The sequence below is a fragment of the Rhipicephalus microplus genome, chromosome 5 (genome assembly GCF_043290135.1).
Source record: "Rhipicephalus microplus isolate Deutch F79 chromosome 5, USDA_Rmic, whole genome shotgun sequence".
NCBI classification, from domain to species: Eukaryota; Metazoa; Arthropoda; class Arachnida; order Ixodida; family Ixodidae; genus Rhipicephalus; species Rhipicephalus microplus.
The window spans coordinates 102168418-102240506 of NC_134704.1; the positions used below are offsets into that span (position 1 = coordinate 102168418).

At 44.8% G+C, this 72089-nt stretch overlaps 1 protein-coding gene across 1 annotated transcript; it reads left to right on the forward strand.

Annotated features, from left to right (window-relative positions):
* The first annotated feature begins 32193 nt into the window (after positions 1 to 32193).
* On the forward strand, positions 32194 to 56422 carry LOC119173774 (scoloptoxin SSD976). Its single transcript, XM_075894372.1, has 7 exons — positions 32194 to 32250; positions 36983 to 37355; positions 39734 to 39821; positions 40492 to 40637; positions 43358 to 43449; positions 52995 to 53104; positions 56097 to 56422. The coding sequence occupies exons 1-7, from the start codon at positions 32240 to 32242 to the stop codon at positions 56153 to 56155; spliced, it is 879 nt and encodes a 292-aa protein (XP_075750487.1). The 5' UTR covers positions 32194 to 32239; the 3' UTR covers positions 56156 to 56422.
* Positions 56423 to 72089: the final 15667 nt, after the last annotated feature.

A 72089-nucleotide genomic window follows, 5' to 3' on the forward strand; every position in this document is an offset into this window, starting at 1 on the left:
TCTCCTAATCTTTTCACTGATCAAATCAGATGCTTCCCTTTTGCAGCTCAAAAAGTTATTCCATTTTCTTTTGACATCATCTTCTGGTTCACCCCTCTGCTTAGTATACCTGTGTTCCCTGAAGGATTCCTGAAGCCTTACTATGGCTTCGTTAACTTCCTCATCCCACCAGCTATTGGGTTTGTGTCTGCTTTTCCCGGTTGATTTGACTTGTAGTTATATTCAGCGCCACTTCATGGCGTTTCACTCATAAAAAAAGCTACAACACGGTCACCTCCATGCGCGTGGTTCGCATAACATGCATAAACAAAGTACGTCGGATCTGGCAGTTTTTTTTTTTTTTTTGTGGGGAAAGATGCGTGTTGTTTTACTTATACTCGACGCCGATCTCGCCCCTGTTGTCCAGGAATTACTTGAAACTTATGGATCCTGAGGAGAGGGAACCACCCAGTCTGGTGCTAGCACGCACCATCAAATATTCGAGCTCAATAAAGTTGATTCTCTCTCTCAATCTCTCGCCCTTGTTCGGTGGAAAGATACAAATGTGGTTTGTTGCCGTTCTCTTTCTTAATTTTCGAGAATGCCGCGTGGAGTGTATGTTTCGATTGCCCGTGTGTTTTTATTATGAAGGTAAAGATTGGGAGTAGATGGAGAGTTATACCGTCAGAATATATACCAAGAAATGTGAAGTGCAGCCACGGATCGTAAAGAGTTACTTTGACTGGCGGAAGGAAGAAATTTGCAGGCATGAAAGGAAATCAGGTCACGCAGGAAATGGTCGTTTGGAGATAATCGCGGGAGACCTTCGTCCAGAGACAATCAAATTATATTGATCATGATGATGATGATGATGATAATGACACCGGAACAACCAACCTTTTTTCGCATCGAAGGCTCAGTGGAGGACACATGGCACAACCTACCTGATTTAGAGACACCATCTTTGTTAGAATGATGACTGCCTTCCCCTGGAGGACTTCAGCCATCATGCTTTCCGGGTAGCGGTAGAGCCCGTGGATGTCGCTTTTGTCACGCAGAACCATGCTCCACACCTTTTGCTCAGCGGATCGATTGGTCGTCTGCACGTAATTTTTCACAGTGAAGCTGTAGAAATCACAGTATGACTTCAAAGGCTAATAAATGAATGCGACAGCAAGAAGCTGGAATTTAACCCGAAGTAAGGCTAGGTGATTGCGGATTTTGGATACGATCTCGCGAAACTATACAAATCATTGGCTGAGAGAAATCGAGTAGCTCCCTGGAGCGACCACGCGTCTCTACGCTGTGTTTGTTTTATGTGTGCCTTAGTAAGTTTTATCGTTCCTTCCGCGCTGTAACATAAGGAATGATTAAAATCAGAGGGTGCGGAGGTATGAGCCTCCCACTGATTCGCTCATAAGGCTACGCGGTGCTTACGGCCACGCTCGACCAGGACCTTTAAAGTACGCTTTTCCTTTAAGAAGCACGCAGCCCGCTACTAAATATCTATCTACAGCGAATTTCGCATCCTCTTTTTTCCTCCAGATTGAGAGCCGCTCTGGCCGTCGACCCACTACGTGCGGGTGGCAATATATTTGCTATCCCAATGATATCGAAGCAATGAGAATTCGAAAATGGGCCAAGCACGAAACATTGAGCGCACAAACCAGCATGGTTTTTGATTCGGCGCTCTTCCTAGCCGTCAAGTGGTGCGGTACGGATTTCACAAGAAAAATAGCAGGAAAAGAATGGTGGGGAGGTTAACCAGCTTATAGGGAGTCGGTTTGCTACCCTGCGCATGGAAGGGGGAGGGGGAAGATGAAACATAGAGAGCGGAGAGGGAAGAGAGATAAACACAGCACATTCGGCAGCATACGCGCGCGCACTCAGTCATTGTTATTATTTCTGCAACGCTGCTTGTCCGGATGGCACTATGCTCATTGTCGCCAGTAGTTGTTTGATGAATACTGGCATTACGTTTACTTGCACGACCCGCTAATTTTGAACACATTTACGGCATCAACGAAAACCTATACGTGCTCAATCACGAGCATGCCTGTCACGCAAGTAGCTTAAATTGGACAGTCCCAGCAGCCCTTATTGGCTACGACAATTTCCACTCGAAATCACGCTTATATATGCATGTCGTGTTTAAGAGCAGGTATACGTACTCGAGGACAATTTTGTGGGATGATCGAATTATTTGTAGCCTATGTTTCCACGATTTTCTCACATATTTAAGTAATTAAAAAACGATATTACAGTTATTACTTGTTCCAATAGGACAGCCAACCTAGTTATTTTTTATACTTGAGTGGAACCAATCGACAGTATATGCCAAAAGACTCAAACTGTTCTGAGGTAGCGAGCCGCACATCCCAAGATTAGTCAAGCAAGGGCCGAGACAGTAAAGAAGTTGGAGATCGGGGGGGGGGGGGGGGGCAGGATTTGAACAAAATTCCACTTTGCGATGCCAATTGAAAGAATGCCTATCCGATATACATCATACGTAAAATACGCCGGGCTGACGCTGGTTCTGCGAATGGTACCGACACCAATCTGCACGAGCAAAATACTGAAATGAAGTTTGTAGGAACAAAGCTCCTAGAATAACTGTATACTGCGTTTTCGCCGGCGTTTTTCAAGTGTGAATACACTTTATAAGCGACCCCAAACCATCCACCTCCGTCGGCGGCGTCCGCAGTCTTCTCTCTATCTTTAAAAGAAAGAGGACTTGGCGGGCCGCAGCGCGACGCTCTACCGAATAAGCCACGGACGCGACGCTGATATCGGTGTCAGTAACGCGCCTTATACCCCTCCCCCTTCGCTCGCTCCTCCGCTCTCCTCGCTCGCTGCAGCTGCGCGCGCACCCCTCTCTCTCGCGCGCCCGCCTTCTCTCTCAGTCTCCCGTCGAGAGCGGGTCACGAGGGGGAGTAAAGTTAAAATCCGTTGGCATTCGCCAGTGAGTTAACGTAAACTCCCCCGTGTGATCAAATTGCGATTCCCAGGAACCATTACACCATAAAGGCACCATAGTGTGAATAATAAATATAATAGTGCGAAGAAAAGGGGCACAGACCTCGTCAAGCCGTAATGTGGCTTTTTGTCTGTGTCCCTGTTATCTGTACAATGTATAGATGCGAAATAAAGTTCAAGTTCAATTAATAAATACCCCTCATAGCATCACCCCGTGTATTCGCACTTAACCATGTTCACCCTCGGGGAAATGCTTGGGAGTTTTTTCGGCGTTTCGTACGCCGGCGTCACTTGGCGTTCACACTACTGATGACGGTGGCCGAAACGTCCAATTCAGGATGATCCGGACTTCCGCAGCGTCGACGTCAACGCCAGAAGTGTATAGAGAAAGGAAGAACTCAGCAGCCCTTCACTGGCAGCGACTTCCAATGGCTGCTGCTTACCTCCTAAGTGGCTAAAATGGCTAAATGGCTAAAATGGCTGCCGCTCTATTCTATTAAGTTGTCGCCGTGCTCTGTATGACCCGCAAGTTCTAGAAGAACGCTTGTATTTGACTTGCCTTGTTCCTCAGAAGCTTCGACAACAAGCGCTCAGAATTTCTCGGCACTGTTTTTGAGCGTCACCCTCAAGTCCAACGACAGGCTTATCAGGCCTGAGTGTATTGGCCGAATACGGGGGCTCAAAGAAGGGCGGCACTTATTAGACTAGAGGCCACATATTATGAATTTGTGGTTCTTCTTATTCTCAATAGAGGGCGCAACAAGTAGAATCAAAACATTGTTTTTTGGTGAAGCTGTGACTTATTTTTCTGACTAAAGAAATGCAAATTATACCTTAACCTATAATCAGAAATATTTTTGATGGTTCATTGATGGACACTGAACAATGTTGTGCAGGTTGTCAGGTTATAAATATCGATTTTAATCATTAGGGGTCGATACCAAAATATATTGACTCATGAGGCACAATATTTTTTTAAAAGAAAGAAGAAACCAGAAATTCGGGCTGCAAAAATATAGTAAAATCATTATAGCTCTTACTAAATATGAATCATAAATTTAGTATGCATAATCCGCCCAACTTATGGCCGATCCCCCAGAGTAGGTAGGTATCAATAATCCAATCATCATCATCATCATCATCATCACAGTCATCATCATCATCATTATCATCATTATCATTATCATCATTATCATCATCATCATCATCATTCAAACCACCCCCTGTAACTCCGACTTGCCCCAGCGCCCCTTCCAATTTGCAGTTTTGCTTCACTGCGCAGCGCAAAAAGGCTGCGGCAAAGCTAGTTTGAAATTCGCTTTGGCGTGGTAGTTGTGGGGGGGGGGGGGGGGGGGGCTTCTGTTAATAAGTTTTTGAGCATGCAATTTGATAAAAAGTCCAATCTTTTACATGCTGTCCTACATTGATTCCATGAGGCCTGTGGTGGTCCCGCGAAAGGGCCCCAGTTTATAAGCATGTCCATAAAATTAGCACCATTGTTATCCTTATTACTGATGTCTGTTTGTATATTAAATCTGACAATAAAGTTTTTTCACAACAGTCTCCTTCTTGTGCCACCCAATTATAACAATTATAAATTATAACAATTTCATTTTTGTGTCACTTGAGCATTGTTATAAGTGGGTTCAACTGTGTGGCGCACAATTGACGACACACTTACAAACGTCGTCATTCTCGACTTAAGAAATTTCATTGGCCCGACTTCACACATACACGAATGCGCGCGTGGTAGTGACGTGGTTTAATTATTTCAGCAATGCTTGAAGTGACTGCGTAGCGCATTTTAACTTACTCTAAGGTAGCGGGTAATCTCCGAATGCTTGAGGGTGTACACTTTCGTGTACGGTCGACGGGCGATGTCCACGATTGAGTTGACTTTCGGGGTCTTGGTTTTCACCATCAGGCAGGCGCTCATTTGCCCGGCGAAGGCGTTGATGAGCACAAGAAGGGTGAGGAGCCAGGTAGCGAATAGGAGGCGGTTCATTGTCTTTCGAGGAATTCTTCGTGATGCTTTATAGAAAAAGTTGAGAAAAGAGAGAAAGAAGGAATTGAGAATTTCCACCACCTAATTTTGCGAGAACCAGCGGTCTATTTAGGAGAAGGCAAAGAGGTAGCCCTGAATTATAGTGTTTTATCACCCGATACTTATAGAGCAGTGCATGGCCTGCGACCTACCCGAAGAACTAGGCGGCACGGGACCGGGTGAAGCAGTCATCACTTCGGGCCTGGACCAGGCTCGGCCCTGAAGCTCCGGGCTAAAGCTCTAAGCCACATACCACAACTGAAGTAGTGCTTCAAGTCATGCTTTCATGCTACAATACCTGCTACCTGCTACAAAATGCTCTCGATGGTTTCTATCTCAATTTGCAGAAAAATGAGGTACAAATGTGGCTTTTCAAAACATACTGTCGATACCATTTTCGGGCAGCAGCAGCCAGATTACTGTGTCGCGCATAAGTCACCCCCAATCTATGGAATTCCAGTGGGTAAATTTCAAAGAGTGCCAGGTGGGCTGGGCCTGGGAGAGTCCATGAAAGTAATCACGGCCCACCTGTTTGTCCGATAATGATAACTGAGTAGCGAAGAGTAATAAAGACTACAATAATTTAGGGCGTCGGTATGTACTCTTCAGTCTCTCTGGCACCAAATGATGTCACTGCTGAGCAAACGCAGTCAATTCTGGAGCAAACACTTTTTACCTTCGACATGAATTTCTCACACAGGAAGCATTACTTTACTTAGGAGGCCAATCAACGGGTTCTGATTTTTTTTACACTCCCCCCCCCCCCCCCAAGAAGCTCGGTGGCTCATAGAGGAGACCACGGCAATCACATTTTTTTTAATAGTACAAAACTGCGCGCCGTTCAGAGCCTCCAGTTCGAAAACCCATTCCCGCGCTCCTTTCCCACGCCTGAACAATCCTCTTTTCACGCGCACTGACGCAAAGCCACTGATTGGTGACGTGACGTAGCACGCAGCTCGTCGGTTGGTCGATGCCATTCACGCTGACGGACTACGCCGTCACTTCCCGGGGGGAAGGGTGGGAGGAAGGCGAGGCCACTCGAAACTTTGAAACTAGCTGAAACCGGTGTTCTGACCCTTGTAACATTCTTATTGTATCATGTGTTCGCAAAATTATTTCGGCAGCATGTTCACAAAGCAAAAGGGCACATATTTCTCTTTATAACAATTTTCGGAACTCGGCGTTGTTCACTGGTCTTCCAAGCTCAAAGAGATGGCGCTTCATGTTATCTATCTGCTGCGCACAGCGGGTTCGGAAATAGCGCTTCCCAAAAACACACTTTTTTTGTCCTCACGGTGTGTCAATAGAATTTTTTTCAGTTAACAGTTGCCTAATTTAGTTGGATGAACGTAATTCATGACGTTCAAGTGTTAAAAATAATCTTGATATTGTAAGTCATGCGTAATATTTTATTTAGCCCAAAAGTGTACGCTATAGTACGAATCACCTTGCAGAGCACGGGAGATAATAACTATATTGGGGTATTTACGTATAGATAGCAGGATAGTCTTATGAGACACGCCGCAGTGAATGGCTCCAAAAATTGCGAGCATACGGTGTTCTTTGAAGTGCACTAACATCGCTCAGTACACGGGCCTCAGAGATTTCAGCTGCATCGCAAGATGGCGAAAGACAAATCTCCCGAAGAGCAGCTTGGCTGGCCTCGCTTGCTCCTTCACAAAACAAGTCGAGCACTGCTTGGCACAATTACGGCTAGAACACTACGCGAACATCTATACAGAAATGCAGGTTACACAACACGAAATAATTACTGTTCAGTAATTAGCATCACGTGCTGTAACTCAATATTGCTATAGAAAACAATAATCAAGTGAAATTCGGGTAAACACGCGAACCACGCATAAAGTATTTGGACTGCTTTCGGCAAGAGCTAAGGAGCTTTCAGTGAGTGAGTTATCATGTGTACTTGTTGGAGAATCGATGAACGTTTTTAAACTCTTCTTTCCATAAACGTGGCATCTACCACGTGCAAGATGAATCAGTGCGATTTATCTGTCCGCTCAGCGGTGCATAGATATGTCGAATATATACTACTCAGGCAGGAGAAATATAGATAAGGATTAGCAAACCTTCGTAAAACATGACACGGAAGCAGTCCCATAGGTACTGATTCCAAAGCTCTGCGAAGCGTTTCTTCGAAACTTTGGTCTTGCTGTCAGGAATATCTAAGGCAGCGCACAGGAAACTGACGAGAACCTGAACCAGAAAAAGCAGAACCCAAATCTGCAAGAAAAAGATCGCCACGATGAACAGCAGCAATCTGGCATGCGCATTTAACTGAGGCCGCCTTCATTTCTCTCTTACACAAACTCCGGAAACTTTAGTTTATAGAAGCTTGTCTTATCAGGCACCCATAACTTGAAAGAATACTAATTCAACATATGTTGCTAATTATTGCTCAGTGATAACGGCGTCTACTCTACCACCGAGACGGAGATTTCATGCTGCCATTCTAACGCGTTCCGAGAGTCTCTGCTGAAGTAGGAATGAGGTATGGTTCAACTGGGGAAATAAAAGTGGCAGCATCTTTTGCAGTCTATAAGCGAGCAGGTATCAAGGTTTTTTTTTTTTTTTAAGAAGACAGCAAAGAAAATTACACCCCGCCGCGGTGGTCTAGTGGCCAAGGTACTCGGCTGCTGACCCGCGCGTCGCGGGTTCGAATCCCGGCTGCGGCGGCTGCATTTCCGATGGAGGCGGAAATGTTGTAGGCCCGTGTGCTCAGATTTGGGTGCACGTTAAAGAACCCCAGGTGGTCGAAATTTCCGGAGCCCTTTACTACGGCGTCTCTCATAATCATATGGTGGTTTTGGGACGTTAAACCCCACATATCAATCAATCAAAGAAAATTATGGAAAAATTATCAGAGACATTTACACTAAACAGTTATATAGCCCTTAGCGGTACTTTTTTGTTGTTATAGGATATAACAACAATTTTATAAGTAGACATGGAATGCATTCACTAAAGAAGCTTATTCCTTGACAAATATGCTGCTGAAAAAAATTGAAATCCGTCCAGTACAAGCGCAGTTACAAAGATTTGTCACACTCTTCAATAACATTCTCTCATCTTTTGTCCCGACAAAAGTGCTAGAAGCTAAGACAGGGAGGAATAGCACGAGGTAAGAAAATAGGTCTCATGCGCATCGTGACGTTAAGCACTTTCTCTCTCTCTTTCCTTTGAATGCGTGGCTTTTCAGTGCGGTCACGCACGCACGCGTGGACAACTGGCGGCATCACGTAGTGGCCTCGGTAATAACCGAGCCAACCATGCTTGAATGGCCATTGGCCGATATTTGGCCTGGGACGCAGTGATTTTGGGCCTGTAGCGTTGTTTTTCGACAGTAGAGAAAGCGATTTTTAGCGGACCTTGAGAGCATTGTAACTTCTAGGCTGCATGTTCCACTGTATTTTTTTCGCTCGTGTGCTCTCGGGAGCGTCGACTACTGATCCGCAGAGTATTCTGACTATAGTTAAAAAGTGTGTCAGGGCCCCTTTAAAACGTCATAACCGACGTCGTTCTTAACTACAAGCAACGTCACTCGTTTCCTGGCTGAGTCACCCGACCCTCGTAACTGGTATAAGCGGCGTCACTTACCTAAACAATACAGAAACATGAGAGATTGAAGTTAAGTAATTGTTGGTTAACCATTGCCGTGCATCTCACCTGAGTGTCGAAAGTGACTAAATACGCCTGCACGTTCATGCTTTCCGTCTGGTTCCTTCCACCAAGAATAACTATAGGTGTGGAAAAATATGCAGGCGTGGGCTCCGCAACAGTGTCTCTGGCGCCCGTACGTGCCATGACGGGGAAAGTGACGTCGACAATCTGAAAGCAAGAGTGGGCGAAGAAAGTGGTAAACAAGTGACTGCAGCGTGTGACGTGCAGGTTCGACCAGTTGGTAGAGACTGTCACCTTATCTTCTCAAGTCATGAAAGACGTTTCAAGTTATTTTACTTTGTTCTAAATATACTATGTAGAGCCTTATTTATATACGTCAGAACTTGATCCTAAGACAAAATGATCAAAAAAAGAAAAGGTCGGAGATGCTTGTCTGTTAATTATACGCAACCAAAGAGGCCGACAAACAATTAAGGTAATGAAAGCAGAAAAAACGCCATTTGTGGTTTTTGAATTTTATCATGCAATTATTCTATCTTAAATTGAAAGAAATGAAAGTGAACGAAAATAACCCACTCCGTCGCTGACACATTGATCTCCCAACGTTTGACTTACGCGTCCAACGCCTAATCATCTACCCAACATAGAGTACCATCATCCGCCAAAGCAAAAAGAAAGTGCGCATAATGTTTTACACCTATGAAACCGGTACCTCGCTTATCCGCTGAATAACGAACGGTGGCACAATGGGTTCTTCCACACTTCCTGAAAGATACGGTCGTTTATAGCGTAGCGGGTATCTTGCATGTGTACTTGTATTAGTTCGGCCAAAATCATCTACAGCGGGCTCTTAGAAGAGCGCTGTTCCAGCTTTCGCTGCGGCTGCGCAGCCAGTTCTGTGCAGGCTTGACAATTTTTAAATGCGAAGCATTTCTTTGCGTACTGCAAGCAGTTTTGTCGTCTATCTATCTATCTATCTATCTATCTATCTATCTATCTATCTATCTATCGCAGGTCTGGGTGCTCTCGTGATCCTTAACTTGAAGTAAACCAAAATTAGCATGGGAGGGTTCGATGGTTTTACGATTACGACTCGCTGATCTTTACATGAATAATGTCAAAAGCCCGTCGCATGCGTCATCAAACACTTTCCGCCAGACAGTGACGCATACCCGCGGGTGGGTGACTTTCTGGCGAGTGATCATCATTAAAATGCTGGCATCGGCTGCGTTGACCCGACAAATGTAAAGAAAAAATGTCAGGGTTCCAGCCGGAATCGAAGCCCAGCATTCTGGGTGACAACCAAGTGTTCTACTTCAGAGCCACGCCAGGTCTTTCAACTGCTTTTCAAAGAGATTGTAATGCTCGTGACGCTGCGGATGCAGTGATGGCTGTCCAGTTTTGTAAGCATTATATATGTATTCCTACGTCGGGTTGCGATCAACTGTTGTCAAGCGAACTGCACTGAAGGTGATTGACAATTTATATCAACCAAGGAACAGTGCTAACAGACTTTGGTAATTTTAGTTTGAGGGTGTTAAGAAAAATCAGTGCATATTCACGTAGTGAATGACGACAAGTGGGCGCAGCTATGGGTCCCAAGGTTCATGATGTGTTCGCTGAAGTCACAAGAACGGACAGATGGATGAACGGACGCACAAATGAACGAACGGGTGTACTTATGCGCGGACGTACGTATGGCTGGACAGTCGGGCGTACTTATAAATGCAAGGCCGGATGGATGAACGTGCCGCTGGATCGACGGACGGACAGAAGCATGGACGGAAGGGCAGACGAATGGCATGGGTGATCATGTTTTCTGCTGTCGTATAGTTCATCAAGCATAAAGTTTGTTGTTTGCACGTATGTTTCCGTTTTTTTTTTTCGTTATTACGCAGGCATTCAGCTGAGTCTTGAGTTTTGGTGCCTGTGATTGACGCGAACCAAGCAGGTTTTGTTTGTTTGTTTTTTCATTATTTTTTAACGTCCTTGCCACCAACTATAGGTCGTCCCTAATGAGCTTCGCCCCTAAAAGATGGCATCGGCAGCGTTTACCCGACGAACGCATAGAATAAATTGTCACAGCAGGAATCAAACCCCAGTATTCTGCGTGGAATAAATTATTCCACCACACGGCCATGCCAGGTCTCGGAACTGCATTTTAAGTAAACTCTAATGTTCATGAAACACTAGTTCTGGTTGCAGTGCTAGCCATTCAATCTTATAAACAGTACATATGTATTCCTATAATACAGCCATCATGTCTGGTTAACGACAATTAGTGAAGCGCCATCCGCTGAAGTCGAATTATCCATAGCAGTGCCCAGGGCCGCAATCCTCACTGGCACTAGCGCCTCAAATAAGCTACAGCGTCGGGTGTTCATAATATCCATGCTGCTGTAGACATCGTTACGCAACAGTAAACATGTGACTGTTGAAGATATCTTTGTGCGTGCAACGTTTGTACATATCTTTAGCGTACCCTTGTCGCGTTTCACTGAACAAATTACAACACAGTCACATTCCCTCCGTATGGTTTGCATAACATCGATTCCCAAAGTGTAATGGATCGGCCAAATCGTTTTCTTTCTTTTCTTTTTTTGCTAGAGAGCGTCACGTGGTGCGCACCCTCGAGATGAGGGGGAGGGGAGGTGGTGGGCCAAATTACCAATATGATACCGACAGTTTTTTTTTCCCTGTCTGAACGATCCTTTACCACTTTGCACCTTTCTGAGAACTTCCCATCGTTTTGACAAATGTACGTCCTCTTCGTTTTGTCTTCGACAACCTCATTGTTTTCATCTGTATTAACAAGGTGGTTATATTGTGCAACCAAGCAGCGTATTCAATTCACGCGACTTTTTTGACAGCGATGAGAATATATCACAAAGCTTCTTTGGAACTGTTCTCCTGGAGTTATTCCTCTTTGTTGCTTTTCTTCGCCAATAACAGGTGATTGTGTTGAAGCTTAGTGACTTTTTGTGTTCTCTTTTCTCTTTGTTTTCTTGTGTGATGCGTGATAGCATCGCAGTGCTGTTAAACTGTGTCCATGCTCTCTTGTTTGTACGTCCTTCTGAAGTCATTTTGTTACACTAGACAGTTGTACTCACCTCAGGTGCTGTTACAAGTATGCAATAAACTTCCCTGTTTCAACGAATAAGACAGTGAAGACATGGCTTCAATCTAAACGCAATACCAGTAAATTCAACTTATGCTGTCAGATAAAAAAGACTGGCAATCAGCTCACGTTCTCCTGGATAGCTCCCAGGACACCATTCCACTTTCCACGAGGGTCTACTTGTCCAAACGTAGCCAATTTTGGAATGACGTAAGTATATCTGCAATGATAGAGCACGCAATTCTACCGAGTCATACCTCTGATTATTTAGTCACCATCGTTATTTATTTATTTATTTATTTAGTGTAATTTCTTAGACAGAAAGAGTTCTCCTCAATCATTATTACAGCTTCCGTAGTTCATGAGCCCTCATCTCCGTGACCAGCGCTGCAAAATACAACGACATCTCCGTGCAAAGTAACCAGCTTACATTAAGAAACCTCCTTTTCACAATGTTCTCTCAACTACTGCTTCTACTCTATCTAGTAGTGTGCTCAATTACATCACACTTTCTAGGCTCCAGCTTGATACAAGAAACATGACCAAGATAAACGTTCTCTCTTTCCTGGTCAGTTGTCTGCCGATGAAACTCAATAATCTCTTTATGTTTATACAGCGGGCAACAAGCCTTTTCAGAATTACGCAGAAACACGACTGCATGGTTCTGAGCATACTCACGTGCAATTTAGAACTTGCTTGACAGCCGCAAACAGAACTTCTGTCGACCCTCCTACTTTAACCACGCCGTCCATTTTCTCGACATCGGCGAACACTGGCACCTGGACCAATTCAAAGGGAAATCAGTAGGCAGATAACGCTATCCTTCACGATGGGAACTGACGTGCATATGAGTACGTAGGTTTCCCATTAGGGAATAACATTGTCCCCTCCCCTCTCGCTTATCTTTGCGGCTCGGAAAAATAACATGCTTCACAATAGATGAAAAAAAAACTGAAATGAAGCGATTAGGGGGCTCTGGCGATAGCCTGCTTTTGCTTTCTAACTTATCGGGGGGAAAGGTGGCAAGTGACCAGCTCTAACATTAGAGGTCTTCGACCACTATAGTTGTCAAAAAACCGGTGTGACTATAGCCCTGTTCTTTGAACAGTGAAGACTAAGGTCCGGCTGAGTAAACGCATTCGGTGGACTTCGCACCCCCCCCCCTACCCCGTTAGGTGAAGAATGGGGGTGGGAGAGCCAGCTCAACCTGCCTGCCTCGGACGCATGCCTATGCTGGCATGTTCGTTATTCATTTCTTACTACACCCACAAAACAGGCTGTTATCATGCCGGTGTATTCACTCACACTGGAATGACACACTCTGCATTCGTTCACGCAGGAAAGTGTAAAGTGTGAAGACGACAAGGGGCATAGGTATTTAGAGTACACAGACATACATAGCACCACTGAAATACGTCAGCAAAAAGTATGTGCTCTCTCTATGTATGTGTGTGCGTACTATTTGACTATCCATTGGCGTATCACGCAGCGCATGTCTGTTATGTTAAACCCACGCGCCCCGTTTGTCATTGCTACAAGGATCTGTTAAGCAAGCTGCCCTCTTCTTTTTTTGTTCTCCACCCCATTTTAATACCCAAATTTGATCATATCGGCTTTGTTTATCGATATAAAGTGTCTTACTGAAAGAAGTTTCTGGCACAGATGGTAGTTGAACGTACTGTTGGAAAACGCACTCTTAGAATCCTTTTTGAATGGTCAGAAGCTGAAGTGCCCACATCGCTCATTGAGTCAATCTCTTTTCTCAAAATTCATGCAGCTATGTTCCGCGACCTCATTCGTTCATTCTCATTACACTTAAACAGATATTAAACCAAGCACACTAGGGCTGTGCCCGCATTTCTCTGAATCCCACCTCATTACTGGAAGACCCTTGTTAACGTGAACATCAAGGATGGTTTTCAGCAATGATGGTTTGACTGAGACTTACGTCAAATACTCCCACTCGCAAGTGGCAGCCCATGCTGTACCAGTTCCCCGAGAACAGACGGCAAAGTATTTCACGTATGAGCGAGTGTAATGAAATTTTCCTAAAAGTTCTGTCAGCCGCGACGTAGCTTGTCCACTTATATACTTGCTGGTGGCGCCGAATGAGTTTCCTGTACGCGAGCACATGTTTTCGTACAACTTAGATGAGAAAACATCAATGAATCACTTTGTGTTGCAGGAGCGTTGTAAGAGGGACCTTGTTATTTTTTAAACATTCATTCATTAAGCCCTGTTTGCATTAGACGAACACTCAAAAGTGCAGTGAGCAATAGAGCTCGCAATACCGAGTGAGTTTTTAAAAAGCCGAAACTCATTTTTTTGATCACGACATTCGCAGAGCTACACACGAACACACTCACTTTTGACTGAGCCTCTCATTTTCGTTCTTTTTTGCGATGAATGATCTCGATTAATATGAAGCATATTCTTCGGGGAAGCCCAAAGCAGTTTATTTCTTTCGACGTTTCAGCCATAGTCTGGCCCGCAGGCCAGACTCTGGCCTGAAGTTAATATGAAAGTTAATATTTTCTTTTTTTTTTCTTCTACCAGCTTCACTTCTAAGCGCCATATTCACGACTGATGTCCCCCACGAGAGCGTTCAAAAACACTTAGTGAGATCATTTTTCTTAATCGGCATGACAAATTCCCCACCCTGAATAATTAACATCCAGCTTTTGTGGACGCAGTTTATCTAGAGCACAGAACAAATAATTCTCTATGATTAATGCTCATATTACTGCGTCCCCTGGTGAGTTAGTCACCATTTCTTCTTAGAACGACCACCTATAATCGTATTTGCATATTGTGGTTGGAGGTTAAAACCATCCTTTCTTTTAAGAGAGAAAGCAGTTCCTGGAGCCTCCGTCGTTTTACACATCAAGATTTGACAATTTGTTTCTGTACGGACATCATGTGTACAAAACTTTTTGCATCTCTAAAATAGGCAGCTTTGTGGGAAACAATTGAAGCGTGGTAGCACAAAATCTATCCCCAGGGCCTAAATTAAAGGCAGGAAATTTAATTCATTCTACGGAATGTATTACCTTCATAATATCAATTAGGTGACATAAAAATGAACAGAATACAACCAACCCCTATACGTAGTTTCCACAAATTAGGAGAAAGAGCCTGACTCAGCCGAGATATCAGCAGTGATGCAGGCACTACAAAATAAGGCCATCGACAAACCACACGTATACACACTGAAATAAATCTACAGTGAATCCACAGCTATCATATTTGTTCATAAAGAAAGCCACAGAATCCCAATAAAGAAAGGTGTGAGGCAGGGAGACATGATCTCTCCCATGGTATTCACCACGTGTTTACAAGAGGTTTTTCAGGGCCCTAGATCTTGAAGAGTTAGAGATAAGAGTTAAGGAAGAGTACCTTGGTAACTAGCGATTCACTGATGACATTGCCTTGATTAGTAACTCTGGGGACAAATTAAAACGCATGATTACTGAACTGCACACAGAAAGCAGAACTGCAGGTCTGAAAATAATATGCATAATATTGAAGCAATCTGCAGCAGTCTCGACAGAAAAGAGCACTTTGTGATAGGGGGAGAGACTTGGAAGCTGTAAAGAAATATGTCTACTTAGGCCATGTAGTAACCACAGAGCCGAGCCATAAGAGTCAAATAATTAGAAGAATAAGGATGCGGTCAACCACATACGGCAAGTAGCCATTCTAGGATAGTTTACAATGGCCAATTTTACGCGCACAGACGTTCCTTTCCTTGTGCTACAGCGGACCTCTCCGAAGTCAGACTACCGATTGAGGAGGCGATGTGAATGGGACCTGGTTGCACTATCACGTTGTACTGATACGCTCGAAAATCCTTCGACATGTTTTTTGCACGATCACAAATTCTTGCCCATTCATCGCACGTGCACCTCACGCTGCCACGTTTCCTTCAGCCGGCAGGTTTCCCAAAATAATGATCGAGGTCTTAGGCGAATATCTGCATCGTAAATTAGAGCATGTACGCTCAAGAAATTTTGATTATCCTTTTATAGATTTGCAGGTCATGCATGTATCCCCCTGTTTGGAGAGACGCGTGGAATCTCTTACGAAAAGTTGTAAGAAGCACGACTGTTGAAAAGAGAGTTTTGGGGAACATGACTTCCCTAAAGAACGTCATTGAAAGAAGACCTTTGAAAAGAGTCAACCTGCCTTTGAAGACGCAAATTGACTCTCTTTAGGAGAGTCATTGGAAGCATGACTCAAAAGGTAGTCAATGACCAACTTTCCTAAAGAGAGTCAACGTGATTTTACAGTGTCAGTTGGCTTTCTTGGGAAGAGTCTTGGGAAGTGCGAATGTCCAAAAGACAGCCAAGGAGGGTCACCGTGTCTTCGGAGAGACAACCTGATTCTCTACAGAAGAGCCATGGGAAGTATGAATGTTCAAAAGAGATTCAATGAACGACTCTCATAAATACAGTAATCGTGTCAAATTGACTCTGCTTAGGAGAGTCGTGGAAAGCACGACTATCCAAAAGAGAGTAATTGACGGAATCTTCTCAGGAGAGTCAACGTGCCTTTGGGAGGCTGATCGATTCCCCTTAGAAGAGACGTGGGAAGCATGGCTGTCTAAAATATAGTCATTGAACGGCTCTTCTAAAGAGCGTCGGCGTGCCTGTGGAGAGGCCAATCGCCTTTTTTTTTTAAATCGAGCACGACTGCGCAAAAAAAAAGGAAAGATTCATTGAATAACTCTCCGAAACTGAGTCAACGAGACACTCTTAAGAAAGTACTACATATATAACAGACACAAAAAAAAAACATGAGTCATGAACACTTTTTAGGGTGTACGCTATACGATGCTCGGCATAAAGTGTACTTAAAGTGAAGTTGTTGCGAGAACGCTGGTCGGAGTTTTTTGTTTGTCATCTGTGTGATTAGTCGTGAAAGGAAGATGTGGGCTTAGCCCCATGGATTGCACTACACCGGGGCCCCCTCAAGAGGTGGGCAAAGCAGTGTCCTTGTACTCTATAGGGCGCAACCTGTCTAGGTCATTTCCTAATACATGGCTGTAAAATGTGCAGGTTAGACTCAGTGTGTGGGTGCCTGGCGCAGCCTGGCATGTATGTCAAGATAGTGACGCATAATTACGTGTCACACTCATATACCAATATTGACTCAGTATATTAGTACCGAACTAATACCAAAAGACACACGAGAAAGGATACCAAAGTACACACAATATGCCAACAGGCAGGAATAAAATTTTGAAGGCTGGTTGCTTTTGTTTCACACAGCGTTACAGAGCACCCGAATATAATGATGCGAAGAAAAGCTAGGGGACCTTTATTGTACAGTTTCAAGTGTGCCTTCATAATTGCTTTATATATGTTAAAAAATTGAAGTGGGCGAAAAAAGAGCTTGCCTCCTGCATCCGAACTTGCATCCTTAATGCTGTTTCCATCCCTGTTGGTTGCAGATTGTCTTTTCGACCGCTCTAATTTTTTCACATTAATATAGCAAGTACCAAGATACACTTGAACAGTACAATTAAAGTCCTCTATATTTTCCTTTGCTTCATATTTTGCTGGTGTTCATGAAATGGTAAAAGAGTACTTTATATGCAAGAAACGATCATAACGAAAGTAAAATTCTGGTGCGAAATAACGGAGACTAAGAATACACAAAACAGCATGACAAGCGTCTAATTCCAACTAAGTTCTGTTTCATGCTGAAAAAACCTATTTTATAGCACCATCTGCTTCCTCAATGTTTCATATCCTCTACGCTGGAAATCGTATCTTCATCCGTGTACTCCGCAACACTTCAGTTGCTACGAGCAACAATCACTGTCACTCGTTAATATTCGGGCAACAATCAACTGCGGCAACGAAGAATGACAAGTGACCTAAATGGTAGGTGAGATTACCATATCAGAAACGAATGATTGCCGACAAGCCCACGATCAAGGGAGCATCATTAAATAAAAAACGATGCACACGCTAGTGACCGCTGAATCTTTCATGGGTGATGCTTCTGTGCGCTCGCCAGTTCTTTGTTGTTTTTTTTTTGCATACGACGCCACAACCGAAATCTTTCTTCTACACTAAACATTCGCTCCACTTTATATGCCGTTGCGGCCGCGTGCACACATGCGTATCACCACCAATGTTTCAGCGTATTCACATAAGTGCATGTCTAGTGGTAATAATGTGACGCTGGTCGTTGGGCAGAGCCTTGTGATGCTCTTATCACAGAATCAATTGTACAATCTGGTACGCCCTAATATGTGCAAATGGGATCTCCTCCAACTGCAGGACAATTGTTTTTAGATCATTCTAAGTCACCTAAATGTGGCGCTTCTCAATACATCATTTTCAACACAAGAGATAAATAATGACAGCAAGTGTGACATCAGATGGACTCGGCTTCGAGCACCTGACGTTTAGTTTGGGCTGGCATTATTTCAGATCGGAGTTGGCTTCCAGGCTTGAAAGAATAGACTCTTTAGTACTTATAAATGACATGATATCAGTAATGTTATACAAGACGCGAATGGCATTGGTAAAAAAATTTGCTTATATGTTGCCATCATTACTCGGCAGAAAGCACGTCAAGTCTCCGGTAAACAAGGCCATCTTTTGAGGCAGTAAATTGACAGTGTACTTTCGAGAGGCTTACTATGTACAGTAGTACAACGTAATAGCGGCAACGGTATCATCAGATACATTTGTATGACAATGGAGGCAGAATTGTGGAGGCCCACTTTCTGTGCGATGTTCGTGCACGTTAAAGAACAACAGATGGTCGAAATTACCACAGTCCTCCACTTCTGCGTCTCCCATCTGTTGGGGTCACGGGACCTTATATCTCGTGTATTATAATTATTATTATTATTATTATTATTATTATTATTATTATTATTATTATTATTATTATTATTATTATTATTATTATTATTGTTGTTGTTGTTGTTGTTGTTGTTGTTGTTGTTGTTGTTGTTGTTGTTGTTGTTGTTGTTGTTGTTGTTGTTGTTGTTGTTAGACGCGAAGCAGCTGTTTGACTAGCCTGTGTAACGCTGTCTGTCCGTGTGTCCGTGTCAACTCGTCGCACCGGGCTCCTCTCCGACCTCTCGCCGCAAATGTTTGGGTGGTGTCGAATAGGTCACGCCTTCCCTTGCAATGCGTGGTGACGTCAGTCTCTCTCTCTCACCTGCCACGCACTCGCCGCGTGTCACCTCTCTGTCGCTTCACCCTCTCCACCACTCACAACGTTCGTGCTCACATCGAGTGAACTCTCTTTCGGCTCGTATATCTGCGGGATTCGCTCGCAGGATTTCAAGCTGGACGGTTGTGCCCTCGCGATCTCCGACTTCAGCGTAGCTCCCGCCGACTGGTTCGCCCTCCGCGGTCTCCTGAAGCCGTGCAGCTCCGCATTGTGGCGCCCCGCCCTTGGACTGCTTTGACCGGATCCCCACTTTCCTATCTCCTTCTTTTTTCCGTCGCTTGCCTGCCTTCTTCTCCATCTATTTTTCTTCTATTCTTTTTATACCTCCTTCCTCCCACCCCTATAAGGCACTGCGCCATGTCGCCTGAAGGCAGACAGAAATTAGGTGCCTTTTTTCCTCTTCATTCTAACCACTACCACCACCACCATATCTGCGGTGGGAAAGACGCCGGAAAGCGAAGCCCCTTCGCCCGCCGAAACATGCGCCGAAAGGATTTGGCCTAACCCAGCCGTCGCCGGTGGTTCTAGGGTTAGTTAGCCGATCGCGTTCGCGAATGGCGACTTTGCGCCTGCAGCATTGAGGAGGCTCGAGCAACGGAAGCAAAACGCAAGCTTCGGCAGCAGAAGATCAACGACGCCGATGAGGCGCAAGTCAAAAACGCTGATCGTGTCCGTGAACAACGCTACTGCCTCACATCCTATCAGGGTTCTTTTGGGGAAAATGTCGTTAATTTATTAATGATATTATTATTATTATTATTATTATTATTATTATTATTATTATTATTATTATTATTATTATTATTATTATTATTATTATTATTATTATTATTATTATTATTATTATGCTCATAACCAATGTTTTTGTTACCGCTCAGTGCCCTAATTTACACCTCATTCACTTGGTATTAATCATAATTGGCATAGGAGGGTATTTATGCTGGCGATTACAACATGACAATAAACATCTAGTGTTCACTCATATGACTCAGCAAGGTACATACAAGCGTTCATTGAACCCTAGAGGAATACTCTCACAATTCTTATTTATGGCATGCACATTGTCGCGGTGTAGTGAACACGGTAATTCGAAAACGTTAACGCCCGTGCTCTAAGGTGACTGCCGACGTTACGAGGCGCATTAAGTTACTCTTTAAACACCAGTACAGTTGACAGGTGTGGTAGGCCCCCAATTTTCACACGCTTAATCAGTTTATACCAGGAAGCAGATCCACATTGTTACGCTTGGCCGTTAAAGAATAAAAAAGCACGCTGACTGCTTTGCACAAAAGTGATTCCAACAATACGTCGGATCTTCCAGACTTTTTTTTCCTATATGACATTGATATTCGATACTGAACAGAATCTCTAGAGGAATAACGGGTTCTGTAAATCAGTAGTCCAGTAAACAAAATTCGTCGTTCTTGAATTCCGATTCTCAATGGCTGCTCTCTTTCTCAAATATCTCAGGTATACCAATTGGTCAGAGTTTGATGTTTTAAATTGAGTTGTGCGAATGTCAGCCTTTCAATTACGTATTAGATAAAACTAGTGAAAAACAAGTTACAGTTCAATCAAGTATTTTTTTTCAATATTTCATTCACAAGTAAAATATTGATCTGAGTACGGCTGATTGATACAAACAGCAAAGCCCGAGCTATCCATAACATCCTACAGCGCACGCATGAAGCCCGCCAGAATGGCACGAATCCTATCGAGTGCGTGTTCAACTGTGCAGCAGCGCAAGCTCCGGCGACCACCGCAGCTGCCAAGTTTGTACCCATCCTGGCCGTGATGTACTACATACGTGTATATGGACAGCATGCGTAGATTTTCAATCCATTTCTGGCCAAGTCTGCGGTTTATCGCCGTCAAAAGTACTCTATGTTGAATGAAGACCGCAGATATGTGTTACGGATGGAACCCGTTCAGACAACGCCTCTGTGTTTGCGACATTATACAGTTGGACATGAGGGCGTCAATTTCCATTATTCGAAGGTCGTAACTAGTGGGTGGAAGTACAGCACTGAGAGGAGATTGAAGAGTGTGTATAGGCACCGTGCAGTCGAGTTTTCCCGTGTGAATGCAGCGCCAGAACACAGTGCCTAGGGGAGAAAAAACGCAATAATAGTTTGGGATCAGTCAAAATGGAACGCGATGCCCGCGCCTCCTTGCCCGCGTGAGTGAGCGGATTGCAGCAGGCATACACGGGGACGCGTGCGCGCGTCCGTTTTCTGCGTGCCCCTAACGGCCAACATCAGCAGACTTATAGGATGGGTTAGTGCCAGCAACGCCGCTCCCTCTGATCAGCGCACGGTGGCTATTCACATTTCCATAAACGCCTCCCTGGGCGCCGCCATAGCCCTCCTTGGGCTGTGCAAATTGGCGCGTCTCCTCGAAAATGCACTGGCAACGCTGTGCCTTTAGCCTTTGTACTCCCGCGCACAGCCCATCATGGTGGTGTTTTTTTCCTTCCTGTGAAAAGGTGTATAAGCACTGAACTCTCATAAGAAAGGGTAACCTAGCATGCTCAGTTGGGGTGGGTAAATGTTGACCCGAAAATCGCGAGACGGAATCTCAGCGGCAGTGGCCGTATTTCGAAAAGACAAAATGTTTAAGGCACGTTCACTTGGATTTAAAAGCATGTCAAAGAACCCCCGGTGGTATTACTTCCTAGACCCCCCCCCCCCCAACTATGGGGGGGGGGGGGTCGAGGAAGTTAGTGAGTCTAGGAAGAGGCGTTAACTACTGAGCAACTGAGTAACACATCCTTCAGCGTTCAAACGGCAAGCTATCTATATCTGCCACTTACCACTTCTAACGGGCATCTCGGGGGAAACTCTTGTGTTTTTAGCATTACCATAAAGATGGCGTTAACACACCCACTATGGCCTTTTCAAAATCATAGCGCGGCCATGGAATGTAAACCCAGCAGATTATTATAAACCTAGCATGCTTCTGAGTGCTAAGTCGATATACAAACATGGCTAGGTCATCAGCACAAACCCGTCGCCACGTAGCTACACGCGTCGGGGCTCAAACCTGTTGGTGCACAAAATGAAGTTTACGTATATGCCAAAAGTGGCCCTCGTAGCTTCGATAAGCTCTGAAGACCCCAGATTTCAAGTTTGCCACCTTATCTCAACCTATGCTGCGGAAGAGGAACCGATATAACACAAAACATAAGGCTGCCACTTTCGGCCAGTAATTATTAGCGTTCAGTGTGTAGCAAGCGTATGCATGTGCTATTTTCCACTTGGGTACTTGTCAGCACTAACGTGAAATATTTAATTCGGTGAATACACTGCTCTTAACATCTACCAGTTTGCGTATTATCTGTGAATAGGGGTTTCTTTTACCCAATTTATACTAATGGTAGCACAAAATAAAGGCTACTGCCAGGATGAAACTACACGCAGAGATAAATACAGCAATACTTAGTTCCATGGAGTGTAATATTTTGAAGGTATATCACATGCTTAGTCCTTTAAACAATTTGGCTAACCTCCCTGTCCTTCCTCTTTCAATCCTTTATTAAACAATTTATGCTCTTCTATTTGAGCTCGGCCTGCCCGAAGAGCGCGTAGGTAGTAGTAATGTGGGGTTTCTTTCATGTCTTTTTGTCGTCGCCTAAACCAGTGAAAGGAACTCACTCTTTCATTTTTAATTGCCTTCCGAAAGTGTCATTTCTACACTTATATTTCTGCAGCAAAATAAACGGCTTTGAGGTTAATGTCTGCCATATTGATAATACCTTTTGGTGAAAGAAAAACTTCGTTTTCTCACTATAGGGAAGACGTCTACGAAACTTATGAAAAAAAAAAAGGATCGCATATTTTTTCTACGAACTGATGCTTTCCCAAAGCGTACAACACGAGACATCAATTTTGTAGGCAACCATGTCCTGGCTAAAGATTAAAAATTAGCAGCAGCTTAGCTCGGCTATGCCAGTACATGCGTAGCTGGAGCTACACTGTGACAGACGAATGAGCCACGGATGAATGGAGGGAGGGATAGACGGGTTAACTACGAATGGACGGAAGAACCACGGATGGATGAACAGGCAGATGGTTGGATGAATTAGCGAGTTATCTCACGTGATTCAAGCGCCAGCACACCAGTGGCACGCCATTCCAGGAGCTTCCAGTCTCTCAGCGGTGTGCCATCTGTCTGATGTTACTGCTCCCGGAGATTGCACAGAATTGCTCGCCGTAAACCACGTGAAATGGCTCAATCTAGGCCAGTGCAACTTATTTATAATAACGCTAAAATTTAGTAATAGCGTTTTTTAAGTAGATGGATGTAACACTGCCACTAACATTGCTGTTGCCATCGTATGCTAAGAGAAACAAAAAACGCATACATATAGCATACGTAAAGTTGATAATGAAATCACGATATTACAATATTTGCGGGGTATTCTTAATTTTCTTTCATCTTTCTCCTATCACAGAATAGAAAAAGGGAAGGGTAACGTAGCATCAACCCGTATACTGAAATTCATGGAAGACTGCAAAAGAGGCACGTATAACTCGTCCTATATATAGTTATTCATCGGTGATATGTCGTTTCTTGCTAGAGGAAATACGCATGTTCATGGAGATCGGGTATGTTGACAACTAGACAAACACAATCAAGAAGTACTGCCACCACATGCATCTGGGAGACAATTACAGCTCAACGTTATAGGCTTTACTAAAAAGGGGAAAAAGTCACAGATTTGTCACAAAGGCGAAACAATTAACTTGATAGCAACAAATTGGAAGGTTCCGCGCAGAATGGCAAGCAGATTTAAACATGCCCCACGTTTCTCACGCACAAATGACGCACGAAACGTACTCACAGGTATAGATGAACGCGAATAATCGTCTCAGTTCTTACTTCGCTGTGTCTGAGAAGCGCTCCCTTTTCGCAAACGGAGAGTGCAACGATTTCAGTGACCTTTGTGCGCCCGGTAACTACAACAGAACCACCCAAGGCCAGCCAAGACGTACGATCCTCCCAATCACGAGATAAGAGCACGCGAATGAGTGTCGCCCCTTTTCTTTCCGCGGCGCAAAGTACACGTGGGAGATGAGAGCGCGCGCCACCGCGTCGTGATGATATTGTGACGCGTGCTCATTACGCCACCTTTCTGGTAATACTAAAAACACAAGAGTTTCCCCCGAGATGCCCGTTAGAAGCAGTAAGTGGTAGATATATATAGCTTGCCGTTTGAAAGCTGAAGGGTGTGTTCCTCAGTTGCTCAGTAGTTAACGCCTCGCCCTCACGACTCATGGGTTCAAAGTTCGATTTCGTTCGCCGGAGTCTTTTTCTGGATTATTTTTTGCTTGCGTTTACATATACATTGATACGTAAACATATATCGTGAGTGACGGCGAAGCCAACGTCAACGCCGGCTTCGGCGGCAAATTACGGCTGAGAGTGTCCATATAATTGCTATCGCAATAGAAGTACGACAACCTGAGAACAAAAATAATTGAAGCTCTAGAGGATTCCCTGAATCACGAACCTTCTCACCTGTGACCCCGAGCTTAGGAGCTCGAAAACACTGTTTCGGCAAGTTAAAAGTTCACTTCCTTCATGCATATTAGGAATGCTACGATTTAAAAGAATTGTACAGCAGTACCTGACCATTGTTTTATTGCAGCAGAGGTTATGTGGATACTTGTGACGAATTTTGGCCGTTGGATACAGGGTCATGATTCGTATAGCCTACGAATCAATAATATCTCCCCACGCGGCGTAACATTTTCTACCAGCTCGTAAAACTGCGCTAGCGGGGGGAACGAACACTGCTGAAGCAGAGATCAAATGAACTGACCCATTTCTGGGACAAGGAGGGTACATGCGATAACATCATCCCGCGTGCGATGCATGCTTCCTATTGCTACTCAAGTAGAGAGGAAATGCCCCGCCTATCTTGAAGGAGCATGTAGAAACATTGCAAAACGTGCATTCCTTTTAGATCAAGTGAAGTAACGAAAAAACTTAAGCGGGAAAAGGGGGAATCACTTGTGCCGCAACTGTGAAATAAACTTTAATCCCAATGACAATGCAGAAAGATACACCGATACTAAGGTTCCATTGAGTGTGATATTTTGCTACTGTATATGGCGTGCTCTCACTATGACTAGTCACATATGTTCTTCATACAGTCATGTTATGGCATACCACGTTTGGTATAGATACCGTTATCTAAACCGGCCAGGAGAGCTAAAAGTCGTAGGCGGCTAGATGGATAGATAGATAGATTAATAGATAGATAGATAGATAGATAAATAGATAGATAGATAGATAGATAGATAGATAGATAGATAGATAGATAGATAGATAGATAGATAGATAGATAGATAGATAGATAGATAGATAGATAGATAGATAGATAGATAGATAGATAGATAGATAGATAGATAGATAGATAGATAGATAGATAGATAGATAGATAGATAGATAGATAGATAGATAGATAGATAGATACGCTCAAGGTCACCGAAGTTCGCTAAGAAATGCTTCGCATTTGAAAGAATATCACAGCATATCCGAGGAGTGAATGATAATAAGCGGGGCGAATGGTCCATCAGTTCGTCCATGCTTCTGTTCATTCGTTCATTCTTGCGTCTATCCGTTCGTCCGTCCGTCCGTACATCTGTCTGTCTGTCCACCCGTCTGCACGTCCATTCATCCGTCCGTCTGCTTGTCTATCTGTCCGTCCATCTAGTGAACACTTCAAGTACCACCACCTTGCATCTTTTCATCATATATTCATCATTCAAAAGTACCACCATCCAGCGGGCATTCCAAAGACTAAACGAGAGGTGGCTACCTACTACTACTACTACTACTACTACTACGATGACGACGACGACGACTACTACTGATACTACTACTACTACATACATCGCGAACGCACAACCCATGGTTCAAAGAACGTCGCCCCGAAAATAATATGTACCACTATCCCTTTGTATTAAGCACGTCAAACAAAAGCTGCCCTTTTATAGGACATAATGGTTAGGACTAACGTATAAAACATCTCATCATATCCACGGAGTGAATGATGATGAGTGGGGCGAAGCGTTCGTCCGTGCACGTGTCCATCAGTCCGTGCGGTTAGACGGACGGAGGAACAGAGGCGCGAACGCACGAACGGATGAAAGGTAGCATGGACGAACACAAAGAGGGACGGCAGCACGAACGGACGGACATAAGCACGGACAGGCGGACGGGCGAATGGTAGCCCGGACAGAAGAAAATACGGACGGGTACACGAATGGACGGAAGCATGAATGGACAGACACACGGATAGATGCACGGATGGACGAACGGATGCTTCACCCCCCTCATCAACATTCACTTCACGTATATGCTGTGAAAACCACTAACGCCATCTTAAATTGTTTCCAAGATCATGTGCACACAACGCCATCTATTGAACGAGTCATAAAGTAGAGGCGGCTCCATTACTACCACGACTACGGACGAGGAAACGACCCATGGCCTACGGAGCTTCGCCCCTAAAAATTCTCGCTTATCCACCAACACACAGCATCATCCTGGCATTCGGAAGCGCGGAAGGAAGAACGCGTGGGTGGACGCATGGACGAACTCATGAATGGGCAGACAAGCACAGATGGACGCATGAATGAACGGACGCAAGAAGGACAGACAGATGGACGGACTAACGCATGGTCGAACGGAACCATGAACGGACAGACAGACGGATGGACGAACTAGATTATGGATGGAAGCACGAACGGAAAGATGAATAGACTGACAGACGGACGGAACTACTTACGGGCGTGTGGCAGACCGACAGACGGACTCACAGAAGCACGAACAGATGGACAGGTGGAAGAACGAACGAAACTCTGGATGGACAGACAGACAGACGGACGCATGAACGCACTCATGGACGGATGGATGGATAGACGGACTGAAGTGCAGATGCACGAACGGACGGAAGTACAGAAGAATGGACGGATGGAGGAATGGACAGATCCATTGGCGGTTGGACACACGGACGGGTGTAGTTATATTATTCCCAAGGATGGATGGATGGATGGATGGATGGATGGATGGATGGATGGATGGATGGATGGATGGGTGGATGGATGGATGGATGGATGGATGGATGGATGGATGGATGGATGGATTGCTATGGCTTTACCCATTAAATCAGGCGGCGGCTAACGCCACCTAGCCGCAATACTTAGTAAACCAAAAACTAGATTTATCTTTTTTCCCTTTAAATGGTCAAGTTTAGGACTCGTACTTTGCAGTAAAAGATTTAATTTTCTTTCGTGCCTTGATTTCAGCAACCAATCAGATAGCCTCCTTCTAGTTATTTCTACCCGCTTAAAGTCTATTTTGCCCTTGCTTTCCCTAAACACCACTGCTTTGGAAAGCTCTGCGCCATTATCCTGAACTATAGGATGAAGCCCTTTACAGAACATTATCAGGTGTTCGGCAGTTTGCTCCTCCTATCCACACGCACTGCATACCGTGTCTACCCTTTCGTATTTGGCGCGATAAGTGTTGGTTCGCAATACTCCCGTCCTGGCCTCAAACAGTAAAGACATGGAAACATACACACAACACCATCTATTGAGCAACTCATAAACTAGAGGGGGCTACCTGCTATAATATTACGATTATGGAGGAGGAGCGAACCCCCGGCTTAATGAGCTTCGCCCCTAAAATTCATCTCTTATTCACCAGCACACAACATCTTCTGGCGTTCGATGCAGCTGAAGTTACTGGTTGTGCCGCCTTTGACGTACTCCGAAGCTGCAACAGCTCGGAGTGTTTTGCAACGCCTTATCGCGTTCCTTCGTTTCCGCAGTCTGAAGTAGCAACAGGGCAGAAGCATGAAAAATAATGGCAATACATCCTCCCAGGTGGAGCCTATACTTATTCTTAGGCTTTCACCGACTGTAGCAGAGCAAGAGGACGTCTGAAGTGTGCAATTTCTGCATCCGCCGGCGAGATATCAGGCTGCGAGGGAAGGCTATTTCGCGGGCAAACAGCAACGCCGGCTGTCTCGGTGAACAGCATATAGCACCGCTTCCACCTATGCTCATGACATTGAGGCTGTCGAGAAAAGCAATAGCTTACGTAAAAGTGGGGCAGAAAAATACAAGTCATAAACATGTTGATAGAAATGAGCGCTTTGTGACGACGACCTCGGGTTTGATCGATAGTGGCCCCAGCGACATCCTCTACCCGGTTATAGGCTGTACGCTAGAAGAGCCTTCGAAGAATGCGGGTCATTCCAATGTTTGTCGCTCGAGATGGCACAAGTTTAATAAAAATACGACGAAGCATGAAGGTGCGAGGTTGTTTGTTGTGCACTCAATAAAGAAGATACAAGTCCTTGACAGCGTGTACGCTGAGGTACGGTACTTGGGTGGAGCGTCCGAGCTGTGCCCCGAACAGTCGCACGCCACGAATGCGTCGTCGCGTGTAGGATCGGATGCCCAATCTCACCATCATTTCTTGCGCTTGTTTCGCGAATAGAAGGAATACATATACGGCACGGTTCTCGCAGGGCGACTCCACGTGGGCCCCAGCCGAGGCATCAAATAGTAATTGTTTCTTCTCAATTGGTATTTTAATGAGCTCCTCATACGCTCATAGTGAGAGAGCTAGAAGAGACTTGGTAGAGGAAAGCCTTTATAGAATCACTGCTGTGGCTGATCCCGTCATGGCGAGAAAAACGCGGCTGTACAAAAATAAAACAGTAAAGGCGCGTTGATTTCATGCGTAAATGTGAGTGCCCCTTTCCTGATGCCCTTTCGATATTGGCTTATTCGATCTTGGGCTTCACCCACTCATCCTTATTCACGAACTGAATAATGATGAGTGCGTTAAGCCGAGGAATCAATCAGTGTTACTGTGAATTGCCCGTGACATCGACCACTTACGCATGTAAATGAGTGCCGAATGACATACTGTTATATACAATTTTTACGGGCCATAACTAGTATGTTAACTAGTAGGACTTTCTCGTGAAGAAGCGACGCTGTTGTACCGCATTAGAACCGGCTCCGCATACACCCCGGCCTGGTCATTCAAGACTGGGAGATACGCTTCCCCGTTCTGTGCCTTCTGTGGTGACATCGGGGATATTGAACATTTCATTTGGCTTTGCCCACAGTTTGATGCCCAAAGAGCAGCGATGATCCGCACCTTGCGAAAAGGCTGCCATAGGCACCGGACAGTTGATGACATCATCTTTCCTGAAGGACCCGCGGCAACTAGGAGGAACGTGCAACGAACTTTGTTGGTCTTCCTGCGAGACACTGGGCTGTCTGACACGTGGTGACATTTTCCAAATTAAGGAGATGCTCAGGCGGAACAATTGCCGGCCATGCAGGCCAGGCTAACCCCGCCTGCTGCAACACCACCACCACCACCACCACCACCACCTGTGCATGAGTTGTGCATTGCTTCGCCCACTCATCATCATTCACTACGTGGATATGCCACGATGCTTTAGAGGTGAAGTTTCTGAAGGTTAAGGCTTGTCCGTTGGTGTTGGCGCTGTTGGCCGTAGCCGCCGCTGACAATGACGCTGATGACGATTAAGATGGTCACGATGACTATCACGGCCAACGACTCGCTTGTGCAATGACGTCTCGAGATGATGTTCGATGCATTTCGTGCTGCTCGAAACAACGAACAACCACCAGGGGAACGTTCCCAGAGCTCGTCTTTACAAACTTCCGGCTGCAACCGATACCACAAAGCAGTAACAGAATTGAACGCTCAACACAACATGCCAGTGATGGCTAACAAGCGTTTTATATAACGGTAAATTGCTTGGCACTTACTCACATGCGTGATTGGTCAATGACATGGGCGATTTGCAAAAACGACGAATGATCGCACTGCTTCGCCCACTCATCATCATTTCTTCATGGATATGCCATGACTGCTTTGTTAAATGCGAAGCATTTGTTTGCGTCTATCTGCGTATCTATCTATCTAACCGCTTACATCTGGCTGGCTCTCGTGATCTTAACTTGGCGTGCACAGAAATTAGTATGGGAGAGTAACATGGTTTGACGAATATGACAAGCTGGTGTAGAAGTGAGTGATTTCACAATCCCGTCGCCTATGTCGGCAAACACTTCCCGCCAGACAGTGGCATATACCCACCGGCGGGTATGTGCCTCTGGTATGCGGGTATGTGGTGATTGACACTTGGTATCTACTCACGAACGGTCAGAACACGTATGGGTACTTTTAACACGTGAGTGTTAAGAAAAAAGTGACATTGGCAGCATTGACCATACGAACTCACAGAATAAATGTGAGAATCCTAGCAGGAATGAAATCCCAGCCTTCAGCGTGGCAGTCAAGCATTCTACCACAGAGCCACGCCAGGTTTTGGAACTGCTGTTAAGATAAACCCTAATGTTCATGAAACGTCAATTGTGATTTAATGCTGGCTATCCAACTTTATAAACATTACGACAATACTCCTATGATACAGCCGTCATGTTGTGTTAACGTCAACTGTGGTTAGGTGCCATGTACTCAAGTTAATTCATGTCTAGGGCTACCACCCTCGCAAGCACCAGCGATTCATATCAGCTTATCGCTTCTGGTGTTGCTAATACTCGTATTTATGTTGACACTGTTGCGAAAGTGCAAACAACTGGTTATAGTAACATCTGCAACGGTAAACATGTGTATTTAGCGTCATTTCGTAACTTGTCGCTGAATAAAAAAATGTACCTGAGGGTGACCTTCCATGCGCATGCTATACGCATAAAGTGGATTCCCAAGGTGCGTGTTATGTGCCAATTTTAAAGACAATAGTCTTTATTGGGGACCTTCGACGCCAAAATTTTGGTCTGTCTGTCTGTCTGTACATTTGTCTGTTTGTCTACTCTTAACAGCTTCGTGTAATCGAAACGGCCGACCCCATCCGCAGCACCCACCTATGTTGCTCAAGATTCAGCGTTCATACTCGTAAAATTTTCTATTAAAAAGCAATTATTTCGCATGTCTAGGGCAACATAACAACACGTATATATTCTGCATGTGCGCCTATTACTAAAAAAGACATACATAAGTCATTTTAACGACCACAGCGCTTATTTTTTTTTAATCTTTCTCTTGATATATAAAGACATACTACCAGCGTCAAATGCAACCCGAACAGCAGAAAGCCTTTGCGACAGTGTAGTGCATGCCGTCCAGTTATCACCAATGACAGGCGCGCGCATCCTGTTCAGCAGCTGTGCGCATGTATGCCTGCCTCTTCGCAGTGATAAGTGGGCAGCGGGCACTATACCATCGCGAAGGCTTGCCGCTGTTCGGTTTTCACTTGACACTGATACAACGTCTGACTTCTTTTACTTTCGTATTGCTGATAGCGACTTGCAAACTTCAAAACCGGTGCTTCCTCTATCAGCCACCTGTAATGGTATATTTCTTTATTTGGTAATTTATTGATAAAAGGACGATATAACAAGAATAAGGCATGCTAGCACGCGCGCGTTCAGAGCAGATGCAACCGGTTTCGACGTCAGCCATTGCTCTCCATCGGCACGACTCGTGCGGCAGCTTAAGGATTACTAACGCATATCAGCTGATGACAAACGCAAATTAACTGAATGCTGGCATCGAGGGTGGGATAGGAGTTATCAGCGTTTCGCTTTCTGCCATATCTTGTAGTCCCCCACAAAAAATACTGCTTCCCTTTGAAAGCTATAGGATCTGGTCTATAGTGCCAAACTTAGTGTCGCTTGAGGCGGCGTTATGGCGAGCCCTGGACGTTCCTTTATAAAAAACCTCGGCCCAACCACCTCAACTGGCTTCTCTGAATAATGGCTTCTCTGAATATTGTTCATTCCTCCAATTCATCCAGTCCTCCTCTTGCGATTAGATAAGCATGATGACGGCCTTGAATATAAAATTGAGGCAGCCTTGTTTCACGGGGCAGCATGTAGCGATTTCCAGGCGCTGCGCTGATAGCGCAGGCAACAGTCACAACAGTGTTCAATTTGTTCTAGTCGCTCTACGATTTGTTGCAGGCAGTGCACATATCTATTCATCCTTATAATCTGATGATAGAAAAGTTCATTCATCCATGTAATCTGATGACAAGAAAGATTTGGAGAAAAATAGGAATTCGTGTTGGTCATCGGACCTCTTATCACTTGTATAGAAAATAAAAGCGTATATAAACTCTTCCTATAGCAGTGTTTCGGCACTTTGAACAGCGTACGTGGATAGCTCCCAGCGGGCGGTCTGAAGACGCAAACATGGCCAAACTGTAAGTGTTTTTCAACGTTTCTAATTGAGTATCAGGAGTAAAACGAGCTGTTTTTAGTTATATAATGTCACTTGTTATATTTTTTAAGCGTAGCCTTCATTTACGTGTTGCTGTAGTTTCAATATGGACTCCATTGCACGAGGGAAATTAAACGACGACCGATAAGGGGACCCAACGAATGCGCCGGTGTTGTGCACGCAACACATGTAGCTCCTGCGTCAAGTCATTTGTTATGTCCTCTGTTTTGGCCGATTCCCGTTAGGAGTGTGGAAATATGTGGATACTTCATCGCCGCCTAGGAAGGAAGGAGGTGGGACAGATCAAACTACTTCCCTATAGGTTCACATTCAAATCTGAAATTGTGTAGGTTCTGGCAAAGTTCTACAAATTGAAAAATGACCGGTTGCATTGAAGTTGCTGCCAACGTTAATTGACGCAAGACTCCGCCACACCGTAGGGCATGAGGGACAGCACTTGTGCACGTGTGCACAAAGCATGTGTCCCTCATGTCGCGGTGCATGAGGGACAGCACGTGTGCACAAAACACGTGTCCCTCATGCCTCATGGCATGAGGGAAACCACCCATGCACAAAACTTCGAGATTGAATTTTTCCAGCCTCGACCACGATAATGCGACGATCCTCAAATATCGTACCTAGAACTTTGCTAAGAGTGGGAGGGCTGAGATGCGATGTCGTGAAATCGCATACATTTACACCCGCATATATAGACAAGAAACGGGGATCAGTTTGACATATCTTGTAACTTGATATAAAATATCGAAGAACTTGTCTTGCCAGTTGTGTGCAAGTTGGTGTCGTGGACTGGTCGACAATATGGCTTATGGCAGTTCTCCTCTTTTTTTTTGGGGGGGGAGATGTGTAGCTGGACATGTGGGATATGTACAGGCTCTGGTTATAGCCGGGATATCCAAATACATAAGTAAACAGGGACTAAATATTTATTACTTATTACATGTATGTCTGTGCTCGTCGGGCAGAGGTATCCCCTAGCCTTGTTTGTCCCTAATGTTGGAATTGTTTATCAATATTATAACTTACTTCGTGGGTGGCCGTACCCAGCGGCCACACCGGACATTTTTTTTCTTCTTTCGACTGCGTCGATTGTCGCTAAATTTGCGTGAAACGCACGGGTTCTTCCGTTTTACGATACCCTCTTGAACTTATAGAGGCGTACTGCGACGACCCCACACAACTGCCACGACATGGAATTATGGCAGAACACACGCGATGGCAAGCGATAGTTTCCCCTCGCTTTGCGCTGTGCCCTCCTATTCACAAAGCTCTCTCACTGGGGCTCTTGAATTTTCCATTTCTGGCTAACTGCGGGCTGCCAGAGCCAGCCAGAGCGCGCTCGTTTTTCTCGGGCTGCTCTGTCCCCCCCCCCTCCACGTGCGGCGCACTTCCGGTTGGCGTTCTCGGGTTAAACGTTCTGGCGACCTGCGGGGAGCCCCAGGGTCGCTAGACGCTTCCAGGACAAGTTAGTCGTGGAAGCTTTCTGGAAGCTTTTGGGCAGGTTTCGGGATAGCAGACGCCGAAAAGGTACGATGCGCACTCGGAGCCATCTTTGTGAGGAGTCGATGGATTGTAAATTGGGAGCTTGAGGACTGCGTCTTCGCTTGTCATTACGCATGGCGTTATCTTCTAAAGTCTGTTTCCCTTGCAAATTTAGGCAATTACGAGTGGCGGCGAGTGTTTGAACCTACTGTTAATCGCATTTGTTATGTTTCCCGTAAAGCTTCCTCCTGGGAACAATGCGGTGAACTGTTGCCTGCGTCGTGCACATGCCTTAAAAGTTATGTACACGTAGTACACGTTCGTACGCACGCATGGAGACAACTTTGGTGTATTTTTTTTTTCTTTTCGTAGTAGTCGTTTGTGAAGCTGAGCCTGCTTTCTGTGCACTTAGCGAAGACGATTGTGATCGCACTAGCTCGTTCCGTCGTATGTTTGCGTATCCGTGAACCTCTTAGAACCTCTGTCATGACTACTAGATTTATCTTCGATTGTGATATAAAGTCCTAGATCGCGACTGTTGGTGATGCTCGCTGGTCGCGAACGGCGTGCGAACCCATTTCCATCTATGAGCCAGCATATGTGGTATGATATTATACAATACGGCGCGAAGAAAAAAAAACGGAGAATGGATTCAGAGTTGTACACATCCTTTCGTGTCCCATTTCATCGTTGGCTTTGTCTTTTTTCACCTCTTCGTAATAATGCTTCGCAGTACGTACTATCACCTAGTAGGTCGAATCGAAGCTCATATACATGACATTTGTTTAGTGTCACTTAGGACTAAAAAACAGGCCAAGATAAGTTCTAAAAATGGATCGAGAACGTGTCATGCAAATGTTTATTTCATATATGACGCGCACTCATGGTGCCGATATCTGCGCATATCATAAACTTCAGACGTGTGTTTGCGTGGTGTGTTTGCGTGGAAACGTGGTCCACGTGTGTTCGCGACGTTTGATACGCGATAGTTGAGCTGGTATATATCTTCAAGCTCTTTTGGGGGCACGATCACTTCCCTGTGACTTCGCGTCGTGTTGTGCAGTGTCTGTTACATGTACTAAAGAGGCGTGAGCTTGTAAAGCCCTCACCGTCACGACAGCTCACCTTGCATCGTTCTCGAGACAGCGTGCGCCAGCTGGCTGTTTCGTTCGCGGACGCGGCGAGTGATCGTGCGAGCGTACGAAGTCGTACCCCAAATACCCCAAATGCGTACGCTCGAGGATATTATTTCAGCTTTTTGGCAAGCTTAGCTACGTATTTCCAAGCGGACAATGCAGAAAAAAAAGCCAACATACACGCAGTGCATTATTTTGTTTGCTGCCATGACGGTAGAGTTTGTTTACGATAATGCTGGCTATCCTGCGTTCAATTTTGCGACTTTCGGGCGTGCGCGTAGCCAGCCTACGTCATTTCCTATCGGAACCGTATGCAGCGGTAGCTTTCGGGGAGCCCGCGGATCTCCAGAGCCAACCCAGTAATCCGAAAATCGAAGAGCCCCACTGAAATGCACGTCGGAATGTCAGATTTCGTGAGAAACGTCAGATGAATTTTGAGGGACTGAAAACTCTCTGGATCGCATCGCATTGCTCGATGTTCGACACGTCAAGCATTCCGACTTTTTCCGCTCGATGACGCTCTAAATTTTCCGATACATTTACAATGAAACATTGACGTGTTCGACTTGTACATTATGAAGGATTGTTCAATTTACCCAAGTTTGATGTAGTTGGTTGTCCCTGCAGCAGCTTTTGTATTCTAGTGTCACGCACTGAAAACTTAGTGTCCCATGTGCATTGACCTAAGACGACTCGTAGGCGAAATCCATGTTCTTTTTCCTCTCTTTACCACGTTCTTTTTCTACAGTGTGTGACGCCTTGACCATGACACACATTTTTGGGATCTGTGATGTCATGATGAGTGACGTCGTGACACAATAACTTTTCGCACCACTCGTCCTGGACGCATGAAACGGTTACCACCGAGTGCTGAATTGAGTCATTCATTGAGGAATCCAAAGCTTTCGCATAAATAGTATTTATAGCGTGTCATGTACTGAAAACTGGCAAAAAATGTTCGGTACATCTTCGAGCACATGGCCCCATAAGCTTTGGCGACTACGCCCTCGAAAAATTTTATGCGGGCATTTATTTTTCCGCGCTGAACCAAACCGGAGATCATGAACAATCTTTTTGGAGCCTGTTCTTGTGTATACAATGTGAACGACTCTTGGCTTTCAAGAGAAGGCTTTATGATTATGATCAGGAAAGCATTTTTTTTATTCCCATCGAATCAAGTTCGCAAGATCAAATATTAGCCCCTTCTGTTTCTTATCTTGCGCCTTGCCTCTCTGTTTGATGTCCCACCATGCCCCGTGATTCAGTTCTCAAACTTCATTGTCGTGTGCCAAACACACGGACACCACAAAAAAAAAACGCGGGACGACACAAAGAGCCCATCTGCCACTGTTTTTTTGCAAGGCATCGATGTAAGTAATGGTGCGTTTATTTCTGGTGACATGTACGGTACGATTCAACAGTGGTAAAGTTGTCCTTTCTTCAGAGATTTTAAAGGTTACTCGGAAAACATTCAACCGAACTGCCGAAATCAGAGCTGCATGAAGGCTAGCCAAAATCGCCTTCTTCTTGAAAGCGAGGGGGACCGCTTCCTATTGACACTACTGCCAGTGTCCCCGCTAGCAGCGTGTCAGTCCTTCCTTTCGGCAACTGACTACCTTATTCAGGCTGCAGCGATTAACTGAACCGAAACAGTCTTCGCACCAGTCCCGCGGTGGTGGTCTATAGTGGTTAAGGTACTCGGCTGCTCATCCATGGTCACGGGATCAAATCCCGGCTGCGGCGGCTGCATTTCCTATGAAAGTAAAAATGCTGTGGCTCGTGTGCTCGGATATGGGTGCACGTTGAAGAACCCCAGGTGGTTGAAATTTCCTCAGCCCTGAACTGCGTTGTCTCTCATAATCATATGGTGGTTTTGGGCCGTTAAGCACCACATATCATCCTCACCCTTTTCACCACCAGCAAGCTCATTTGAATTACCTAGTTGTGCAGCAAATATAGTTGCTTCTCTTTCTTTTTTTTTCTAGTGTAAATATATTTTTTTTTTGCTTGGCAACGCAGCATTAAGAATCGCCAATTAAAACAAGCCGACGTATTTACCCTTCTTGACCACCGATCCAGGTCCGTGACGACGTCCCTGGGATCCGCCACATTCATCTGCACGGCGTTGAGCCTCGTGACCTGCACGATATGGGTGCAGCAGTTACCGCCGCCTCAGAACAGTCAGTTCCTGCCCCCGCCCCCATCGTGGTGGAACCCGCAGACTCGACCGCACACCCCGAACCGCTGGTTCATGATGAACCGAACGTGGCCCTTTCCGGCCACGCTGAACTTCATCCGGCCGGGACTCTGGAGCACCTTCAACGGCACTCTCTTGCAGTCGGTGTCGCCCGACGAAGTCGTCTTCATCACGCGCTTCCACAACGAGCTGAGGCAGACGCTGGCCTTGGGAAAACTGGGTGGTTTCCCGCCGGCGGCAGACATGCTTCTCCTGGTGGGTGTCATATTGGATGTCTCCCTTTTGTAGTAAAGCTGCTAAGTCAATCTCCGCCGCACGCTTTATAGCTCTAGCTTTGTTTAGAGAAATTTATTCTCACAGACAGTAAACACCAATTACAATCCAGCAGAACATCGCGACAGAACACAACATTCAAAGACACACCAAAAGCTGCTACAAAAAGATATGTTTACATTAAGAAACATCTACGCATATTCACGCAAATGAATGCTCATGATGAAGCGAAGGAGTGTGCAACGACTCATAAATCTTGGCCATCGACTTTGTTCAAGTTAACAGCCACTTATTTTGTTCTCGTTAACCTTTTGTTCTGTCATATTCTTTCATTGACGGGTGGTTAAATGTTTTTTTCGGTGTCGTAGCCTTTTATTTTTGTTTGTTCTGGTTAACAGCTTTTTTATAACCTTTTTGTTGTGCACAGATGTTGCTGTTTCTGCATCTGCTGTAGACGACGGATGGTGGTTTATAGACAGCGGGTAATTGTGCAGTTTTAATGTGATTCGCCCCTGAATATAGGCCAATCTCACACCTTGTGGTAATCGGTGTCATACGGGGCGATGGCATCAGTATCCTCTGTAACTTTCTTTAGTGTATTCCTCCTGTGTAAACAACGCATGATTATAACGCGTTCGATGCTCTAACCACTGAACGCATGAATATAGCCTACTGAGTCATACGAACACAAATTTAATGTTTGTTAGACTGCTATAAAATGCTGGAACCACATCTGATGTTGACCTAAGATTAGAACGGCCGCTTTGTAAAAGTTTAGTGTGTTCACTCTTCGAACAGTATCATCACTATTGTCTATGGTGGGCTAGTACTTGCCAATCTTGGGTAATGAAGGCTTTCCCAGCTATTTCAAGGCAATAAGAAGGAGAGATGAGGCAGCGTATTGACGTTCTCAAGATCCCCAGACAGAGGGGGGGTTGCAGCTTTTTTGCATCGCCCCTCTTCTCCTAATCATGTCCATGTATAGGGCTGACCGCACCCCCCCCCCCCTCCTCTTCGTGCTTAGTGAGTGGCCACCTTCGCAAACTCCCCCCCCCCTCCCTTTGCACACACCGGTGAATAGGCTTACACTCAGCCCTGTGGTCAAGTCGTTGAGATGCTTGACTACTGAACCGTACGTTTCGGAATCGAATCCCGGCTGAGGCGGCCACATTTCGATCACGTCAAAGGGCTGGAGAGGCATGTTGCAAGATTTATTTGCACTTAAGAGAAAGCCCCAGGTGGTAGAAATTATTTTCCGATTCCTCACTATGCCGTACCTCCGAGCCATATCGTGGTATCGACACATAAGACCTCAAAATTATGTTATTATAGTTCTTGCGGCAAAAGTTTGTGGTTTCGTCCGGTGACGCTGCCTAGCTGCAAATAAAATGTGTGAGCGTGCTTTACGTTACACGTAAAGGTACATTCGTTTCTTATACCAATGTGGCCTAAAAATATGGAAGGTTTCTTTTCTCTTGTCTTTTATTTTCTCGAATGTAAGCTGGTAGCTATCTTATCTGCATTGTCAACAAGCGACTCTTTTGCGCGATAAGAAAATAAACCATCCATAATTTACAAGATGCACTAAATACTGTGTTTTCGATCATGATTCTTGTTCTTCACGTGCTTTGACGCCATCTTGCTATCACGCCTTCTTTGTATTATTAGAAATAGTCACATTTCAGTCCTAGAGTATATTAGAAAGAAACCAAGCTCTTTTTTTTCAATTCCTTTTCAAGATTTCATCATATTAAGATAATTTTTATATAAAAGTATAAGCCGATTCATGTGTGTCACTTTCACGCCTTATATGAAATTTTTGCATAAGAAAGAATGCGTGTTCCATCGTTTTCCGGAGTTTTTTGTTTAATGATCCTCTTTCACAACATGTGCCAATCTCGACGCTTGCGACACCTTATCTCAAGTCTAGTTGGTCATTTGTAAGAAAAATGGCCTTTGGGGTTCTCGACGCGCGCATGCGAACACGACTCGAATGCCTTTTTTTTTTCTTCTTCTCTGCTGCTTCTTCTCTTTTTCTTTTCCTATCCACTTTTATTTCCACTCCCGTTACCCTTGTGCCGTACTGTTGAGGTGTCATCCCAGTGATAGACAGTTACGAGCGGCACTTTTCTATTTCTTTCTTTTACATAATCACTTAGAGAGAGAAAAGTGGCCTGTAGGCATTCGAAACTGAGCAGATGCTATAGTGTGCTATGGGTATACGGAGTTTTTCAATTGTTTGCTTTGTGACTGTAGGCCTAAAACTCGTTGTTTACGCTGTCGTGTTACCTGCACTGAGATGGTGCTAGACGTAGCCCTTACTATACCGCTGTGTTTTATTTCTTTTCCCTATTCCTCAGGAGTATGATGGAGAAGTTGCAAGGCGTGCCCAAGTCCACTCACAGAGTTGCCGCTTCCAACATGGCTGCTTTGGATGTGGTCAAGTTAGTAAGTATATAGAGTGCACTGCGATTCTGGTAACAGCGGAATGCTGTTGGTCACTACGGCGAATTGTATATTGCCATTATTTTTCCTGCCAGATATGGCTGTAGGAAGCTAAATGTCTGTGTACTTGCCTTTTGTTTAGGACTAATCAAACGAAAGGTTGAGATACCCGTATGCGTAAGTTACAGTAGCTGTTATTTGGATCTTCATTTTAACCATGTAGTTAGGTACTCGCAGCTCTCAGCATTGTTTATGCAATGCATCAACGCATAGGTTTCTGTTGTAAATCGTTGACAGAAGCTAAAACTTGTATAGCCTATTTTTTTCAACCCATGATGTCTATTTGTAATCACGTATGCTTGATGGGCTGAAACTTGCACTTCATGCGAAGGGAGTCCTACGCCATACCAGATTACTTGGGGCTGATAATAGTTCCTTCCAACTGTGACAGATACATAAATTACAAAGACACGCACCTTAGAGCAGTGGGACGCTCTCTCCTGGCCAACCAGCAATCCTTGATCGACCAGGCTCAACGGGCAGCTAAGGCCAGTGGCGCCCTTGACTGAAGAGCCTCTTTAACCCCCCCCCCCCCCCCCCATGAAATTAAGCCAGGTTTCATTATTCCTTTTCTGGATTCTTCATTGCCTGACGATGATACTCTCAATTTAAGGGGGATACATCGGCCAAAATCTGTTCCTGGCACCCCGAGGCAACTGGGAGCAGGCTATCAGGACCTGGTGGGAGGAACACCGGAGCACTAGCCGGGACATCGTTGGCCGCTTCAACTTCTCTCCCCGAAACGGACACTTCACGCAGGTGAGAAGGGGCTCAGATTGAACGCGCAGAATGAAGTTCAGTCGCAATTAATGCTTGAGTTACGTCAAGAGTAAATAGTATATATAAAATGTCGCCATGAGCGTTGCTTGGTCCTGTAAACTTCCCACTATTTTCCTCTACAAATTCCTTCTGAACTGATAGTAAGCATGCAACGAGAATAATTTGAGGTAGATCGTAACTACTCTACTAGTTCTTTGGAAGGATTTCATCATAAAAAAAGGTAGACGTCCAGGCCCAAACACAAGAAACGAGATAACACAACAGGCCAATGAGCATTTGCGCTATCTTCATGTTCTCTTGTGTCCATGTTTGCACGTGTGTATTCTTCTACCGGGTCATCAAAATTAGGTTTTATGATGTTCTCGACGTTCAGCACTGGTAAGAACATGAAAACCCCCTTTGCAGATAACCTTCCTTTTTCCCTCCTTCATCCTCCTCCTCCTTTTGTAGATAACCTATGTATCCGGGAGGACCCAAAGTGAGACAATATGGGTGTAAGTCATCTAATTAACTTACATTTGTAATTAAGTTTTCAGTGTCTGCAGCACTGGCGCGAAGCTTCTCCCCGAAGAGGCGCGGCAGTTGCGTGCGTCGTTTATTCTGACAATGGGTCGAAGACATAGTTGAAGATGACAACGGTTACCCTTTTACTACTGGCTGGCAATAGCAACCCATAATTGTTCGTCACATCGGCAAAGAACATTGAGCCGATCTTCACGGCCTTGCTTGCGCAATCACGCGCAGTATTAAACTTTGCCGCGCGATATTTCGGAGCACACACATGCTAGAAGTATCCTTGGAAGTGTAACTTTGTAGAAACGCGACTGCCTCCAACTTTCCAATACACATAAGCAAGCATGCTGTGGTGACGGAGAAGCTAAGCATGAAATCTGAGTTAATTAATTCACTGACAGCCACGATCTTTCTTTTTCTTTGGGTCCCCCTGGATACATAATCTCTGTAAAAAAGTAAGTGTTTTACATGTTTTTCCAAGAGCAGTCACTGAGAAGCTAAACATAAAATCTGTGTTATTTGAACCACAGACAGCCATATATATTTTTCTCATACTTTGTGTCCCCCTGAATGCATAAGCTATGTACAAAAGTGTTTGACATGTTCCTCCTAGTGTTGAAGTTTGACAAAAGCATAAAGCTTAGCCTTGAACAGCCGGTATAATTAATTCACAAACCTCTTTGTTCATGCATTTACTTCACGTGTGTACAGAAAGTTTGTCAGATTTGTTCCACTTTTCAAGCGAGTTCACTCAAGCAGCCTCGAATACTGCTTTTGTTAATGAAACCATTTCACGCAGGCATTAACAAGCTGGTACAGAAAACGATGTCAAGTTGGAATACAAATGTTTCGTTCCCGGCATAAGTAACTTAATCGCCTGAATTCCAGAAATACGGAGTTTATTCATTTATTCATTCATTGTGATGACAACGGTATGCGTCAGGCTTTTAGTCAGGCGAGCCAAAAATGGCCTGCTCGCTAATGACAACAATCACTCCTCAAGCTATAGTGTCTTCTAACGCGCTCATTAATCTCCTACTAACGGAGTTGGAACACGTGATCTTTTTTCGTCAGTGGTCTTTTTCGCCACTGTTATTCTACAGGACTTCGCTAATGACGCCATGCATTTCGGAAGGTGGCTTCGTTATTCACGAACATGGTATATTCTTTCGCTTAATGAACGCTCTTTCCGTGAGAGAGTCGGCGGGTATGTCTAAGCTCATTGCGTGATGCAGCGAGCGGCGCGATTGTTTCACTCACTCAACCACCACGTGATGACGCTTCAACATGCTTCTTCAACATGCTTCAACAACAAAACATGCTTCAACATGCTTCAACATGCTTCAACATGCTTCAACATGCTTCAACAACAAAAATTCTTCAACATGCTTTATTTGGGTGCGCGTCTCTCGCGTGACAAACAGTGCGCAATTGAGGTTGCACTCAAATTGTTAACGAATTGAAGCTCTGTGCTTCACTGTCTGAAAATGCGCAATATTTCATTTCATACTGTTCGTAATTCCGCTATAGTAGCGTCCCAATTTTTACAATGAAATCTTTCTATGTGGAGTCCGCGAAGCCATGGTGCTTGCGCAAACACTAACATTTGGCTCATTGGTTCACATGTACGAAAATTAAAGTGTGGAACAAGAAAGAAAAAAATTCAATCGTGGCAAAGAGAAAAAATATTTCTTCATTCACTGGGTCTTCGTTCTCTCACGTGCTTTTTCGACCAGCTGGTGGAATTTTCATGAGCCCGCATTTGTCTTCCCTCAATATCCGGAAGAGTGTAATAAAACATTTGTGTGCTGCGCACACTTTCACAACGCGCGCCACACACTGCGAGATGCGGCTGTTTCAGGAGGTTGTGTGAGCGTTACAGAAGCCATATAAGCGTCGCAGAAACCCTACAGTGAGCAAAACAACGAAAGTCACTGACACCTAGGTTGTTCGCAATAATTCAACATCCCTACTGCGTCAATATATAACAATATATAGCTTTCGTCATTCAGTATGAAAAAAAGATATTGAAATCATGAATACGCAGTGCAGGTACGCGACACATGCGCTGGGCTGATAAAACTTGACAGAAAACACATATAACAATACATGCGGTGTATTCCAGGCCTTTTTCACACGGTGGATTTTCATTACTTCTTCCACGACTTTTTGGGTCACAATCGCAGATGGCTTGGTCGCGCACTGCAAAAGTAGGCTGCGGTTCCACTGACTGCCCACAGCTAAACGGACGTTACATGGTGTGCAACTACGAACCTGGGTAAGCATACTGTCGAGAACGATGGGAGTATTTGCGCCTTTCGTTTGTTGGTTTGTCTTTATTGCGGTTGGATCACACCGGCAAGATGTGTCACACCCCTCGATGCCGCAAGCGCCTCGTTGTGTCGAAACCTTTAATGTTTTAGATTGCTGTAATTGTTGGTGCGGTGCTAATGACGAAGTATACAACTCATCATCATCATCATCATCATCATCATCATCAGCCTGGCTACGTTTGGTGCAGGACAAAGGCCTCTCCCATGTTCCGCCAGTTAACCTGGTCCTGTGCTTGCTGCTGCCAATTTACACCCGCAAGCTTCTTAATTTCATCTGCCCGCCTAACCTTCTCTCTCCCCCTAACCCGCTTTCCTTCTCTGGGAATCCAGTTAATTACTCTTAATGACCAGCGGTTATCCTGTCTACGCGCTACATGCCCGGCCCATGTCCATTTCCTCTTCTTTATTTCAACTATGATATCCTTAATCCCCGTTTGTCCCCTAATCCACTCCACTCTCTTCTTGTCTCTCAAGGTTACACCTACCATTTTTCTTTCCATTGCTCGCTGCGTCGTCCTCAATTTAAGCTGAACCCTCTTTGTGAGTCTCCAGGTTTCTGCTCTGTAGCTAAGTACCGGCAAGATACAGTTGCTATATACCTTCCTCTTAAGGGATAATGGCAATCTACCTGTCATAATTTGAGAGTGCTTGCCGAATGTGCTCCACCCCATTCTTATTCTTCTAGTTACTTCAATCTCATGGTTAGGCTCTGCGGATATTACCTGCCCTAAGTAGACATAGTCTTTTACAACTTCAAGTGCACTATTGTGTTTAGAAAAAATTTATTGCCACAAACGTCAATAACACTCAACAGAACATTTCCGTCTTAGACATACTCTAACGATGATGACAAGACAGACGTCATTTACATGAACATGGATATGAGATGACGTTGAAAAAACATGTACATTCGATGGTTCACTCAAACACAACCACAAAATACTTCAAGGTAAACAAAAGACAAATAAAACATAAATATGTACATTTTGCATATTTACATGTTGGCATGCCATTTCTGCCGGCACATCGACAGATCAGCCTACCAATACCAGGCCGGCCGAAAGACAAGTTTCACTCGTCCGTCATAGACCGACACAAAAGGGCAAGACCAGTGCCGAAGAAATTCCTCTTCACCGAGGAAGAAGAGCTCCTCCGACAAAACAGACAGCAGCTCCGAGTACAATCGTTCTAGGATCGGGTAGAGCGCGCGGCGGCGGCGGCCCGCTGCAACCGCCTCGCAGCGGTTGCGCCAGAGGCAGAAAGCGCCGGCAACAATGAGAAGACAAGCGAAGCGGCCTCGCGAACAACGCCCAGAAGAAACGAAGCGATTTACTCTGAGGCAGTGAAATCCAGCATGTACGGCTCTCCAAAAAACGCGAGCAATGATACAATGCCTCAGAAAATGCTGATTTGTTTCCCGAAGGGAGCAGTTCGGACATGTTGCTGACTGGACTATTCTCCACCTTTCGAGGCGGTCGAGAGTGGGAAGTACACCCCATCCCAGGCGCCACATGAAGTCCCGAAGGTGTCCAGGCAGAAAAGAAGCCGTTAAGGAGCTCCAAGACACCCGTCTAGAGCGAGCACGGCGGGCTGGCGGGACCAACGGAAGCAACAAAGCAGCAGTTGTCTCAACTATGTGGTTGTTCAAAACATCTATGCCAGGACAGCTCGACTTGACATGGCGAAAAAATGCAACAGTTGTTGCATAAAACGCAGGAAGTGTTATTGACTGTGGCCCCCTGTTAAGTTGCGCATTAGGCATCAAATGGCGAAGGTGAGTACCCAGAAAGTAGTATGCAAGCGTTCGTGCGGGAGATTCCTCCCCTTGCACTAGGCGCAAAAGGAAACGCAGTGCCAGCAGCCGACAGCGTATGGACACTGAAGGGAAAGCAAAGCCTCCTTGAGCACGCTGCTGTCCCAGTGCCGCGCGAGAGACCAACTCAGTGCCGCCTGACCAAAAAAAGGAACACAAAGCAGACTGCAGTGATCGCACGATACGTAAAGATGGTTGCACGACGTGAGAAAGGTACCAAATGCGACCGCAAAATACAGTCTGCGCAAGGTACCTCCGCTCAAGAAGCGGGAAGTCAAAATCCTGTGCATCCTGAATTTTCAGTCTTACTTCCTCGAGAGCGTTTAACCAAACAGATTCGCAAATGCCGTAGTGGTTGTATGAAATACCTAAAATACGAAGGGACGCGGCCGGTTGAATGGGAACACCGGCGCTAAGCCTGGAGTTTGGAGAGCCAATGAAGAAATACCGGGATTTGGAGATGTTCAACGCTGCACCTGAAATGTCGCCATACTGGGAAAATACATGCAGGCTGCGTGAAAGGCTATCTTCATCTGAAAGGTACAAGGTTATATCATCAGCGAAAGCTGTGACTTTCACGACACCGCTACCAGGAAGCGCAAGACCCCGGACACGTGAATCCGCGTCAAGAGCACGCAAGTATGGCTCAAGGCTGAGGACAAATAGCACAGGAGACAATGGACATCCCTGACGGACCCCACGTGTTATGGAAAAGGCAGCACTTTCCCAACCATCCAGAACTAGTGTGCTTTTCAGACCAGTGTACGTATTTTTAATCATTTCCACAAACGAATGAGAAAAGCCGAAGGCTGTGAGCACATTAAAGATATACGCGTGCTCTAGTCGATCAAACGCTTTTTCCTGGTCCAAAGACACAAGGATACCACGCGCAGATCGCGACAAAGTATAAGCTATGATATCCCGTGTCGTATATGACAAGCTGTGTATTTCTCGTCCAAGCACTGATGAAGTCTGGTGATGACCTATTAGGGTGTTCAACAGACCCCTCAAACGTTGAACGGCTACCGCCGCGAATATCTTATAGTCAACGTTGAGGAGCGTGATAGGTCTCCAATCTTCAGGATTGACAGAGGAAGCATCACCCTTTGGAATAAGCACAATGCGTCCATCTCGGAAACTTGATGGAAAGACACCGTCCTCGTAGCATCGCCGGATTACCGCGGTAAATGTAGCACCAATCTCATCCCAAAATGTCAAGTAAAACTCAACAGGTAAACCGTCTGGCCCTGGGGCCGTTCCACGTTTCATAGATTTCAGTGCCACCTTTACCTCTTCAGCCGACGGAGGGATGTGCAGGCAATCTGCAGCTTCTTGAGGAATACGGGGCAAACTTCTAAGCATTGGCGGTGTTTCATCACAGTTAGTCCGCATGGCCGAACACGACATTGCTTCAAAATGCGCCAAGAAAACAGATCGATCACGCGTAGGAAGCCGCTGCGCAGGTGGTATTTGTGCTGTCATAGAGACTGGTGACTCTGATTGCCCAAAAAAGGAATGTCTCGCGTAGCGCAGCACCTCGGGATGTGCACATGGGTTGTGTCAACAGCGCCATGCTGCTGCCGCCAGGGACGAAGCAGCAGTCAAGCGCTGAAAGCGTTCACGCAGTTCACGCTGCCACGCTCGCATCAGAGGAGAAGGCGTCTCGGCGCGCAAAGCAATGCGTAACTTCATCGCGGTATCAGCAAGCTCTTCAGAAACGCGTCGACGAAGCGAACGCCCCTCTACTGCGCAGCGCAGGCGCCACTGTGTTTTAAGCGCATCCCAATCTTCAGGACCAGACGCCGTGAGCGACACACGTATTGCGCGTGACAAATCTGATCTTGAGCGCGCGTCCTGCAGGACGCGAACATCAAGACGCCATGGCTTTTCTGAGAAAGAAAATGGAACTTCGAGCTTCAAGACAATAGGCCGATGATCAGATACGTACACAGGAGAAGGTGGGAAGGACGGAACGCATAAATCAGAGACAAACGCCTCTAACGCTCGTGGGATATAAGCCCGGTCGAGCCTGCTGGAGGATCGTCCACGTCGCCATGTCCAAACAAAGGTATTTCCGTGCACTGCATTGTGCGCGTCTAGTAATGAAAAGTGGTGGACAAGGCGGCGAAGCTCGCGTGAATTCCAAGCAGACCGGCCCCAGCCAGGACCTTGTACATCGGTTCGCGTATTTAGAACGCAGTTGAAGTCGCCAATCAAAATGACGTCACGACCGTCAAGAAAAAACACATCCAGGTCTCTAAAAAAGTCATTAGACTGTCCAGCTTGCGCTGGCCCATACACACACAGTATCCTTAATCTGAAAGAAAAGTAGCTACAAACTAAAGCCAAAACCCTGCCCACGCCATCGTAAAAAGCATGATGATCCCTTAATAGAGCTCGGTTAAAAATAATAATACCTACTCCCGTAAAACGAGATGTAGCAAAAGAGAAATAACAATCTAGGTTGAACCTTCGTTTAAAAGCAAGCACGTCGGATAGCGAGAAAAAATTTGTTTCCTGGAGGCACAAAACATCACAATTTGCAGCGCGGGCGACACTAATCACTTCAGCCTGCTTTGCCGGACTGCGAAAACCCTGAACGTTCAATGAAATAATATGCAGTGTAGTAGCCATAATAAAAAGTGAAGACTAACCTGGACGCATAGTTCTAGACGGTGTCCTGGAAAGTGTCCAGGGGACACTTGCTCTACCAAATTACAACGCACTGTTCGACCCTCCAGAAGAGGGTCGAGGTTTTTTGGACCGTTGGGATTTACCACGGCCATCACTGCGTTCATCGGAGCAAGAGCTGGAAGTGTGCCCTCGCTTTGTTTCACGTGGAGCTCCCATTTCAACGTCAAAATCGGCAAGGCTAGACAGTCCGATGCTACTATCCAGTCCCAGGCTGAAGCCGTCTTCCGAAGACGTGTCCTGAGGAGGTAGGGACTGAGCCGCCGGCAAGCTTGGATCCACATTCTTGATGCTGGCAGCACTGTCCGCGTCTCTGCAGTCCGGTGTAGGCGCCCTTTGTGTGGGCGATTTTTTACGTGTACGACGCGATGTCGAAATGGTCGGTGCGGCCGCAACAGAAGAGGCTGTGGTGTTTTCGCCGCTGTTTTCCAAAATAACCGGGGTCGTAGGGCCAACTCCAACAGCAGCAGCCTGATAACTGGGGTCATTTGTGCACTGAACATCAAGTGGCGTCAAAGAAGAGACGCCGACGCCGTTTTCAGGGCAGTGCGTTGCGTCTTTCGAAGCGCACGGTTCCTGCACCAGCGGGGAGGCCGACGCGCCAAGCGTCGCATCGACAATCGCGCTTTCGTTGTGCGCTTCGTTTGAAGGAACTTGTAGGGGTGAGGCCAGCACAGCGTCGGTGACCTCCTCTGCGTCCCCCGAGTCGGTAGTTGGTTCCATTGCCGGTGTCAGTGGTGGAAAGGCACCAGCGGCAGCGTCTGAGTAAGAGCGGCGGACAGGGCAAACCACAGTTGGGTGGCCGTCCCCGCAGCGTCGACATGGGCGGTCACATCCTTCACTAACGTGACCGTGCACACCACAGCGACCACAATACGGTGTTGTGCACTGGGCTCGTAGATGGTCCCCTGAGCCGCATCTTCGACACACACGCTGGAGACCACGTTAGTCAAACGTAGCACGGTGACCGGAGATGCGCAGGTAGTTCGGCACAGGATTAGCGGCGTTCATCTCCATTCGAACATACCGCGTTCCAGTGAGTACGCCGCGTCGCCCGCTCATCAAACCACTGGTGACAGTGAGCACCTTGCCATATAGGGATAACGCTTGGACGAGAGCTTCGTTTGAGACGAACGATGGCAGGAACAGGCAGGCGACGTTGGTCACTTGTGGGCCAACGGGAACGACTTGAACACGCTCGCCGCCGATCACCAGGCAGCCAGCATTGACAATTAGAGACATGGAGGCCATGCTCTTAACGGTGACTTGGAAGTTTCGAGCTCCCTGATGCTGCACGCAGTATACCTCTGAGAGGCCGACTATTGAGGCCGTCGCATCAACGACGGTCTCGGCACTAGTCCCCGTAGGGACAACTACGTCGAAGACAAGCGCCTTCGAAGGCGTCCAAGACGCGACGGGCACCATGACTCGTACTGACGGACGCCCCTGACGTAGAACGATCAGGGACGTCCTTAGCACTTGCACTCGTGCACTCTCGAAGCGATGTTCCTTTCCGAGGTTGTTGTACATTACTTTCGTTTTCTGCAGATTAATTTTAAGACCCACCTTTCTTCTCTCCCTGTGTAACTCCGTAATCATGAGTTGCAATTCGTCCCCTGAGTTACTCAGCAATGCACTGTCATCGGCGAAGCGCAGGTTACTAAGGTAATCTCCATTAACTCTTATCCCTAACTGTTCCCCTTCTAGGCTTCTGAAAACCTCCTGTAAGCACGCGGTAAATAGCATTGGGGAGATTGTGTCCCCCTGCCTTACACCCTTCTTAATTGGTATTCTGTTGCTTTCTTTATGAAGCACTATGGTAGTAGTTGATCCCCTGTAGATTTCTTCAAATATGTTTATATATACTTCATCTACGCCCTGATTCCGCAGTGTCTGCATGACGGCTGATATTTCTACTGAATCAAACGCCTTCTCGTAATCTATGAAGGCTATGTATAGTAGTTGGTTATACTCTGAGCATTTCTCTATTACCTGATTAATAGTATGAATGTGGTCAATTGTTGAGTAGCCTGTTCGAAATCCTGCTTGTTCCTTTGGTTGATTGAATTCTAATGTTTTCTTTACTCTGTTAGCAAATACCTTTGTAAATAGCTTGTACACTACAGAGAGCAAGCTGATCGGCCTGTAATTCTTCAAGTCATTGTCAACTCCTTTCTTGTGTATTAAGATGATGTTAGCGTTCTTCCAAGACTCTGGTACCCTTCCCGTCAGGAGACACCTCGTAAACAGGGTGGCTAGTTTTTGTAACACAATCTGTCCTCCATCTTTCAGCAGATCTGAAGTTACCTGATCCTCACCAGCAGCTTTGCCTCTTTGCATGCTCTCCAAAGCTTTTCTGACTTCTTTTATCATTACTGGTGGGGTGTCGTCTGGGTTACTGCTAGTTCTTATAGTATTAAGATCGTGGTTGTCTCGGCTACTGTACAGATCTCTGTAAACCTCCTCCGCTATTTTAACCATCCTATCCATATTGGTAGTTATTTTGCCTTCTTTGTCCCTTAGTGCATATATCCTACTTTTGCCTATCCCGAGTTTCCTCTTCACTGCTTTGAAGCTTCCTCCGTTTTTCAGAGCGTGTTCAATTCTCTCCATGTTATACCTTCTTACATCGCATACTTTACGTCTATTAATCAACTTCGAAAGCTCTGCTAGTTCTACTTCGTCTGTTGTACTTGACACTTTCATGGTTTGACGCTTCTTAATTAGGTTCTTCGTTTCCTGGGAAAGCTTGCCAGTGTCCTGTTTAACTACCCTGCCTCCAACTTCCACTGCACACTCCGTAATGATACTCGTCAGATTATCATTCATTCTATCTATGCTAAGGTTGGTTTCCTCACTAAGAGCCGAGTACCTGTTCTGCAGCGACACTCTGAATTCCTGTACTTTCCCTCTCAGTGCTAGCTCATTGATTGGCTTCTTGCGTATCAGTTTCTGTCGTTCCTTCTTCAAGTCTAGGCGAATTCGAGAGCGTACCATTCTATGGTCACTGCATCGTACCTTGCCAACCACTTCCACATCCTGCACGATTCCTGGGTGTGCGGTCATTATAAAGTCTATTTCGTTCTTATTTTCGCCATTAGGGCTCCTCCATGTCCACTTGCGGTTTTCTCGTTTTCGGTAGTAGGTATTCAAAATCCGCAAATTATTGCGTTCTGCGAATTCTGCTAGTAGCTCTCCTCTGGCGTTTCTAGTGCCGATGCCATAATCTCCTACTGCCTGGTCTCCAGCCTGCTTCTTCCCTACCTTTGCATTAAAGTATCACTATAGTATACTGTGTTTTTACCCTACTCATTGCCAATGCCACGTCTTCATAGAAGCTTTCAACTGAAGCGTCATCATGGCTGGATGTAGGCGCGTAAGCCTTTACTACCTTCATCTTGTATCTTTTATTCAGTTTAATTACAATACCTACCACCCTTTCATTAATGCTATATTATTCCTCTAGGTTGCCAGCTATGTTTCTGTGAATTAGGAACCCCACTCCCAGTTGTCTTCTGTCTGCCAAGCCCCGATAGCAGAGGACGTGCCCATTCTGTAGCACCGTATAGGCCTCATCTGTCCTCCTAACCTCACTGAGCCCTATTATATCCCATTTAACACCCTCTAGCTCTTCGAATAGTACAGCTAGATTTCCCTCACTAGATAAGGTTCTAGCGTTAAACGTTGCCAAGTTGAGGTTCTAAGTTCAGGTGCTAATGACGAAGTATACAACTACGAACGCATATAGCACTAATGCTTAAATTCGCCGCGGCTCATCCACTGAACGCACTTTCTGGTACCGGCAGCTGTGTTCGCCGTTGCCATCTTATATTGTGATCATTATTTTGACTTGCTTCCCCTATATGTGCGCCAAGTAAAGAAATTATGTTTTCCGCTTTTTTTTTTTCGCGTCTCCGCCGCCAACGTCTTCACAGTCGATGTGATGTGACTATGTGTATGTAGCGTCTTTGCCGTAAAAACATTGCGTGGTTTATTCATTCACCTAATCAATTTCCTTGTATGATTTCACCTTTCATGGAAACCCTTTTGCTCACAATGTGCAATATATGAGTAATCTGGCGAGTGAGAAAGATGGAGAAACGTGCGGAGGACCATTAACCAGCGGCACCACAGTGCTCCACAGTCGAGCATTTGCGCCGAGCCCTTCGTAACCAACATATTCGGTCACTAACAGCGAAAATGTGCAGTTCACTCTTCTCACGCTTACTATGCAAGGATTTTTTCGCTGATATATTCGCACAGGCATCAGGACGGCGCGTGCAAATGATGCTGGGAATGATCAGCAACACTCAAACACATATGATGTGGGGTTGTAGTACAGTTGCCAGAATGACGGAGATTACTCTGGAGACCATGTCGCTGAGGTGGACTGCTGCTCTGCGCAGATCAGACCTTGGCATTCAAAAGTATAGGCAGGGAGCAAGCGCGCCAGGTGGTCTCTCCCTTTTTAGGGCGAAACACATTTCCGAGGAAGTGGGAGGTCTGGCTTTCTAACAAATATCAAGAGAGCATTCTGTACTGCCATGCAACAATAATCGTCATCTGACTTGCTCGCGTTTCCTTTCCTGAAAACCCCGCGCTGACCACTTTCCTGTCAGGAATGCTATGTCACACTGATAACACACCCACTGATCGTGAGCGCGAACTACCGAAACCTTGGTGATAACGCGAGGAAAGTACGCGAATTAGATGATGATTATTGTTGCAAGGCAGAAATACTCCCCAAGCTCTGGCCCGGCGGGTGGCAAAAACCAATGGTGCCCTAAAATAGAAGATGCACCCACCTTCGTCATAATTTTCTCTGTAGTTTTTTAATAATACTCACGGCACGAACCAAGCCGCGGCTGTAAGAGCGTGTTTTACTACTAGAAAAGTCTTTTCGCACACTTTTCCGATCAGCGCACGCTGGGAGATACTCGTAATAACTATTTTTTTTATTTTGTCTGTGTGCATCTGTCTTTGTAGAGGAAACATGCTGAGGCAGCCCGTGTACACGGAAGGCTGGCCGTGCTCCCAATGTCCTCAGGGCACGCAATGCGCGTCCGTGCAGGGCTCTCGGGAAATGTCGCTTTGCGGTGAGTATACTGGCTCCGAAATATAACCGGATTTCGCTGGTACGCAGCTATGTATAAAACTGCCTTTGCATTACTCGCCACTGTTGGATGTGCCCCAGGGGTGCTTGCGAAACTCTTCAAATAAACGAAGGTAACTACGATGCGCAGAAAGGCACCTTCGCTCACCGTTGCGCTGAACTTCATCGATTGTGGCATTCCACTGCAAGTTTTCATCGAACGCAAGGAGGGGCTTGCTGCGAATTACTCTATAATAATTGGTGGTCCGAATGATTTGTGCCACTCAGGAAGGTGAATAGTGGGACTAGTAGTATATTGTATCTCCAGGAAGACTTCTTCTCAATGCAATGTTCAGACTGCGAAACTGGTCTCTATTTTCAAAATAGGTAACAATAGATAACAGATATTCGCCATATTACTACAGCCCGCTTTATCTAACATGTATTTGTAGCTAAATGTTTGCGCACACCATTTTCTTTGTCACATGAAACTTTCTTTTTGCTTTTTCACCACTAATCAAACCTTTCCGAAAACGGTTTGTTTTTTGCTAATCGGCACAGCTTCAGGAAAAGTTTATCACCCAAGACACAAACTTTATGAATTCATGACTGATTTGCGCTCTGGAGGGGTGCGCGAATAGCGACCCTTCGAACCAAATTGAATACCAAATGAATAGTGGGGACAACAAATAGAATATAAGTACGAATTAAATGCTATTGAAATAGTTTTCCTAAAGTAAGGCAACGATTTTTAAATCTGACAAAGAAATGTAAGCTGACCATTTGACAAACGTCCCATTTGTTTGGAACAAATATTTGGGAGCTTTGACAAACGAGCACTACACTTACTTTCAACGGTGAAAAAAATGCTAGAACTGTTTAAAACTCGGCGGCAACCAGATATTTCGAAATATTTTGTAACTGCAAGGTAAATATAGCAGGGATTATTACAGTGAACTTATTACTTTGCAAACCGATTGTGAGTAAAATGGCTACATAAATATGAAGCAATATTTAGAGTTAACATCATGACATATTTAGAGCAAATAGTTTATTGCTCAAACTGTTGCTTCAGCGACAATGCACTTATAAGCCAAACGCCTTCATCTCGTCATTAATAAGCCGCTGATAGTGCCCTACATCAGCTGTCTGAATGTCGGTCATAAGAAAACAAGAAAAGATATTCTACGATGTTTTCACGTGTCACTCATTAGAGCACTTCTTGTTGTTGCTGTTTACTTCAAAAATACTTTTTAAAATATTTGGTATTTCAAATATGTACTTTTTGACTCGACAACCGAATCGAATAGAAGGCTATTCACTTGGTTATTAGAAATTTTATAATTTCGCCCTCCTCCCCAATAGCGTTTTGACATGCACCATAATGAGTGCTTTCTCGGCTTTTCTAAGGTGTTCGACCATGTAGCCCACTTCCGTCTTATTTCAAAGTTGACTGCTTTACAATTGAATTTACAGGCAGAATGTCGGCAAACGAGCTTTATTTAAATCACAAAAATTTGTCAATAGTTAGCAATATTTCATCACCCTTATAGTAACACAGGCGTACCACAAGGTAGCGTTTCGGACCAGGCTTTTAACGCGTAATGATGACCATTCTGATAATCTATTATCACGCTGGTGATTTTACGTGGTTCTGACAACCATAATCTTCTTCAAAACTATACCCAGCTGATTTTAAATCGGTGTAACACTTGGCTAATAACTATTATGCACCTAAATGCACAGCATTTTATTTTCTTACTTGTAAAAACTTTCCTTATTTTTCCTGTAACATAAATAAGGGCACGGGTTTTCCAATTATTTGCCAGAAGAACTTGGGAATAAAGCTCCTATCAAACTTTTTCTGGCACCTTTACGTTGCTACTATGTCTACTAACGCATCAATGTTACTGCAGTACTTTGATCAAACCCAGCGAAATTCACCCTGCAACAAGTGCAAGGCAACATTTCAGACGTTTGTTATAGCCCGCATCTCGAATTCGCCTCTCCAGTGTGGTCAGCCTACCAAAAGAACACAACGAGCTCATTAGAATCCGTTCAAAACAGGGTCGCTCGTTTGTCGCTCCTTGCCGTTTTCTCAATATATTCTCTATTTCTCACGAATAACACATATTTCACTTCTTTTTCTGATTACCTGTAAGTTGGAGTCCTAATATCCAATTCACAAACGCGTTCATACAGACAGAAAATCTTCCTCGCTGCTTGAAGTTTCACCCTGCTCATCTCGCAGACTGCATAATCAGCTTAGTGTCACGTGCCTATATACGGAAGCACTAGCTCATTCATTTTGTCAGCGCTTCCTCGTGACATTTGACTTATTTTCTTTTTTTCGTTGTCTCTGAAAAAAAATTGTCTGACAAAATTTAATCGACTCAACGTTTCACACTCCAAAGCGTAACCTCGTAATTGCATACTGTCTTTTTTATTTCTTTTTACTCATTGTTGAATGCTTATCTATTTGATTTTGCACTGCCGACTCGCGCACAAAATATACTATTCGGTTTTTATCTAGTTGGTATCTGCCCACTTCAGCGAATGTCTCTTTGATATTCTTGTTTGTGGCCATTATACGAATATACAATTATGACCAATATACCGTTTCACCTTGTGTGATATCATATATTGTGTATATTCGGTACTTTCATTTAATTCAATCTTGTTTTGCTTATACAAATCCTCTTGCGGAGGCTCTTGTTCAAAACCCTCTTACAAGACTTTGAAGTATTTTTTTTAAATAAATAGATGTAAACAGACACATATAAACGCCACATTACCTCCTTTATCCAAGTGTGGTTGGTAATAACCCCATAGCCTTATTTGGGCCAGCACCATTTGTATTATCTGCAGGTTCACATGCACGGAACCTTCAAAATACCCCTTATTGAGGGCGTGTACTCACGCTGCAAAATACTCATTATATCGTACGCACACGGGTGTTTTTATTTACCTTTGTTTTTTTTTTTTGTCTTTTTCAGCACGCCAGTCTTTGAGTTGTCCGCCTCAGTCCCTAGCACCTCCAAACAGCACACCGTGACTCCATGAACCTGTCCATCAGCGGTGATATTTCCCACAAGAACAAGCGCCAACATTGTTCAAAACTTTAGCGCGACGTTTTGTGTCCGGTGATCCACAATCATCGACCAAACTTTAACGGGTTTTCCCCATAAGCCCACTTTGCAGATCCATGCTTATCGTTAATTTTTCAGTGCACGGAAAATTCCGGGCACATTCTTTTTTCTAATGCCAATTTTGTTTTTCTCATGAACAAAGCAAATAATAAAGACTACTATGAACGCTTCTATTTACACGTTTTTTAATCATTGGGGCTGTACCTTGATTGCCTAGTAGAAAGGTTTTCACGTCATACGGTGGTATCTAGTGTAGGTGTGTGTATTCGTACAGTCATGATGCACTTTTTACTGGTCCCAGGGACTCAACCAAGAAATCTGAAAATCTGCTCCAAACTAACAGAAAACTCTTTAAGTTCACGCATATTCAGTGCAGATTCGAGTGGTCTCCCCTTTCTTCCCTTCACAGATCCAAACGAAGTGCAAGTTGTTCATGCACCCTTTTATGAACGTCTTGTGTGACAGAGTGAATACTTTTTGTTATTTTAAAGGATCAGTGCCACTGCCGTGCTCACTGTGCACATGTTCATTTACGCAATTCCACAAGGAAAAGTCCAATGATGTCAGAATCTAGCAAGCCACAGAACGCACTGCCTACCTCCCTGTGTACCATTCCCATTTCGACTGGTGTGAGCTGGTCTGGCGCGGTTGTGTAGAGGTTAAGGTGCTCGGCTGCTGGATCGAAGGTAACAGGTTCGATCCCGGACGCGGCGGTCACACTTCGATGAAGGCGAATTGGTAGGAACTGTGTACTGTTCGATGCTTGTGCAAGTCAAAGAACACGGAATGGTCCACTCTCCTTGCCTCTACGGCGCCCCCTGCTTCGAATAAAAGCGTCTTCTAATCAGTACCACCAGTAAAGCTTTCGGCGTACATTACCGTTCATAGTACTGTGGTGGTAATGCTGGGGTTATATAGAATCTTAGTGTGGGACTGTTCGATGCTTGTGCAAGTCAAAAAACACCAAATGGTTGAAATTTCCAAAGCCCTCCACTGCGGCGCCTCTCGTTGTCACATCGGGTTTTCGGGACGTGAAGCCCCAGATATTCTTATTGTCGTGGGCTGATTGGCTGCTTAACATGTCTTGCTGCTCTGTCATACCCTGCGTGCTCACACTCACTCACGTCATGAAATTCATGAAATCACGCGATAAAAGCACACATACAAGATTCGCCACACATCACAAAATCGCATAATGACAATACAAACACAATGTATTTGTGAAGGAGCCACATGTGCACGATGTGAAACTTGTGAACCTCATGACAATACCTGAAACTGGCAATTTTATGGGATTTTTTTTCTTGCTAAATGCAATAATAATGAACGCTATAGGTGATAATAAAGCCAAGAAAGGAAGTAAGGAAGTCTAATCATTGTGATCTTAATGTAAAAACAAAAACTACGGTAGATGAAGCGATATCTTGCCGTCAGCAGGGTACGAACCTGCAACATTCGAATTCAAAGACTGCTAGTTCGGTCTCTGCAGGGGCAAGGTTATCGTATCGTTCATTTTAGTTTCTTCGCATTTATACCGTAGTTACTAAAAACACACAAACATAGGATGACATCATTCTCAGGTGACAATGTCTAGTCTTGTGGGTGGAAAGTCGAAAGGGAGTAGAGGGACAAGTACTATTTATTTTATTTCCTCCTCAAGGTACACGGTGATATACAGAGTGGAGGGCTAATTATATATGCATTTATTAGTTTAATAGACAAAATATTATATAGAACTTGACAAGTGTTACACAACCTATCGTTAATCTAGACAGCCCATAAATACACAGTAAATATACAACGTGATTCACAGTAGCACAACAAACAAAATTTTACAAAGGCTGAATGTAGGCGTTAACAAGGCATTTTTTTAAATGTACGTAGTCTTAAATACTCATCTTACACTCTACTACATGTATCTTAACTAGAAGGGCGATAACGACTGTCCATATTTTTTTCTTTGTAATAAAAATATCACTGCCTATTACGATAATGCCTATTGTGTGACTTCTGATCATAGCTTCGTGTTGGAGCAAAGCCAAGTTTGTTTGGTCTTCCGACTTTCTGCATAGTATTCACTGCTCCAATAATCACGATTTTCGTGACGTGAGGCAGCACCCACCTTGCCATTGTTCATCTTTCTCCGGGAAAGCGAGGTACCCGCTACAAATCTGTGAGGCATTATACGCACTTCGTTGATGGTGCATGTTGCTGGTGAGGATAAAAAATATGGTTCAGCACTTCGCAGTGTGTGGGAAATATTAGGTTATGAACTCATTGCGCAATGAGCATCGTTCAATGACTGTTTGTAATTTTACTCTTGTGCCACCCTGTAATGCATGAATTAAGGCGATTCCCTTGTCACGGCGCCTGTATCAGGCCTTTCTTCACATGGGTTCAAAGAAGCGACGTGGTTCTGGAACCGGTACTAAAGACACACACACACACAAAAACAGTGTGGCTCTGCGGGAAAACACTTGACTGCCACGCTAGGGGCGCGGATTCAAATGCCAGTCATTATTTCTCGCCTATTAACTGTGGCGCACACCCCCTGGGGGGGGGGGGGGGATGGCCCTAAATTTCGTGGTTTTATATAAAATAAGTCACGACGTGGACGAAGGGAGCAGACTGAAGATCGAAGATGCCACTGTTTATTGGGGTGAACTTGTGGTCCACGAACGAAAAGTAAGATGACAGCGATACACACTTGCAGTGTGGCACCGATAGCGGCGAACAAAGCGTCGGCCGTCAATCAACTGACCAGCGGTACAGCGCGTGCCGTAGAATATTCTAGCGTTGACGCTAACGACTACGTAGGTTCCAGAAAAACCTGCAATGTTCGTGATGTGGGCGTAATCTTAAACAAATAATCTGCTAGAGTCCCAAAGCTTCTCGAACATTGCAGGTGCGGTTTCCACTGAGAATTGAGCTGAGGATGACCGAATAAACCAGGTATTTTTTTTTTCGTAATCCAGGTTTTCATACGAATGCAAAGTGTTTTTGTCACGCGTATACGACTAAAGTGATGAATGATCCGAAAGCCTTGTTTTTGGAGCGGCAAAAGGCTTGTCCGTGTTACCTCGTCACTGTGCACTCAACAGGTGGGCTTTGCTGACAGAAACGAGATGTGGATTCTAATGTGTCTTTCTCCGATACTAGGGCAGCTGAGTGGCTCGGACTTCACATTTTTTGACTCACGATTCCGGCCGTAAGCGACAACGTAAGTACTGATGTTCCCTGGTTGGTATACAACGTGTTTTATTGCGGTTGTGGCGAAGCAGCTATCATATAACAGGGCCTGCTGCCGAGCTATTTTGTTCATTAATTGAAAAATATAGGTATTGTAGCAAAAAAAAACAGAGACTAGGAGAGGACCTGAACTGACAGACATGGGAAGCCGTCTATTTAGCGCTTTGCCTAAAATACTACAGCTCCGATTTCCGCTTCCGATTTGATCGGCAGATCCGTCGCGGTGGTCTTTGGTGGTTATGGTGGTCGAGACAACAAGGTGGCGTGATTGAATTCCTCACCACGGCAGCCGTATTTAGATAGATGTAAAATGCTAGAGGCCAGTTTGCTTACACTTAGGTACACATTAGCGAGCGTCAAAGGGCCGAAATTTGCTCAGTGCTCCATTACAGCCTCTATTACGTCAAAGCTCATAATTATCACACCCTCATAATGTTCTACGTGATGGAACAATGACATAATCATGAGGTGTGCCGTACTGAGGTCTTCCGAATCAATTTAGGCACACTTTGATTTCATACCGTGCATCAAACTCAACATGTGCGGGTGTATTGTTTTGTTTTTCTTTTTTTCTATACCTTGTCGATATGCGGGGTGGGAATTCACGGATGCATACTCGAGCAACATTGTAACAATTTAGATGCTGAAGTACCACGGCGGGTTGATCAACATTAGACGTCTAGAGATAAAAAGAGCTTTTTAATTTCTTTGCGAGACCATTTTCTCATTTCTATCGTTTTTTTCGGTTACGTTTGCAGATTTTGCGAGTAAATTCTTAGCATGAATAGTGCGGCCCGCATTGTTTTTACCACATGATCAAATGTTGAACTTATTCAGCACGGGTTTCACGTACTATCGACGTCACATGAAACGAGAACAGTAGAGTGCGTGGATAAGCCTTAGCAAAAGTACAGTGCAGCTTACCTGTCAGCTCTATTGGAGAGCTTGCACATGCTTTTTGGCATCATCGAGCGATCACGCCTATTCTGGCTCTAATATTCAAAAAATAAACCAAAAATAGACAAAATAAAGTGAAAAAAATGAAAACTGAAAATACCAAAGCGTTATGCACGCGCATTTTGCCCATCATTATTACCACATCTCACAGCCGGAACGCAAGAGAAATAATCAAAGTGGGATCGCGCAGTGCTGCCCAACCCGACGTGCGCGCCTGTCAGTCGTAATGACTGTATGGCGCGCACTGTATCTTTTATAATGCGTGGTCCACACGCTCTGCTATTTGCGTTTCATTTGACGCCAATAGTACGTATGGTCACCCAGATATTCAAAGCGTGCACGAGCGGCCAGCCATCTGTCTTTCATCGCCGTATGAAGCTGCCACAGTTGCCAACAATGTGAGGTGTGCTCATCTTATACAACATTGTGAGGTGTGCTCTTCTTCGTATACGAAGTGTGCTCATCTTCGCCCATGTTCTAAATCGTCAACCCGTACTTTCGCACTTCGGACCATCTATGACCTTCAGCTCATCTCGTGAAGTTAATTTATGAGCGAGAACAGAAAACGGCTAGAGAAGAGGGTGGTCAACGGCTAGATTGGGTTCATCTGGCTGGCATCCATAAAATAAAGGAGACGTTGCTAGAACTAAGGCTAAGTTTTCTTTGTTAGACTTGTTCGGACTCTAACTCACTAAATATTTTCCCAGCCGGACTTTCTCAGACTTGACCATGCCGAACTATTACTCACTAGAGTTTCCTCAGATTCGGAAACTCAGACTCGGAGTGCGTTTGAGTGAGTCTCAATGAGTTGACTCATGAAAAACTTCACTGCCCTTAACAAATAACTCTAATATACTTGACCAGAAATACGGGGACGTAATGTTCATAGCTCAGGCATGGTAGTCAAGTGTCTTTATTTTCGTCGTTATCTTTTGAAGTCTCAGTAGGAACGAAAAAGTACAAAACACGAAAAAAGGCAAGTGCTATTCGAATACAAAATAACATGCAAAACAACATATCATTGAAACACGCGGAGCATAGATCGCAACTCTATGATGAAAATATACATGTGTTTTTTAGGTGCTGTTCCGGGAGGCGCAGCTGAGGCATTAACTAGACAAACTTCTAGAGCTTTTGAACACGTATTGACTTGCCCGGCGAGCGATTTTACTCCAGCCATTTATTGTCGCCATGCTTGAAGAAGACGCGAAGAATTATCATCATCATAACTGTCATGCGTTGCTTTATTTCTGAATATATTTTCTCGCATTTCTGACTATTTGTCTTATATTTCTCGTATTTTAACACAACACACATGGGTAGAGGCCCCTTAGGCTTCGCCTTCACGAGTTGAACGCGATAGTGAAATCCGGCCCCTAGTGCGCCCTTCAATCGCTAAGTGCATACTTATTAATGTTTTGTTACACACGCACACAAACGTGCGAGTGCGCAAGCCCGACGTATCTATACACCTTTTCGGTCGATGTCAACATAGCAGAAGCAGCATCACGTGTTACTTCTCAAGGAACGTCCGGTTATTTCGGTTATCACTCTCTAACACTAAAGCGAAGAACTTGTTCCTTTTTTAGTTGTGGCAGAGTAAGAAAAAAAGCTGTTTCCGCTTTCTGGTAAATGGAAAGTGCTTAAAGTTGATGACTAACTCCTATAATGTTGTTTGTTGTTTAAAAGAAAATGTATTTGAACTATTTGGCAAGACTAAGCCGAGAAAAGTGTTGAAAATGAGCGGGCTACTCGCTAAAGCATTCGTTCCCCGTCAATACTTCTTCGCTACGCTGGTGCACAGAATCGGAAGCCGTTCCACTGCTTTGTTGGTAAACAGCGAAAGGGTCTAGAGTATTGGTGTTGGTTTTCGATCTATTTCACAGAAGTTTGATAACAACTTCATGAAAATATTGTACAGTCATATTGTCACATGGTCCTGTATTATTAACTGCGCGTAGGCGTGACACTTGTATTCATAAATGGCCACATTCTGCAATCCGTCGTGGGTTAGTCATCTGGCAATTGTTCGACTTGTTCTTCTGGAGACCTCATCCTTCCAACCGCAAAAAGCATCGCCTTATGGTCGGTGAAATCGCAACTGCAGTACTTCACCTCTTTAATGGTGTCGGGAGAATGAAAATCTAAATCTATGCACGTGTTGTGGTTTGTTCAAATGGCATTTCATGAAGGGGCATAAAGAGTCTCACAATGCCTCACAGATGGGAGCACATTATCTAGTGTTTGATGTTTGTTTTATCAATGCCTCCGGAAAAATGTGCTATATGATTTCCGCTAGATGGACAGAGTTGTTCATTTCTTGAGGTTTTTGAGTGTTGCTGTGTGTTTTAAGCGGCAACGGCTGCACTATCCCGGCTTTTCTCGATGTAGTTTGATGGCCTCCCAAATGCGCCTGCAAATCGCCGAATGGGCTCGTTTTCGTCGTGACACCTGTCGAACAAAACGCGTTAAGAAGACTCATTCCACTACATGACATTTATGTACTGTTTTTTTTTTTTTGAAGCAGCTGCAAGTAACATCGCGGCATTGTGGTAGGACATCTGCTTGCCCCACGAATGTCCCAGGTTCAATCCTCAATGGGACCGAAAATCGTCTTCGTGATTTTATTTGTTTCTTTCTCAATTTTTCGCTCACGGACAACTTTTTGCTCATAACCTACAGTGCCGACGCCGACGGCTGAATTTCTGAGACACGAGCTTTCTAATGCTATCGCCTTGAAAGAAAGAAAACAAATGGAGGCATTTTACTCAATCAAACTGTAATAAACGCGTAGCCGCTGTGGCCTTGAGAGGCGTATAGTACATTATCAATCAGTCCCCGAGGTATAGCGACGCCTTCGTTTTCCTCCCCGGCTCGCCGTGGGACCGCAGCAAGCGAAGGCTCCTAGACCTGCCCAATGAAAGAAGGCAAAGAAAAAGATGTGTAAGTTATACTGCAGCAAGCACTTCCAAACTTCTGTCAGACTCCATTTTGCGTGTACTTACGTGCGTACGACACGCTAACAAGAATAAGGTAAAGAAACGCTCTCGCCATCGTGCGACGAGTGGTGACAGAAAAAAGATTATTAGTTTCCGCATGTGACCAGTTTTCTGTTATGTATAATCAAGATATTTCAGACATAACAACTCCAGTTGTGGTCAATAAAATACTTCAAATTATTAAGTTCATCTTCATCACATTTCAGTGCAATTTCAATTCCTTCTGGAAAACATTCAGTAGCTTGACCTTCTCTTTTTAATAAGCCTTTTTTTTCTAAAGGTTGGCGTCTCGGCATACTGGATGTCCAATGACCATTACGTTTGTGAGTAAAAGTCGCACGCAATACTGACAGGCATAGTGGCAGAACGGTAAAGAAAGAAAAAAAGAGTTAAATATACATGAACCAAGTAAACGCACAAGAACACATAATACTTCACACACCCATGAAAAAAATAAAACTACGTGTTTTTTTTTCTTTGTGGAGCGCTCTCGCATGTAGGCTCACACAAATATCGAAGCACGGAGCTATAATCAATAGGCAGGCTATTGCAACGACGCAATAGTGGCAGAACAGTAAAGAACAAATTGAGCGAATACACAAAGAAAAAGACCTCTAATGTCAATTCGCAACAAAAAGTAATAAGTGCACACATTCTCTTTTTGGGTCATCTAGTGACGCAGAGAGACATAAACGGAATGGTGTATCTAGTTTACATGAATCCTTAGGCGGGAAGCCATAATACCAGACACCTGCAGACACACTTATCACGCAGGCACCCCCCCTCCCCCTTTCAGTGGCTGTATACATCAGCTGCGAGAAGTGCTTCCAACCTGCGGATATTTCTAAAGAGCGCAGCGTGTTTCAGATGCCCCTACAGCCGTACACTGATTTCTTACCTGCTGACATGTCCTACCTTGATGAGAATAAACGACATGTGTTAGGAAGCAACACTTGGGAATTGTTGCCCATATTCTGTGGGGTTAGGTCAAATCAAATCGACGAACCCCCAGCGACCGCAAAAAAAAAGTCTGCAATCTGCCACACCGAAGGGATATTAATTTGGCACCACTCAAGTCATATTGAGAGGTTACATAACCACAATTTATTTGTTACTTCACTGAACCCGTGCCACGTGTCGGGACGTTCTGTTATTTTGACCCTCAATGTTTTCTTTAGGCTAGAGATTTTGCTCAAGCTTCAAAGCAGTCAGAATCGAAATTATGGAAACGACAAAAAGAAAGGCGGAAGACGGCTAGGATACATGCACTGGAATGTTGTCTATGTACACACGTGCTGTCAGGAAGAGATATAAATATAGGGGTTTGAGAAGTAGGAGGCCGAATAAATCTACCAGGGTCTTCGTCTATGAAATAACTTGCCCATCAAGTCGGCATCTAACGTACTCCGAAATGGCCATCGACTGGCCCTGTTCGGTGAAAACTGGACGTATTCGCAAACCATTACACAGTGTCAATGCATATGTTAGATATGCATATAATAGGCAACAAAAGGCAATTATGAGTTGCCGTCAAAGCCCGGTTTATAAATACTGTTCCAGGGGCTTCGAGGCCTTAAAATTGTTTAATAAAAGCGAGGGAGGCTTAATGCGATGCTCGCAGTAGAAGCCTTCACATGTTTCAGAGCAATTGGAGAAAATGTGAATATCATGTGCCAAACAAATGAAACAGTACCGTGGTGCATTCTTCTTGTTTCGTTCATTAATATTGAAAGTCTGCCAGCTCGTAAAAGGATGATGAGCTACGTGACTTCATCTGGCAAGAGTATTCCACACGCGCCTTCATGGCTGCGGGCGGCACTGGTGAACACTACAGCTTCATGGTTTGCACTGAAATACCCAACCGAGTACACATGAAGGCGACTGCCGCCGTAGCTCTATTGGTTGAGCAACAGGCGCCTCATTCGCTAGCTGTCATCCAGTTGTCTATCGTCCCCTAAATGATTATAAGTTATATAAAAAATTGGCAGATTCCGCAGACAGTGGGAATCGATAATATGCGAAGCAGGAGTGAGAAATGTTGATATGTCACTTTCAAATCAACACAGCGTATACGAGGAGAAAGTAAATGATACCGTACATGACTTCCATGTCATAATTATCGTGTTTGGAGGTGTCGTTTACCTTTCTCATCTATTCACTAAATTTAGTATATGTGGAGCTAGCGAAACGGCCATGAACACGCTATGAGCGTGGTATGATGTCATTTTCTTAAATGACACGCGTGTCAGGATTATCATGTTTGCACCAGTCATATATATCGTCATCCATTGACGTCACGTAACAACAAATTTGGTATATGTGGAGCTAGCAAAACGACCATGAGCGCATCATAAAGGGCCCAATATACTCCAATGTAGCGTTGACGCGCGCGCACGCTGGGCACAGCGATGCTACGTTAGTAAAACGCGAGCAATCTATAGTCTGACACCACGCGCTACCAGCGTCCTTCAGCACGGCCCGGTGAGAACTGGCGCGAAATACAACATGCTGCATTTTGCGCCGATTCCATAGAGTAACATTACTCTATGCCGATGCGTTACCCAGACAACTCTGCGTCTCGCTCTTTTCGTGACGGAGGGACGCCGGACTCGCTGAAACACGCATGAGTCAAAGCAACGCAGCGCAGCGCGCGCCTTCGAGTATATGGCAGGACCAGTGCCTGGCATGGCAACGCCGGCGTGACAAGACGAAATGAACGCCGGCGAGCACGCGCACCGCGTCATGTCAAAATCTATTAGAGCCTTGACTGTGGCTTGTTGTCAGGTTCTCACATGACACGTATCTCATGATTAATATGTTTGTACCATTCGCATACCTTCGTCATTCATTGGCGTCACGTAATACCAAATTCAGCATATGTGAAGCTAGCGAAACGGCCTGTAGTGTAGTGTGTGGCCTGTAGTCATGTTGTTACATGACACGCATGTCGTGATTATTATGTTTGAATGTGTAATTTGCTCATGCCGTCCATTCGCGTCACGTAATACCGAGTTTGATACATGTGAAGCAAGCGAAACGCCCGCAAGCGCGTCATGAGTGTAGCATGTAGTCATGTTGTTACATGACACGCATCTCATGTTTATCATGTTTGCACCAATATCAGTGTTTCGTCATCATCCATTCATGTCACGTAATACCAAATTTGGTGTAGGTGAAGCTAACGAAATGGCCGTCAGCCCATCATGAGCGTGGCATGTAGTCATGTTGTTACATGACACGCATCTGATGATTATCATGTTTGCACCAGTCACATACATTCGTCATCCATTCATGTACCGTAGTACCAAATTTGGTATATGTGACGCTAGCGAAACGGCCGCGAGTGCATCATGAGCGTGGCATGTAGTCATGTTGTTACATGACGGACAAGTCATGATTTTTGTGTTAGGGTTCGCTTGTGTTTGTCATGCAATCATGTCATATCATACCAGTTTTGCAACATACCATGTGAACAAAACAACCGCAAGAGCTGCAGGACCGTGAAATGTAAATCATGACATTCGTGACACAATGTCATGAGTTTAATGTTATGACTAGACAAATATGTTCTTCATACAGTCATCTTATAGCATATTAAGTTTGGTATTGAAAAGACGTTGTTGCAGATAGATAGATAGATAGATAGATAGATAGATAGATAGATAGATAGATAGATAGATAGATAGATAGATAGATAGATAGATAGATAGATAGATAGATAGATAGATAGATAGATAGATAGATAGATAGATAGATAGATAGATAGATAGATAGATAGATAGATAGATAGATAGATAGATAGGTAGGTAGATAGATAGATAGATAGATAGATAGATAGATAGATAGATAGATAGATAGATAGATAGATAGATAGATAGATAGATAGATAGATAGATAGATAGATAGATAGATAGATAGATAGATAGATAGATAGATAGATAGATAGATAGATAGATAGATAGATAGATAGATAGATAGATAGATAGATAGATAGATAGATAGATAGATAGATAGATACGCTCAATGTCACCGAAGTTCGCTGAGAAATGCTTCGCATTTAATATATACTACGCTTTGATCAAACCATTGCGAATAATCAACCCTAAGGCTACTTCTTGGACCTCCGTTTCAACTAGTTGTCGACAGTAAAAAGCAAGCCCTTTATTAGCTTCCTGCATTTTGTTATATAACTTATTTTACTGCACGCGCAATATGAAAGCCAAGTCCTTAGGAATTGTCCCTTCGGTCGACCAGAAACCGGTGGCTCTGACGCTGCAGCGAGTAGGGGCTGGACGGAAAGTTCACCGAAATAAAAGACCAGCGGCGGTAATCAAGATGCGGTGTTCAAGAGTAAATAAATAAATGTGCATAAAAACATGTCCCGATGAATTTCTTTGCAAATATGGGCCACCCGTTACTAAAACACGGGGTTCTAAATATTACGCTGCAGACGCGGACAACATCAGGTGCAAACGAACATCATTAGAATTTTCTCGGGTACTGACGATCTATTCACTCGTGCGGTGAATATTCAGGGTGTGTATCGTAAATCTCTATATGCTTATTGAAACCGTGCGAGTACAGGCTTATTCTGGCAATCTCGCATATGAAGCTGCTAATAACATAGCCCGACAACTTATTATCCGATCAAATGGCACCCTAGAAAATCTTTTTCCAGGTAGCGGACCCACACGTTCTCCGAACTCGTCCGACAAGCACGTCTTACATGTGATCTCTCCTCCCCACCACGGCATTTCCCCCTCCAAACAATTCACCTAGATAAGAATCGAAAACCTAACTTATCCAACCTCCGACCAACTACCCCACTTCCGCCTCTATTCTCCAGATCGCACACTGGCACACTCATTACAGAGTCACCCGCCACCTTTGACCACATCCTCTTTGGCTGCCCTGCGTATTCTCCCCGTTGGGTCAGCCCTTCATCACTACTTAGGAACAATGGGAAGCCTTTCAAGCGTCGCGGGTAGGGCCTCTCACTGCGAAGTAGGTACTTCAGAACTATTCGCAGTTCTGGCGTATAGAGCGCGCTTCACAACTACGCCAAGTAGAGTCACTGTATATGCTGCCTTCAGGTAGCAACGCTAAGTGTGGCGTTTTGTATACTTCGTAACACAGCGAAAAGTGCCGGTACTTTGCGGCTACGCAAAGTGTAGTGTAGTGTGCGATTCGCAACTACGCAAAGTGTGGCTTAGTGGGTACTTCGAAAACTACACAAAGTTAGGCGTAGTGGTTTCTTCGCAAAGTGTCGCGTTGCGCGAGCTGTTCAACTACGCAAAGTATGGCGTAGTGAGTACTTCCCAAGTGTACTTGCGATAGGCGCCATGGAAAAGCCTATAGCAGTTAATGTAGCGCCCACAGGTGCTTCTGTTATCACCGCACGATTATAGATACGGACCGAGAAGCGAAGCATGGCGAGTGAGCTAGAATACCACTCAAAACAAGCTCAAAACTTTGTCGTTTTGTACTGTTAGAAGGGACCTGCGACACTTTTTGAGCATACTTGGGAAACGCTGCTGATCGGTAGTAGAGGCTTCAGAGAACATGCGAGCCAATAATATATCATAGCACGCCGCCTGCAATTCCCAATAAATTATGAAAGCCAGCATAAAAATCGCTTTCTCTTCTCTCGACAAATGACGGAAGACGTTAAAAAAATCATTCGTAGAAGATTATGTATCCGCCATTGGCTGATTTGAACATAGCGTGCTCAGTCGTTAAGGGTATTCCCCAAGGAGGATTAAAGAAAAATTGCTGGAGTGGAAGCTCTTGCAATGCCTTGCCAGCAGAAGTGAAGCCATCTTTTGCCACAGCCAAGATGGCGGAAACATGCTCTTTTCTGATGGTGCCTACTTAAAGATCAAGTGGCTTTGATATGTTATGTAAATGCTACGTTAGTTCTATGTTAAAAGATTGTTGTTCCCGACGGAATAATCACACAGAACGAGTATAGATGACTGAATCTTCAAGAAATTTTGCCTCCAATTAGAGGCTCACAAAGAAAAACTAGTAACTGTAAGACGCACTTGGAGCACTATTCAACCAGAAAAAGTTCCCACATTAAACTTGTTGGGCATGCGAGGGAAACGCATCATTTTTATTGGCTGAACAGTGATAATTTATCATGCCCCTAGCAAGATGGCCGCCACAGCCGCCATCTTGCCAGTGGAACGGCTTCCCTTCTGGGAAGTCATTTCCACTCCAGCAATATTTTTAATCCTCCTTGGTATTCCCTCGGGAGGCTGCGACTTGACAACGCGTGCGCGCGCTGTCACGCTTAAAAAGCCGCGTATTCGAAAAAAAGAAAGGAAAAAGTGCTCAAGGTCGTTGGGCACGCGTGACGTATTTTCTTTACCCATTCCATGTCTCCCTGCTTAGCTTTTAGCACTTTCGTCGGGATGAGAGAAGAGAGAATGCGTTCGCAGCGCGCGACAAATCTTTTTAACCTCGTTCATATTGAATGGTTTCTTCAAGTTTTTCCGCGTTGATTTCGTGAGGCAATGAGCTCTTTTAGCGAATCCATTGAATTGTTACTTGAAAAAGTGCTTCAGGCGAAGTTGCAGTCAATTATTTAGGCATGTCATTCTTGGAGTTTCTGTCGTGTGCTTCATTTCTGCACACCCAGCTACGTCTGGTATATGAAATGACGTTTTTTTCATCATCATCAGAAATAAGTGAATTTAAACAACATGCGTACAAGTTTGTACGATAACGCTTAAACGGAATCGACTGATACTTACTGTTCACCAGGACGGCGAGTCCGACGACACTTAGGACCACGACCACGGCGACAATACTGAGCCCCATGAGTGCTGTAAGTGAGCTTCTGCATTGTTGAAGTTTCATGAGTTAATTCATCAACATAGTACATACACATACTGAGTGCTTAGTTTTATATCACTTCAATCACTGACTAAACGAAAGATATGAGAGAACACAATATTTTCAGCGTAAGCCAAACTGCGAAGTGTAGGAAAAACATTTTGTTTGCCACGGTTTCTTTTACCTTATCAATTTATAAAGGTGCAAAGTATCAACAGTTCCCTCAATTTGCTGTTGCTGATACATATTGTATAGATAAATTTATTGCACAATGCTGAACACTAGAAAAGGCAAGAAAACACCCAATTTCGCAGAACCTTCAATGTGGTCATCTCTTGTTCAGTTCACGTACTCTACCACTCCTACGAGACGAAGATGTGCTGGCGCTGTAGTTGGGCATTTAGTTTCACAGGTTAGGCAAAAGCCGCTGTGCCTACCGCAGTTGCTACTTCATATTCGCTGGTGTGTGTGCTGTTAGTTATCATGCAAAGACAAAAATCACAGCATACCACGGAGTGAAAGATGATGAGTGGGGCGAAATGTTTGTCCGTCTGTCCACGCGTTCGTCCGTGCATACGTCCATCCGACCGTGCATGCGTCCATCTGTCCGTGCGTGCATTCTTTCAAGCATCTGTACGCCCATCCGTGCTTCCGTCTATGCTTCTATCCGTCCGCGCGCGCGTCCGTTCGCCCGCCCGCCTGCCTGCCTGCCTGCCTGCCTGCCTATATATATATGTGTATGTATGTATGTATGTATGTATGTATGTATGTATGTATATATATATATATATATATATATATATATATAGAGAGAGAGAGAGAGAGAGAGAGAAGAAATGTTGACAAAAAGAAGGAATGTGACTCATGAGATGTTGACGTCGCGGCAGTATAGCTTAGATGCTCGTGCTTACGATATACAAATGCGAGAAATAAAAATGCATTGTTACTATACTCCATAGAAAGAACAGGTAGCAGTGATTGATCGATTGATATGTAGGGTTGAACGTCCCAAAACCATCATAGGATTATGAGAGACCCTGTAGTGGAGGGCTCCGGAAATTTTGACCACCTGGGGTTCTTTAACGTGCACCGAAATCTGAACACACGGGCCTGCAGGCATCAGCACTGGCTGCTCAGCAACAACAAGAGGAGCATACAGCTACGTCAGCTGCTTCCAAAGCAAAGAAGCAAAATACTAAACGGAAAGTGGCAAATCGCAACATTCAAGCTCCCTCAGGAGTCACTGAACCGACGGATACTGTGACGACAGGCAACATCGCGAGGCCTATCCCAGGTCCTTTACACGGCAGATCAGTTGCCACCAGCGCCATTGGGCGCGCAAGAAGAGAGCTCCCCCTGGGCACCCCGTCTCGAGCCGATGCAAAGAAAACTGGCACGTCCTCAGTCTGCCGTTCCTCATGTAAGGACACCGCGACGTTGACATCTCGTGAGTCACATTCCTTCTTTTTATCAACATTTCTTCTCTCTCTCTCTCTCTCTCTCTCTCTATATATATATATATATATATATATATATATATATATATATATATATGGAGAGCCCTCTTAGAGCCGCTATCCCTTCCTCTGTCGCGTCAGGAGCTTTCAAACACGTGGGAGGTGAGCACGCTGACACGTGGTGCTTGGCGGACGCTTTTGCAGCAGCTGAGTGAGTTATCACGTAATCATATGTGTTAGCGAGCATAGAGTTTTCTAGAATTAACTAGAAGGGCAAAAGAGTGTCTTCTTGGGCTGGCTGGCACTGCATTTTCGAAAGAGGTATACTTTCCTACATG

Bases quoted from the DNA above. Each gene is read 5' to 3' on its own strand.
- LOC119173774 (XM_075894372.1), top strand. The intron at 37,356-39,733 runs GTGGGTGTCATA...CCTATTCCTCAG, and splicing joins CGGCAGACATGCTTCTCCTG to GAGTATGATGGAGAAGTTGC. The intron at 43,450-52,994 runs GTAAGCATACTG...CTGTCTTTGTAG, and splicing joins GTGTGCAACTACGAACCTGG to AGGAAACATGCTGAGGCAGC.